The 72,089-nt window shown below is 45.1% G+C and overlaps 2 protein-coding genes and 1 long non-coding RNA gene across 3 annotated transcripts; all 3 read right to left on the bottom strand.

Annotated features, from left to right (window-relative positions):
* Positions 1-10,814: 10,814 nt before the first annotated feature.
* On the bottom strand, positions 10,815-12,330 carry LOC125548734 (3-ketoacyl-CoA synthase 6-like). Its single transcript, XM_048712572.1, has 2 exons — positions 12,319-12,330; positions 10,815-12,146 (listed from the first exon to the last, which is right to left on the bottom strand). The coding sequence occupies exon 2, from the start codon at positions 12,075-12,077 to the stop codon at positions 10,815-10,817; it is 1,263 nt and encodes a 420-aa protein (XP_048568529.1). The 5' UTR covers positions 12,078-12,146; positions 12,319-12,330.
* A 23,233-nt stretch (positions 12,331-35,563) lies between these two features.
* On the bottom strand, positions 35,564-37,432 carry LOC125547704. Its single transcript, XM_048711750.1, has 2 exons — positions 36,962-37,432; positions 35,564-36,190 (listed from the first exon to the last, which is right to left on the bottom strand). Exons 1-2 carry the CDS (start codon positions 37,406-37,408, stop codon positions 35,564-35,566), a joined length of 1,074 nt encoding a protein of 357 aa, XP_048567707.1. The 5' UTR covers positions 37,409-37,432.
* A 3,023-nt stretch (positions 37,433-40,455) lies between these two features.
* On the bottom strand, positions 40,456-42,057 carry LOC125547000. The gene is made up of 2 exons (XR_007300667.1): positions 41,068-42,057; positions 40,456-40,996 (listed from the first exon to the last, which is right to left on the bottom strand). It is a non-coding gene; the product is annotated as an uncharacterized LOC125547000 (long non-coding RNA).
* Positions 42,058-72,089: the final 30,032 nt, after the last annotated feature.

The raw sequence follows: 72,089 nt of genomic DNA, 5'->3' as shown, positions 1-72,089 counted from the left end.
TTGGGTTGCCTCCCAACAAGCGTTATCGTTTAACGCCCCTAGCTAGGCATGACGATTTCAATGATGCTCACATAAAAGATAAGAATTGAAACATAAAGAGAGCATCATGAAGAATATGACTACCACATTTAAGTCTAACCCACTTCCTATGCATAGGGACTTTGTGAGCAAACAACTTATGGGAACAATAATCAACTAGCATAGGAAGGCAAAACAAGCATAACTTACGAATTTTAAGCACATAGAGAGGAAACTTGATATTATTGCAATTCCTACAAGCATAGGTTCCTCCCTCATAATAATTTTCAGTAGCATCATGAATGAATTCAACCATATAACCAGCACCTAAAGCATTCTTTTCATGATCTACAAGCATAGAAAATTTACTACTCTCCACATAAGCAAAATTCTTTTCATTCGGAATAGTGGGAGTATCATAAGAGACTTGAATACTATAAATTGTTTCCACATTAAAAGAGTAATGTTCAGAAAAAGGGTAATCATAATCATGACAAGTTTTATAAATATAATCATCACTACTTTTTATAGCATAAGTTTCATCACAATAATCATCATAAGTAGCAACTTTGTTCTCATCATAAGTAGAAACCTCTTCCAAGATAGTGGAATCACTAAATAAAGTTGACACTCTTCCAAATCCACTTTCATATTCATCACAATAAGATTCAACAACCTCCAAAATAGTGGGATCATTACTTCCTAAACTTGACACTCTTCCAAACCCACTTTCATCAATATAATCATCATAGGTAAGAGGCATGCTATCATCATAACAACTTTGCATATCAAAACTTGGGAGGCTAAAAATATCATATTCATTAAACGTAGCATCCCTAAGCTTGGGACAGACATTAATTGCAGAAAATATATTCTCAAATATGTCATCCTCATCAAACACAGCTTCCCCAAGCTTGGGCCTTTTCATATCATAAGCATAATCACTCTCATCATTAATAGTATGGATAGCACCAATAGTATAGCAATTATCATCATCACAATGAGTAGTAGGAGAAACATCATTTGGGAGGGATAACTTTTTACCTTTGCTACTCCTTCTCTTCCTTTTCTTCTTCACATTATGTGTGGGTTCAACCCTCTTCTTTGAGCTCCTTATTGATGAGATTGGTTGAATAGAAGGCTCCTCCTCGATACCTGATTCATCATAAGAAATAATAGGAGGATAATGGGAAGTCTCTTCCCTTTAATTAGTATTCTCTTCATCTTCTATTTGTTTTCTTTTCTTTAGGTAATTGACAATATAGGGATTTTCAATGCAATTCACCGCACAATACATATAAATTTCCTCTAGATCAAAATCAAAGAGCTTCTCAAGGGAAAATTCTGGAAGATGCTTAGTTAAACATTTCATTTCTTCATAACCCAAAAGCAAACTAAGTTCATTATAATGTGCAAGGGAAATCAAATCATCACAATTTTTGGACACGATTCGATCATGAAATAATTTGCATCGGAGATGTAAATGACCACGTTCATTGCAAAGTTCACAAGTACGGCAAAGGAAATGTAATTTTTTAGCACTCACATTTAACCTTTCTTGCAACAATTTAGTTTCTAAATTCTTATGTCTCTTGCAATATCTATCTCCTCTATTTGGTGTGTTCATGCAAACATGCACTCCACAAAAGTTGGCATGCTTATAAGAGATATTTTTATCAGAACTAGTGCAATCATCATTAGTACTATGGGTATTCAAGGAGTTCATACTAACAACATTGCAATCATTCTCATCATTCAAAGATTTTGTGACAAACATTTTATAGATTTCTTCTTCTAGCACTTGAGCACAATTTTCCTTACCATCATTCTCACGAAAGATATTAAAAAGATGAAGCGTGTGAGACGAACTCAATTCCATTTTTTTGTAGTTTTGTTTTATAGAATAAACTAGTGATAAAACAAGAAACAAAAAGATTCGATTGCAAGATCTAAAGATATACCTTCAAGCACTCACCTCCCTGACAACGGCGCCAGAAAAGAGCTTGATGTCTACTACACAACCTTCTTCTTGTAGACGTTGTTGGGCCTGCAAGTGCACAGGTTTGTAGGACAGTAGCAAATTTCCCTCAAGTGGATGACCTAAGGTTTATCAATCCGTGGGAGGTGTAGGATGAAGATGGTCTCTCTCAAGCAACCCTGCAACCAAATAACAAAGAATCTCTTGTGTCCCCAACACACCCAATACAATGGTAAATTGTATAGGTGCACTAGTTCGGCGAAGAGATGGTGATACAAGTGCAATATGGATAGTAGATAAAGGTACTTGTAATCTGAAATTATAAAAACAGCAAGGTAACTAATAATAAAAGTGAGCGTAAATGGTATTGCAATGGTAGGAAACAAGGCCTAGGGTTCATACTTTCATTAGTGCAAGTTCTCTCAACAATAATAACATAATTGGATCACATAACAATCCCTCAACATGCAACAAAGAGTCACTCCAAAGCCACTAATAGCGGGGAACAAACGAAGAGATTATGGTAGGGTACGAAACCACCTTAAAGTTATCCTTCCTGTTCTTATCTATTCAAGAGTCCGTAGTAAAATAACATGAAGCTGTTCTTTCCATTCAATCTATCATAGAGTTCATATTAGAATAACACCTTAAGACACAAATCAACCAAAACCCTAATGTCACCTAGATACTCCATTGTCACCTCAAGTATCCATGGGCATGATTATACGTTATGCATCACACAATCTCAGATTCATCTATTCAACCAACACAAAGTACTTCAAAGAGTGCCCCAAAGTATCTACCGGAGAGTCTAGACGAAAACGTGTGCCAACCCCTATGCATAGGTTCATGGGTGGAACCCGCAAGTTGATCACCAAAACATACATCAAGTGAATCACGTGAATATCCCATTGTCACCACAGATAAGCACGGCAAGACATACATCAAGTGTTCTCAAATCCTTAAAGACTCAATCCGATAAGATAACTTCAATGGGAAAACTCAACCCATTACAAGAGAGTAGAGGGGGTGAAACATCATAAGATCCAACTATAATAGCAAATCTCGTGATACATCAAGATCGTGCCTAGAGAGAACATGAGAGAGAACACGAGAGAGAGAGATCAAACACATAGCTACTGGTACATACCCTCAGCCCCGAGGGTGAACTACTCCCTCCTCATCATGGAGAGCGCCATGATGATGAAGATGGCCACCGGTGATGGGTTCCCCCTCCGGCAGGGTGCCGGAAAGGGCTCCCGAGAGGTTTTTGGTGGCTACAGAGGCTTGCGGCGGCGGAACTCCCGATCTATCTTCTCCTTCGATGATTTTAGGGTATATGGGAATATATAGGCGAAAGAAGTCGTTCGGGGGAGTATCGGGGGGCCCATGAGACAGGGGCGCGCCCAATAGGGGGGGCGCCCCCCACCCTCTTGGCTTCCCCGAAGCTTCTCTAACATGATGGGGGGCGCCCCCCACCCTCTTGGCTTCCCCGAAGCTTCTCTAACATGAACTCCAAGTCTCCCGGATCATGTTTGTTCCAAAAATCACGCTCCCGAAGGTTTCATCCCGTTTGGACTCCGTTTGATATTCCATTTCTTCGAAACACTGAAATAGGCAAGAAAAGAACGATATGGGTTGGGCCTCCGGTTAATAGGTTAGTCCCAAAAGTAATATAAAAGTGTAAAATAAGGCCCATAATCATCCAAAACAGATAGTGTAATAGCATGAATGCTTCATAAATTATAGATACGTTGGAGACGTATCAAGCTTGTGCTCGATTCCCAGCTCGCCTCAGCATGCCGCACTGTCCCACCATCCTCGTCGCTTCACCATTAACTCCCCCTGACTACTCACCGACGCCGGAGCTCGCTGCAGCGAGCACGGGCACGACATGACCAAGTGGACAGTGCGCCCGTGTCCCTGTGCTCCTCTCGACCCGAGCCCTGTGCTCGTCTCCGTCCTCTCACAGTGGCCGGGTGATCCACGACCTCTTTCCCCCTCTCACTGACGCCCCTCGTCGCCGAGCGCCGCTTGCAGAGTACTCCCGCGAGCCCGAGATCCCCTCCCTTGCCCTGCCTATAAATAGGACCCTCCTGAGATCATTTGTCCTCACCACAGCACTCCACTGGCACCCACACTCCCTCTAGATAGTCCCGGCCAGGCCAGGCGGGCCTCTGGCCGATGTTCTGCTCCGGGGATCACTGCCGACCCCGCTTTGGCGTTCTGCTTCCTCTAGTGACCTCTCCAAGGTGCTCATGGTGCTCCACTCACGCTAGTGCTGTCGGAGCTGCTGGGCTGGCCGTGCCTCGCCGAAATCGCCAATCGACCAGCTCCCTCCGCCGACATCTCTAGAGACGACCACCGGATGCAGTCTGTCCACCTCTTGCTGCGTTTTGGGTACGTACAGACTCACCGTAATCTTGCGCATCCATTCCCCCACCCCAAGGCGGCAGCCGACCTCTCCTCACGAGAGAATTGCCGGCGACTTGTCACCCTCCTCTGTTTCCCTCCCTCTCTCTCTAAACCTGACCGTGAGGGCCCACTGTCAGCCACCCAGCCGCCCCCGAAGCGGTATAAGTGGAGACGCCCCGCGGGTTTATGCCTTCGACGTCACCCCCCTGGTTTTTCTTTTTATTTAGATTTAACTCCTTTTGACCGGCAACTTTGACCAGCTCTAACTCCCAAACCATAAATCCAACTGAGTTGATTCTTTGTGCATTGGGTTTGTATTGAAATATTCTAGCAGCGCACCAAATTTGAGATTTTTCCTTGCTGTCTAGAATTTCTGGCGATTTTTAGAGTGGTTTTTAATATTTTCTTCTACTGTTTTTAATTATTTTTATAAGGAGAAGCTTGCCTAGAGGAGAACCAGGAGAAGTGTGACCTTCCTCTATGCTAAGGCAAGCCACCACAAATATTTGCATGGTGTCATTTCAATAACTATGATTTTCCAACTTGAATATGAATTATTTCATGCATTTAAATCTTTTAAATAACATTGCTTAAGTCAGTTCATTTTTCTTACTTGATATGCTTAGCTTGTTGTAGTACTTGATTGCATGGATTAGTTGGATGCAATAGTGGTACTTTGGTAGCATGACTATGGTTTGAGAAGGATCTAAGTTATTTTAATATGATGCTTTATTATTCAAATACTCACCAACCTATTGTAATAACTAAGAATGATGAAGTTAAAACCTTAAAATGATTAGTAATGCATGCATAGTGATTCTATTGTGTTGATCCGTTCCATTACAGTGATATGTGCTTATGGTTGCATGTCATATTGTTGCATGATCATGGCATACTATGGCTCGAATTCTTTTATTTCAAGTAAAACCTGATTGAGTCATGGTGCCACCAAATCGAGCTTCCCAGTGCAACCACATTTTCCTTTATGGGAAGGCCCTTATTTGGTTAGTTGTCATGCCTCTGTAAGTGCCCGAACGAGGGGAGGTTATGGGCGTGCGGTACCCTGGCCCGGTAAGCAGACATAACCTTGTGTGCCTGTTGTTGTTATGGTACCTTGTCCCCGTTTGGGACCATTGATTGTTTTCCCACGACGGTGGTCGTTGGATGTCATTGGTTGACATCGGGGCCACCTAGGATATAGCCCAGAGGAGAGTTGGTAGGAGTGGCCGAGAGAGTGTCATGGAAATGGGTTGGTTTTGTCGGAATGCCGTTGGTCCACCCGAATGGGAGTGTGAGGCCATCGATTCCGTGGTGTAGGTACAGTGTGCTAATCTCTACAAAGTGTACATTAAGTATATCGACAGTCACGTCCTCGGTTACGGACATAGTTCGTAGTAGGTAAGACCATGGTTCGACATAAATAAGTTAATTTTGCACACTAAAGTTATATGGTTGGCACTAGTTATGTGATGAGATTGTTGAGACTAGGAAGATGGTCGTTTTGCTATTTAACCTTCTAGAAGGACTGCCTTCATCAAATTCAATTCAACTAAGGTGGGAGAGATAGACACCCGCCATCCATCTTATGCAACAAAGTCACATGTCAGTCGATGGAACCGGTCTCATGTACGTGGACATTTAAAGTTGATCCGGGCCAGTTCATCCCACAATACCACTGAATCAAGAAAATACCAAGGAAGGAAGCAATCTGAATATCAACACCCACAAATTCCTTTGTGTGCTACTCATGATGTCATCTATGCAAAGACCTAGCTCATGATGCCACTGTTGGGGAACGTTGCATGGGAAACAAAAAATTCCTACGCTCACCAAGATCAATATAGAAGATGAACATCTACGATAGGAGATATTGCATCTATATACCCTTGTAGATCGCTAAGCGTAAGCATTAAGAAGCACAGTTGACGCAGTCGAACGTCTTTGCGATCCAATCACAATCCATCCCGCGAACTCCCGATCCAAGTGCCGAACGGACGGCACCTCCGCGTTCAACACACGTACAGCTCGATGACGCCTCTTTTTTCTTGATTCGGCAAGAGAGGTAGGAGAAGTATATGGGATCTCAACCAGCATGACGACGTGGTGGAGATGGTGGTGCAGCAATCCGAGCAGGGCTTCGCCAAGCACCTCCGGAAGTACGAACGAGGAAGAACGGAAGAGAGAGGAGGCCGTGGGGCATGGGAATTGTTGTCTCTAGCCCTTGTGCCTCCTCGCCACTATATATAGGGGTGTTGGAGGGGTGGCGGCCAAAGGGGGATGAGTGCCCTCCAAGACAAGTAGAGGGCCCTGCCTTTAGGGTTTTCCTTCCCCGAGGAAGATGGGCCTTAGGGGGTTGGTGCGCCTAGCCCAATAATACTAGGATGCCCCCTACAGCCCATGCACGCCCTAGATACTGGAGGGACCCTTCTGGACTCCTCCGGAACCTTCTAGAACATACCAGAACCTTTCGGAAGCTTCTCGGTACAATACTGGTCAAACCAGAAACTTTTTCGATTGCCAAAATATGACTTCCCAAAAATAAATCTTTACCTCCCGACCATTCCGGAGCTCTTAGTGAAGTCCGGGTTCTCATTCGGGACTCAGAACAACATTTGGTCACCAACGTGAATATCCCAATACTACTCTAGTGTCACCGAACATTAAGTGTGTAGACCCTGCAAGTTCGAGAACTATGCAGACATGACCGAGACAACTGTAAGCTCAACAACCAATAGCGGGACCTGGATGTCCATATTGGTTCCATCATATTATATGAAGATCTTTATCGGAACCTCGATGCCAAGGATTCAGCTAATCTCGTATGCAGTTCCCTTTATCCATCGGTATGTTACTTGCTAGAGATTCGGTCGTCGGTATCTCCATACCTAGTTCAATCTCGTTACCGCCATGTCTCTTTACTCATTCCGTAATACAAGATCATGTGACTAACTCCTTAGTCACATTGCTTGCAAGCTCGTTGTGATGATGTATTACCGAGTGGACCCCGAGATACCTCTCCATCATACAGTGACAAATCCCAGTCTTGATCCATGCCAACTTAGCAGACACCCTCAGAGATACCTGTAGAGCATCTTTATAGTCACCTAGTTATGTTCGACGTTTGATACACACAAGGTACTCCTCCGGTGTCAGTGCGTTGCATGATTTCATGGTCATAGGAACAGATACTTGACATACAGAAAACTTTGATATGATCATTTGCTATGTTTATAGTTTGGGTCTTGTCCATCACATCATTCTCCCAAAGATGTGATCTCGTTATCAAATGACAACTCATGTCTATGAATAGGAAACCATAGCCATCTTTGATCAATGAGCTAGTCCGGTAGAGGCTCACTGGGGACATGTTGTTGTCTATGAATCCACACATGTATTTGATTTTTCGGTCAATACAATTATAGCATGGATAATAAACGATTATCATGAACAAAGAAATATAATAATAACCACTTTACTATTGCCACTAGGGCATATTTCCAATAGTCTGTGCGCACTAATTAGAGAACTAGCTTCTACTTCCTGAATCCTCCATGTTTATGAGCATCTGTCATTCCTTGTAGTTGCTTCATTGCTAGTTAAAGTAGCTTCTGCAACAATATTCGAAAAAGATGCTTCTGCAAGTCGATTATGGGAGTTTTAGTACCTGTAAAACTCTAGGCCACAAATTTGGAAATCGCATGCAAGGAGAACATTTATTTTATTTATTTTGTATAGAATTGAAATCATCTGGTTTGCATTAGCATTTTAAAGAGGCAAAGTTAACATACTGCCTATGTGGGAAAAAGTTTGGTATCTTGGTATTAGCTTTAGATGTGATCACTAATGCTTATTGGTTGTAATTGTGGTTTTAGAAGTACCATGCTAGCAGTCCTCATATATTGGCCAAGTTGCATCTGTGTTGGGTACATCAAGATGAAGATAAAGAGAAAGCATCATGCTGATTAATTGATGTGGAATGGATGTTGACAAGCCTCTTGAAGGACTCTGAAAAGGTTTTCTTTTTATTTGGTTCCTTAGTCATGGTCTCATGAGATACATTTCTTTCGTCAAACTGAAGCACTTCAGGTTAGCTTGTCTTCGCTTTTGGATACTGTAATGCATCTTCTCACCCTTTATGCTCCATGCGTGAGTCGTACATATCCTCATTAGATGTACCACTGCCTAATCATTTAACTCATTAGATGTCGCCTCATGAACTCAAATAATACAACATCTGTATGTTTAACCGATGTGCTACTAATAGATCCTATGTTATACCATACACCCATATTAATGTACATGATGAGTGAGAATGGGAAGAAAACATGGCAACCAAATTGCTGAAGCAAGATAAGTGTACATAGTCCCGCCTAGGTGGCGACACCAGGTGGCACCCCAACCTCTAGTATGTATGTATGTGATGGCCCTGATAATTAACCTAGTTGACTTTAAAAAGTATGTATTTGTTGCCATTGCTCTCTGCAATGTGATGGATGAGAATAAGAGTGGTGGTGGCATGTATGTGTATAAAAAGATTAATTTGTCAATTATTAGTTGTTTAATCATTTAATGGATTGATATGTGTTGTTAATCATTGTTTCTTGGATGCATGTACCAAGATATGGATTGGATGTATACCTATTTACTTGATTTCCTGGAGACTTTTCGCTGACGGCCATCTGCCAGTATAAGATATTTTTAAACCTAACGGGCTATTTTTTTCTGTTAGTGGCTGAGATCTGAGAGGAAACACAGACATGAATAGTTTTCCTGTCGGCCTACCGTCAAGCAATAGTTATTTTCCCTGTCGTTTTAATCACGGCGGCCTTTTCCAATTGGGTAACCGTCGGGAAATATTTTCCTTACGGTATATGGCATTTCCCGTGGGGTTCTAGTCATGGGGAAAAGTCTAGTTTCTGGTAGTGAAACACACACACGCCGCATTAACTTTTTGACTGTGGGATAAAACTTGTTAAAAAATACACGTAATAACCATTGTGCAAATAGCATGATAATATACGCACAACAGAGCTGATAACTCATGTACAAACACAGTCATAATTTTTTAACATGCGGAAAAATAGTTAAAAACATACCCCAACTTCTTTGGAAATAGTATGGTAATATATTTCATAACATGCACACAAACACCACAATAAGTTTTTCACCACGGGACATTTTTTTTAAAACATACCGAGTAACTTATGTGTAAATAGTATGATAACATACACACAGCAGAGCTAATCATTTCTTAGCCGGGCCAAATAACTTTAGATTCAAAAAAGTCATCATAACTTACTAACATAAGATCTAGTTTCGAACATCTCCTCGCGACGGATTTTTTATGTGAACAAGGTTTTTCGATCGGACTGATGGTTTGAACTACAAAATATTTTAATGCTTTAAAATAGAAAGAATGTAGGATGGCATTAATTTTTGGTCCTGTAGTACATGCATGAATGTGCATATGTGAAAAAGGTTGGAGGATATTTTTTTAAGCCCGGTATTTTCTATGTGCAGAGAATGATAACTTATACGTGATAGACATTATAACTAACATAGCTTAGACGTGATAAATTTTTATCAAAAAAAGTTGGTGGAACATGTCAGCATGAGATCTACTATCGAAAGTCTCGTCGCCACGGATCAGTTATATGAAAGTATTTTGTCAATCGGACAGACGGTTTAAGCTATAAAATATTTTAAAGTGTAGAATAGGACTAGCAAAGCCCCGTGCGTCGCAACGGGAGGAAAAAAAATCCTCTCATATCTCTAGCTGGGTCAGTTGGAAAAATGGTGTGTGGCCGGTTCGCAGGTTATGAGATCGAACCCTTCCATCGACAAATTTTTTTTTGCCAGCTCTCAGGACCAGGGCCTCAGTGCGCCGCCAGGTAGGCTTTCTCCGCTCGGCGAAAACAGTTGGCAAATAACGAAATCAAATAGCATACGTGAAATTAATTGAAGCGGGACCAAACGAAGCGGGACAAAACCAAAAATATCACCTCCCTTTAATAGTAACTATAGAAGAATGTAGAATGACAACAGTTTTTCGTCCTCTTTTGCATGCATACTTGTAATTCGGAGGAGTGCCCCTGTGAGTGATTCATTCTAACACATGCATACATATATTTAGAGAGGAGAAGTGATGCGCTCGCATCTATCGCTTAAAAACTTTTATTATATAATAATAAAATAGATATTTAGAGTTTGTACAATCAAATCTTATTCAAATGTATTACTACCAACTTCTTTCCTTTTTTCAAGAAAAATATTAAAACCAACTTCAACAGCAAGACGTGAGCGTCTTCTAGTTTTTACTGTTCTCCCGATGTCACCGATGTCATTTCCTTTATTTAATGGTGCGCCACGAGGACGAACTGTGACCGTCTCTATGGTCAACAGCTTAATGCTTCAGAACGTATGGAATGTCCACCGGATATCTGGTGATGGACGTAGCCCATGGCCCATCGGCGTTGCGTGCGGGGTTGATGCATTCCCATGCTGCGCCGTTGCACTTGAATCCAGATCCGAACCCAATCATCCACACACGGTCGCCCTTGCGCATGCGGCCCTTGGCCTCTATGTAGGCCAGTTCATACCACAGGGAGCTACTCGACGTGTTTCCGAACCGATGCAGCGTCATCCGTGACGCCTCGACCTGCTCGTCGGAAAGCCCAAAGCTTTTCTGCAGCTGATCAATGACCGCACGGCCGCCAGCATGGATGCAGAAGTGCTCAAACGCCGTGCGAAAGTTGGGGATGTATGCCTTTACTCGCCAGCCGACCACCTTCCGTGCAACGAAGGAGAAGGCGAACATAAGCTGCTCCTTAACCGGCAGGACGAGTGGCCCCATTGCCGTGATGTTGGACTTGAGCGCGTCGCCGGCTATGTTCATCAGGTCAATGCTGAGGTTTATCCCCCGGTGGCCTTTTTCATCCTCCTCCTGAAATACGCACCGGTACGCACTATCTTGAGCACCGGTAAGCGTACGTACGACATGCTTAAGGCGGAACCGGGCCTTTTTCGATGATGTTGACAACAGCGCGGCCGCCCCGCCTACGCGGAAGAGGCAGTTGGGCAGGAGCATTGCGCGCTCTGTCCCGAGGTAGTAGTTTGGCGTGATGGTCTCTGTGGAGATGACAAGAGCGTGTGCCCCCTCGGGAGCGACCTGCAAGAGGTTCCTGGCGAGCCCCACGGAGATAAGACCAGCGCTACATCCCATACCGGAGAGGTGCATGCTACGGATATCACTCCGCAACTTGTACTTGTTTATGATCATGTCCACCAAGGACGGCGAGGGACAGAACAAACTGCAGTTGACGATTAGTATGTCGATGGCTTCAGGGGCAACGCCGGTCTTGGCGAGCACATCGTCTATGGCCGAGAAAGTCACGAGCTCGAACTCGGCGCGGGCGGCATCAATGGTGCAATATTTGTGCGTTCCGATGTAGTGGTGTGTCGGAGGCAGACATGTCTCCTCCCCGAGCCCCGAGCGCTCCAGCAACCGCGTCATGAACCTGATGCTACGCTCATTGAGATCCGGCAGTTGCTTGGCGTGCTCAAGGAAGCTGGCGAAGGGGATGCGACAGGTATGCGTCGTACGGAAGCCGGCGTAGTCCTTGAGGTACACGGCGCGCGGGCGCAGCATGAGGTAGACGACGGCCATTGCGGACGGGAGGAAGCAGGCCAGGAAGAGGTGCACGGGCTTGAGTTCGCAGAGTCTGCTGCCCACCTCCTGCGGTTCAAGCCACTCCATCACGTCCAGGCCGGGACGGTAACAATGGAAATGCAATCGTCCACGGCCCGGTGGTACACAGCAATGCGAACCTTGTGTAGGTGCGTGTGGACTACTTTATGCCTCTGTCAATACTAGTGTGAGTGAGTAGTGCGGAACTTTAAAGCCAAACTTCTGGCGCCGTGCGTGCAGCCATATGATCATCAACCTCTCTCGCATTTACTAGACTTAATACTTGGTCCAGTAGGGAGCTGTTTCCAAGCCCCGCGAACAAAATAAAAGCTCTATTCCTCGGTTGATCAATCGTTATAATTTAGTTCCATGACCATGCTGCTCCATCTGTGTTAACTGATTCAACTTAGACTACTCGTAGTGTGAGCATCATAGTATCATCCATGCTAACTACTTCCTCCGTCCGGGTTTGTTAGGCCTCACAACATCACAAGCATGTCCCTTTTTATAAGGCCTACGCTTTGGAAAGGTGCATGCATGCAACCACTTCATTGGTTGCATTGAAAGCCATTGTTGTTGATGCTATGGCCAGGGAATTAATACACTGCATGTTGCTTTTTCATTGGCTGCATGCATGCCAGAGAGTGCATTGGAAGTAAAATGAAAGAATTAATGTAAGCAAATTACTATGTGTCTTGGTAAAAGAAAAGTTGTCTTTAGGCCTAATAAATCCGGACGGAGGGAGTAATGGGCAATTTTGTTCTGGTGGCATAAATTTTGTGAAGGAAAAGAGGATTGATTATCGGGAACTAAACGGGAGCTATTGTTGACGTATAAATGTATTGCCTAGTCTCTTCAATCAGATCGGTTCTTTGGTTGCATTGCTTAGAACATGCACTTCTACATGGTATCGGAGCGAAAAGGTTTTGAATTCAAGATCCGGCTGGCGCAATTAAATTGCAGCACACTTTCGGTCTACGTTTAGGCCTAAGAGAGCCACAAGTGAGGGGAGTGTTGATGCATAAAAGTACTGCATAGTTTCTTCTATCAGATCGGTCTTTTGTTGTATTGGCTGGAGCATGTACTTCTACAACAACTCCAACAATTCCCTTTAAAAACTTTCTGTAAGCTGGTCGTAAATGGATAGTATCATAAGTAAGTAATAATTCATGCATAGAGTATGATACATAGCTACCTCCATAATATATTGTACTTTTGTCAGATCCCCTAAACTTCTTCACCTAAATAATTAACTCCCCTATTTCCTTTTAAACAAAACTACAAATCACAGATGCATATGTCTATATACAATCATAATAATTGAAAGAATGCTAAATCGAACTCACATAGTTGATAATAATTTAAACATAATAAATCAAAGTAGGCTTAATCAAATGGTTCAAACACGAAGATAAAAAATGTGATATATGGTTCATGAAAATAAGGATATGAGCAAGAAAAGGCATAAATATGAAGATCACTAGTAGATCATCATGACCGACATCCATCACCGTTGCTACTCCCAAAACCGTATCCACTGGCTCCTCCATCCAGCTTGGATGCAATATATGTTTGGGATGCCTATGCTCGTACATGTTTTTTGTGTAGCTGAGCTGAGAAGTTACCAAAGTCATATTAGAACTTTGGATCAACAACTGAAAGAATGATATGCACAAAAAATACTCACCAGCATGTCCTCTGTCATTTCACTTGGTTTCGCAATATCCGGAGGAGGAGACGAGTCACGCGAAGGGTTGAAGTCGAATAGGCAATCATGAAACTTTACGATAAAGGAAGCATCAAAATTTAAGGGAAGTAAAACTTTCCTTAAATCAAAGGAAAGTTGGTGTCTAGTTTACAGGATCCCACGTGCACGGGATCTATTCGAGACCCTTTTTTCCCCAAATTTCCACCAAACCGTAGTTAATTTTTGGATACCGGGTCTGAAGAACCGTCCGGGTTCATTAGGCCACCCGACAGCATCGGCAGAACCAAGGCGCAGCTATTAATCGCCAAATTAAGTGCCTTCCTTTCAACTTTGATCCTGAATTAAGAGCCAAAAGCAATCCTACCTAGGGTATGTAATCTATTATAGCCTATAGTAATAGCCTATGGTACTGTTTGATGATAACAAAGGGGTAATTACGGCCGACTTCTATCGATCCAAGTCTCCCAAATAAGACAAGCGGAAGTGATTTTACTCTGCAAAATCATCACACAATTGATGCATAAAGGTACTAGCTTCACCTGGCGGTCGCAATGGCAGGCAAAATGAGCACTTCAACACAGCCCCCAGTTTCTTTCAGTCTTCTCAAGCCAATCGAACTTCACAATTCTTTGCCAGATAAACTGAATTCAGGTATGGAGCTAGGTTCTTACTGCCTGTAGTCACTGCTCCATTTATCCAAATCCTGGACCGTGGATTATCCAACCCCCCAACAATCTTAGTTATTGGTGGGTGATTGGTCGTGGTTCAGTTCGTTAGCAGGTACTATTTGTTTACTGGGGTGGATCAGGAAGCTTTGGGTGCTGAACTGTGCCATCAACATTAATGCTTCGATTTTCCAGTATTATTTTCCATTTCCCAGCTGTATATTCCTGCAGGTCGCTCGGACATTTAACAGAGACGTCACGTCGCTCTCCGGGAAGGTGGCACGGGTGAACCCTTGATGCCGCAGCCTTGCACCGGCGGCTGCCCTGATTGGCGGCTCTGTATACAGCGCCTGCTGGTTACGGTTGCAGGTGCTCCTTTGATGGAGGTCCACTTTGTTGGGTTTTCCCAGGGGAGAACACACACACACAGACACACAAACATAGAAGAATACACACACAAAGACTTGGCACGCATACACCTTGTGCCTTGTCTTATATTTCTTCACCACTAAATGCAATTACAATCATGACTTAAATAGCCAAAGGCACACGGCTAAAACGCAGCCACTAACTCACTAACTCCACGCACACACACACACACGAACTATAAACCCACAACTACCGATTACTACTCAACCGACCAGCTTCACTCGAGTGACAACCAAGCCACAACTGATTGCTCCTGATGCTTCCTCCTCGTCGATTTGTCACGCGACTTGGCTGCAGAGGCGACGCAGAGTAAGTAGCCAGCTGGACTACTGGAATCTGGTTTTGTGCATAGTTCTGATCTTTTGACGAGTTCATTTCAGCAGGAACTCACAACTTTTCTTTGTGCCAAGTTTAATTCAAATGAGTACTCGGCTGTGAATAGAGCGGCTTAGATTGGTTGGAAGGGAAAAGGCAGTCCTCATATGATACGAATTGTCTTTCCTCGTTAGTTGGCACAAATTGACTCAAGCAATACAACTTTATTCAAAAATAAACTATCTTTCATCGCCAGTTTGGGCGTAAATTGCCTGCATGCATGCAAAATTCACCTGCCGTGGTCAGTGGTGACAATTATGTGGCGCTACCAATCGATCGGCGCCATGAAAATCTGGCTGGCTCTATGCATTGGCTGTCATAGTCACAGAAGAGATCGAGCGCAGTCCGGAAGAAACATAGCGTGTGGAACAAGAAGAATAATTGAGCTCTGCCAGCAGGCAGGAGCGCTAAGATTGAACATAATGGCAAATTGCTAGCATGAAAGTGACACATACACGGGGGCGGGGAAAGAAAAAGGGCCTGTGAGAAGCAATTATGCACATATGCACACGCATGTACGGCGATGTGGTTCTTGGAAGAAACAACCCTGTCAGCGACGACACACATATACTACCAATTGACGGTAACCCTTTGCCGGCCGACCTGAATATGATATCCACATACTCACTCGGCGAAACATCACTATTTGAATGGTTGCGGCATCAACCTGCTTCAATTTCATGCGTGTGGCGGTAACACCCACGCATGTGCTTATACCGGGAGGTTTGCGGGCACTACACACATATCTCATTGATTGCCTTCAGTCGCAAGTTTATTTTATCAAATTAAGGAGCTCGCCCTCCTGGTTTCATATTGGATTAAATCAAGCGTTCAGTGATATGTACATGGGCGTCGGGACTGGGCCAACAAAGCAGTCGCGCCATGACCACGCCATCTACAATGCAAGAACATACATCCATCTATATGGAAGCAATACTCTAACCTTATACAGTTTTGGAGATCGGTGGAGCCAGCTAATCTCCAATTCTAGAGTATGTACCAGAATAACTGCATCTGCCAACGGCTTTATCTATGCGGACGGCCCCCGTCAGCATAGGCGGCGATACGCCGACGGCCGGGGAAAGGACGTAGGCGTAGTAAAGCCGTCGGCAAATCTCAGTCTATGCCAACGGGGGCCGTCGGAGTAGACAGGCCGTCGGCATCTCTTCCCCTATGCCGAGATGGGCCGTCGGCCTATAGCAGTCATCGGCATAAGGGTGACAATTAGGTGGCGCTACCAAGCGATCGGCGCCATAAAAATCTGGCCGGCTCTAGGCATTGGCTGTCATGGACAAAAGGCAATTCTTCGGACAAACATCTATTTTCTCATAATTCATAGATGACAAGTACTGTAGGAAGTGTTGTTCCTCTCGATACCATGAGGTGGTCGATGAGCATGGTGAGAAGAAGCAACTAGACATCCCCGTAAAGATTCTTCGGTATCTCCATTTCATAGAAAGACTGCAACGCCTTTTCATCACGGAGGAGTCTGCCAAAATGATGAAGTGGCACGATGAAGAATATCCCGAGGAAGCAGCCGAGGCTGGGAATGTCAGAATTGCGTTAACATGCGATGGGTTCAATCCATATGGCATATCGTCCAATGCATACAGCCGCTGGCCCGTGTTTGTTATTCCGCTCAATCTCCCTCCCGGTGTCCTAATGCAACGCAAGACCATGTTCTTGTCGCTGATCATTCCAGGGCCTGAATACCCGGGAAAGAATTTGGGAGTTTTTATGCAGCCGCTGGTGGATGATTTGCTCCATTCCTGGTACTTCCCGAGGTTGACCTATGATCGACATCTGCAAAAAAATTTCTTGATGAAAGTTTGGTTGATGTATTGCTTGCATGACTTTCCCGGGTATGCCCTATTCTGCGGATGGTGTACAAGTGGGAAGATGCCATGCGCAGTGTGCATGCAGGCTCTACGTTTAATTTGGCTGCAGAAGGGTGGCATGTATGTAGCATTTGACCTGCATTGATAGTTTCTCCCTCCAGACCATCCAGACAGGGAAGACAAGAAGAACTTCATGAAAGGCCGGGCTGTCCATGAAGTAAACGAGATTCCAACGTTTTTATGGGGTAGATGTTCTTGCTTAGCTAAAAGCTGTCAAGCCTAAAGGTGAAGGCAAAGGCAAAGCCAAAGGGAAAAGCGAAGGATAAGGGCAAGGCAAAATGCAAAGGCAAAGGCAAACGCTTTGAGGGATATGGTGATACGCACAACTGGACTCAGATTACCCCGTTCATGAAGCTTCCCTATTTCAAGGACCTCAAACTTCCTTATAACATCGATGTGATGCACACCGAAAAGAATGTCACAGAGTCCCTTTTTGCCACGATCCTCAATATTCCTGATAAGACAAAGGATAATGCTAAAGCTAGAGCCGATCAACAGAAAATTTGTGATAGACCACGTGTAAACATGCGGCCTTCGTCCTTAACCCGCCAAACAAGAAGGAAGTACTTATGTGGCTCAAACACATTGTGAAGTTCAGTAATGGTTATGCATCGAATATAAGTAAGGGAGTCAATCTTTCAACTGGCAAAGTGACCGAGCTCAAGAGCCAAGACTATCATGTATGGATTGAGCGGATATTGCCTGTGATGGTTCGAGGCTATGTCCCCGAGCATGTCTGGCGAGTGCTTGCGGAGCTAAGGTATTTCTTCCGCACGCTATGTGCTAAAGAAGTATGTCGCGACGAGATTGAAAAATTGCATAAGAAGGCAAATGCTGGTTGATATGCAAGCTAGAGAAGATCTTTCCAGCAGGCTTCTTTATTCCGATGATACATCTCAATTTCCACCTCGCGAAGGAGGTATTGTTGGGGGGGCCCTCTGCAGAATCGTTGGCAGTACGGCGCTGAGAGACAGAACTGGCATCTCCGATCCAAATGTGGAAACAAAGCTAAGATTGAAGGTTTCATAGTTGAGGCAGTTATCCTAGAGGAGGTGTCAGACCTCAGGACATCGTACTACCCAGACCACATTCCCATTCTCCATTATAAGGTGTCTCGATATAATATAGAAGAGCCCGAGTATAAACCCAAGCTTGATCTATTTGGTGGGCAATGTGGCATGGCCGGGGGCTCGAAACCTTATAACATGCTAGAACAAAAGTGGGACGACATCATGTTCTATGTCTTGCACAACATCAAGGAAGTTGAGGAAGACTGGATGAGGTAATACCACTTCACAATTCCTTTATGCTATTCTTTATGTTCTCTCGGTCTAACACCGATTTTCTTCTTTTAGTCAATTCGTACAGGAGGAGTGGACGGGAAGGATTCCTCCTGCTAAGGTGGTGGCACTTACTCTTCTCCGAAACGGTGCCCCTGGAAGGAAAAATTTTGTTGCTTGGTTCATGGAGAAAGTAATTTTTCACATTCCCCTAGTTCAACTTCTAGTTCAACATTTATTAGTTAATGGAACTAAAGCACCCATCAACTTCAATTAAACTTGTAGGGCAAATATCCAAACACCTCTATGGATGATGAATTGAGATGGGTGTCCAATGGTTTTAATGCTCGGGACATGAAATGTGAAAAGTATGATGTGAATGGGTATCGCTTCCATATAGAGGAGTGCTACTTCCTGAGCTTGCATTGGTTTTTCCCTTGAAGAGGAAAGGGTGATGCAGCAAAGTAGATATAAGTATTTCCCTCAGTTATAGAACCAAGATATCAATCCAGTAGGCGACACGCACAAATCACCAAGACATGCACAAACAATCAAACAACTTGCACCCAGCGCGATAAAGGGATTGTCAATCCCTTTATGGTTACTTGCAAAAGTGAGATCTGATAGAGATAGATAAAACTAAACAAGAGATAAAGTAAATTTTCGGTATTTTTGGTTTATAGATCGGAAAATAAAAGACTGCAAAATAGTAGATCAGAAGCTAATATGATGGAAAATAGACCCGGGGGCCATAGGTTTTGCTAGTGGCTTCTCTCAAGATAGCAAATAATACGGTGGGTGAACGAATTACTGTCGAGCAATTGATAGAAAAGCGCAAAGCTTTGACGATATCTAAGGCAATGATTATGAAATATAGGCATCACGTCCGTGTCAAGTAGACCGATTCCTGTCTGCATCTACTACTATTACTCCACTCATCGAGCGACACCTGCCTGCATATATAGCATTAAATTCATGAAGAACAGAGTCACACATTAAGTAAGATGACATGATGTAGAGGATTAAACTCAAGCAATATGATGTAAACCCCATCTTTTTAGGCTCGATGGCAACAATACAATATGTGCCTCGCTGACCCTACTTTCGGATTGAACCCAAAGCTAAGCACTTATCCCATTGCAAGAAAAACCAATCTAGTTGGACAAACTAAACCGATAGTTCGAAGAGAATTACAAAGATATCAAATCATGCATATACGAATTCGGAGAAGATTCAAATAATATTCGTAGATAAGCTGATCATAAATCCACAATTCATCGGATCTCGTCAAACACACCGCAGAACAAGATTACATCGGATAAATCTCCAAGAACATCGAGGAGAACATGGTATTGAGAATCAAAGAGAGAGAGAAGAAGCCATCTAGCTACTAGCTATGGAGCTGTAGGTTTGAGGTAAACTACTCACGCTTTTTCGGAAGGGCAATAGAGTTGATGTAGAAGCCCTCCGTGATCGAATCCCCATCCGTTAGGATGCCGGAAAAGGCCCCTAGATGGGATCTCACGGGTACAGTAGGTTTCGAAGTGATTTCGTGGATGCTTCTGGTGGTTTGGGGATATTTGGGAATATATAGGACGAAGAAGTAGGTCGGTGGAGTCACGGGGGGCCCACAAGGAAGGGGCGCGCCCTCCACCCTTGTGGCCGCCTCGTGGCTCTTCCGATTTGATCTCCAAGTCTCCTAGGTGTCTTCTGGCCCAAGAAAAATTATCACGAAGGTTTTATTCCGTTTGGACTCCATTTGGTATTCCTTCTCTATGAAGCATTAAAACAACGAAAAAACTGAAACTGGCACCAGGCTCTAGGTTAATAGGTTAGTCTGAAAAATAATATAAAATAGCATATTAATGCATATTAAACATCGAGAACAAAGAATATAATAGCATGGAACAATGAAAAATTATACATACGTTGGAGACGTATCAAGCGTCCCCAAGCTTAATTCCTGCTCATCCTCGAGTAGGTAAATGATAAAAACAGAATTTTTCATGTGGAATGCTACCTAACGTATTTATCCATGTAATATTTCTTTGTTGTGGCATGAATGTTCAGACCCATAAGATTAAAAAGAAGTTTAATATTGAGATAAAAAACAATAATACTTCAAGCATACTAATAAGGCAATTATGTCTTCTCAAAATAACATGGCCAAAGAAAGTTATCCCTACAAAATCATATAGTCTGGCTATGCTCCATCTTCATCACACGAAATATTCAAATCATGCAGAACCCCGATGACAAGCCAAACAATTGTTTCATACTTTTGGTGTTCTCAAACCTTTTCAACTTTCAAGCAATCCATGAGCGTGAGCCATGGACATAGCACTATAGGTGGAATAGAATATGGTGGTTGTGGAGAAGACAAAAAGAAGGAGATAGTCTCACATCAACTAGGCGTATCAACAGGCTATGGATATGCCCATTAATAGATATCAATGCGAGTGAGTAGGGATTACCACGCAACGGAAGCAGTAGAGCTATAAGTTAATGAAAGTTCAAAAAGGACACTAAGTGGGTGTGCATCCAACTCGCTTGCTCACGAAGACCTAGGTCAATTCGAGGAAGCCCATCATTGGAATATACAAGCCAAGTTCTATAATGAAAAATTCACACTAGTATATGAAAGTGAGAACATAGGACACTCTCTATCATGAAGATCATGGTGCTACTTTGAAGCACAACTGTGGAAAAAGGATAGCAACATTGCCCCTTCTCTCTTTTCTCTCGTTTTTTTTGGGTCTTCACTTTTTTTTGGCCTATTTTTTTCGTCCGGAGTCTCATCTTGACTTGTGGGGGAATCATAATCTCCATCATCCTTTCCTCACATGGGACAATGCTCTGGTAATGAAGATCATCACATTTTTATTTACTTACAACTCAAAAATTACAACTTGATACTTAGAACAAAATATGACTATTTGAATGCCTCCCGCGGTGTACCGGGATGTGCAATGACTCAAAAGTGACATGTTTGAAAGAATTATGAAAGGTTCCTTTGCCACAAATACGATGCCGATCATGCAAACCAATATGACAATGATGAAGCGTGTCATAATAATCAGAACGGGGAAAGTTGCATCGCAGTATATCTCGGAATGGCTATGGAAATGCCATAATAGGTAGGTATGGTGGCTGTTTCGAGGAAGGTATATGGTGGGAGTATGGTACCGGCAAAAGTTGCGCGGTACTAGAGAGGCTAGCAATGGTGGAAGGGTGAGAGTGCGTATAATCCATAGACTCAACATTAGTCATAAATTACTTATTGCAAAAATCTATTAGTTATCAAAAGGAAGTACTACGTGCATGCTCCTAGGGGGATTTATTGGTAGGAAAAGAACATCGCTCGTCCCCGACCGCCACTCATAAGGAAGACAATCAATAAATATACCATGCTCCGACTTCATCACATAATGGTTCACCGTACGTGCATGCTACGGGAATCACAAACTTTAACATAAGTATTTCTACAATACATAATTACTCACTAGCATGACTCTAATATCACAATCTTTATATCTCAATACAATCATTAGGAATCAAACTTCTCATAGTATTCAATGCACTTTATATGAAAGTTTTTATTATGTCCCTCTTGGATGCGTATCATATTAGGACTAATTTTATAACCAAAGCAAATTACCATGCTGTTTCAAAAGAGTCTCAAAATAATATAAGTGCAGCATGAGAGTTCAACAATTTCTATAAAATAAAACCACCGTCATGCTCTAAAAAAGATATAAGTGAAGCACTAGAGCAAAATTGTCTAGCTCAAAAGATATAAGTGAAGCACATAGAGTATTCTAATAAATCACTACTCATGCGTGTACTTCTCAAAAGGTGTGTACAGAAGCAAAGACTCAAATCATACAAGATGCTCCAATCAAAACGCATATCATGTGGTGAATAAAAATATAGCCTCAAGTAAAGTTACCGATAGACGAAGACGAAAGAGGGGATGCCTTCCGGGGCATCCCCAAGCTTAGGCTCTTGGTTGTCCTCGAATATTACCTTGGGGTGCCTTGGGCATCCCCAAGCTTAGGCTCTTGCTACTCCTTATTTCATAGTCCATCAAATCCTTACACAAAACTTGAAAACTTCACAACACAAAACTCAACAGAAAAATCTCATACACTACTGGAATCAGCTACTTTGCCATCTGCCAGCTCTTTGCCGTCTGCTAGCAGACGGCAAAGAAGCTCTTTGCCATTAGCTACCCAAAAGCAGATGGCAAAGAGCTGGCTGATGGCAAAGAAAGTCTTTGCCATCAGCCAGTTCTTTGCCGTCGGCTAGCGGACGGCAAAGATTCTTTGCCGTCGGCTAGCAGACGGCAAAGAGGGAGGGTGCCCCACTGAGGAGCTGCTTAAAAAATACTTAACGCCCCCACCTCTTTGCCGTCTGCTAGCAGACGGGAAAGAGCAAAAAAGCGGACGGCAAGGAGTTAACATATCTAACGGCGCGCCCCACCCCGCCCATCTCTCTCTGTTTCTCTCCCCGCCGCCGCCCAGGCCGCCCCGCCCCCCTCCTCCACCGGCCACCTCACCTCCTCCACCGGCCCAGGTCTGCTCTACCTCCTCTGTTTTTTCCTTTTTTCTGTTTTTTTAGTTTTAGGTTTATGTTTAGTTTAGATTTAGTTTTAGTTTTAGGTTTAGTTTTAGGTTTAGGTTTAGTTTTAGTTTAGTTTTAGGTTTAGATTTAGTCTTTTCCTTTTTTCTATTTTTTAGTTTTAGGTTTATGTTTAGTTTAGATTTAGTTTTAGTTTTAGATTTAGGTTTAGTTTTAGGTTTAGTTTAGTTTTAGGAAAGAAGAAGAAGAAGAAAAAAAACAGGAGAGGAGGAGAAGAAGAAGAGGAAAAAGGAAAGGAAGAAGAAGAGGAGGAGGAGGAGAAGAGAAAAGAAGAAGAGGAAGAAGAAGAAGAAAAAAGAGGAGAGGAGGAGGAGAAGAAGAAGAAGAAGAGGAAAAAGGAAAGGAGGAGGAGGAGGAGGAGGAGGAAGAAGAAGAAGAAGAAGAAGGCACCGACACGGCACCCTGACCCCGACCCGGCACCCCGACCCCGACCCGGCACCCCGACCCCGACCCCAACCCCGACACCCCGACCCCGACCCCGACCCCGACACCGACACGGCACCCCGACACGGCACCCCGACCCGACACCCCGACCCCGAGACCCCGACATCGTCCCCGACACGGCACCCCGACACCGACATGACACCCGACCCCCGACACCTCCCGAAAAGGTGTTCTTTGGCCTTCAGAGGCCGACGGGGTCATATATTTGTGAATTATTAGTTATGTCATATATTTTTCGATTTTGTTATGAAAAACATCATATATAATTGTGTTGATCGGGTAGTTTTAAATGTGCAGTTGTTTCATCGCTGCGAGGTTTGGTGTTCGACGACCTCGCCGTGCGTTTGACGAGCTCTGCCCCTTCGTTCGTGGGTGAGCACAAATGACATGTCCTCCTCCCCCATTAATTATTTTATCTATTCCTATGAAACTTGATAGCTAGCTATATATGTGTCTTGAATCATCAGTATGCGTAACCAATATGTGTCTCCCGTTCGAAAGCGTCATAGTTATAAATATGCATGCATTTGCATACTTATAACCTTGATTCTTTTGAATTGTCCAACGCTATCCATGGACAGCCCGAGTATGTGTAGATTGGGTTCGTTTTCCCATATGCTTTGCTCCGGATCCGACACATAAATTTTGTCAGTGCCTCCCCTGTTGTTCTCCGGGTACACATCCTCTCTATTTATTGAAGAGACGTGTATCAGGAGAACAGCGGGGAGGTGCTGCCGAAATTTTGCGTCGGATCCGGAGCATAGCGTGGGAAAATGAACCCAATCTACACATACATGGGTGGGATTAGGACCTATCATTACCTATTAGAGTGTAGGTTGCATGGACGTAATAAAATTGACAAAGTAGATCAACTGATGAATATATACATGGTGAATTACATATATAATTGTTGTGTGTCCAGTAGCTCTGAAAGTCAAGATGAGTGATCGTGCGTGGATGTATACCGGTCACACTGGTCAGAACAAATGGAGCGCTGAATGGTTCACAAAAACCAAGGGGTTTGTGCAAGCCGCATTTGCAAATGGCCAGAAGAAAACCTGGTGCCCCTGTTTACGGTGCGGCAATTGGGAAAAGAGGACAGAGGCTGAAATGGGCAAACACCTGTAAAAGAGTGGTTTTATGCCCGATTATATGGTGTGGACATTTCATGGTGAGTCTGCCCAACGTGACCGAGCTGAGGTGGATCATCGTCGCACCGACGAGCATGGTACCGGGATGGAAAACATGGTGCAAGACTATGATGATGCTCGGGATTCGGACGAGGAGATGGAGGAATCTGCAAAGGCCTTCAATGAAATGTTGGAGTCTTCAAAACGTCCGCTCCACGAGCACACTGAGCTTTGTCAGTTGGATGCCATCTCACAAGTAATGGCTCTGAAGGCTCAGTTCAACTTGGGCAGAGAATGCTATGACACAATTATGACAGTATTTGGACGCTTTCTACCCAAAGGCCATGTAATGCCTGCAAACCTGTACCAGTAGGACAAAATCCTCCGTGCACTGAAGATGCCCTATGAGAAGATACATGCCTGTGAGAAAGGAAGTGCCTTATTTAGGCCTGACTATGCGGACTTGAACTATTGTCCCATTTGCAAGTCTTCCAGGTATATTGTGATAGACAACGGTATGGGTGAGAAGACACAGACCAAAATCCCCGTTAGTATTCTTCGGTATATGCCAATCGTACCAAGACTTCAACGTCTTTTCATGGTCGAAGAGACGGCCAGACAGATGACATGGCACAAAACAGGCAAAAGAACCGAACTAGATACAGACGGGAATCTGATGATGGTACACACATCGGATGGTGTTGCGTGGAAAAAGTTTGATGAATTACATGCTGACAAAGCGGCAGATCCGAGGCATCGTCGAGTCGGCATCAGCACGGATGGGTTCTGTGTGTTTGGTATGACGGCAGCCCAATACAGTTGTTGGCCCGTATTTGTCTTTCCACTCAATCTCCCCCCGGACAGATTATGCAAATAAAGAACATTTTCCTGACGTTGATAATTCCAGGGCCCAACTATCCGGGGAAAAATATGAATGTGTACATGCAGCCGCTTAAGGACGAATTGCAAGAAGCCTGGGATAATGGGTTCAAGACATACGACGCCTATAGCAAACGGAACTTCATAATGCGTGTCTGGTACATGTACTCGACGCATGACTTGCCGGCATATGCGCTATTCGTTGGCTGGTGTGTGCATGGAAGGTTCCCGTGCCCCACATGCAAGGGAGCTCTTGAGTTTCGTTGGCTTCAGGCCGGTTGCAGGTTTTCTTGCTTCGACATGCATAGACAGTTCCTGTATCCTCGCCATAAGTTCAGGAAAGACAAGAAGAACTTCATCAGAGGTAGAGTTGTCAAAAACTCTGCACCACCTACATTGATAGGCCAACAGACCTTGGATCAGTTAAACGCTCTCGAGCCAGATCCACATCGTCCAGGGTACTTCAAGGGGTATAATACTAAGCACGCGTGGACTCACAAAACATGCTTATGGGATCTGCCTTACTTCAAAGACCTCCTTTGCCCACACAACATCGACGTGATGCACACTGAGAAGAATATCGCCGAGGCACTTTTTGGTACATTGTTCGGCATAGATGGGAAGTCAAGGGATAATACTAAGGCTAGAGTCGATTTGGAGGCACTATGTGATAGGCCGTTACAAAACATGAAAGAACCAAAAGGAAAGCAGAACTGGATAAAGCCAAAGGCATGGTTCAATCTTGGAAGGCCAGCTATGAGGGAAATTATCTTGTGGGTGCAACAGCAGTTGATGTTCCCCGATGAGTATGCAGCGAATCTAAAGAGGGGAGCGAATCTTGATAAATTGAAGATATTTGGTCTCAAGAGTCATGATTGGCACATATGGATTTAGCGAGTAATGCCGGTGATGTTGCGTGGCTTCATCCCTGAGGATGAATGGCTAGTACTGGCAGAACTCGGCTATTTCTTCTGTGTTCTTTGTGCGGAAGAATTATCGCCTGGCGTGCTAGAAGAAATGGAAGAGTTGGCACCGGAGTTGATCTGCAAGTTAGAGAAGATCTTTCCACCGGGCTTCTTTAATCCAATGCAGCATTTGATTTTGCATCTCCCGACCAAGGCAAGATTGGCGGGGCCCGTGCAAAATCGTTGGTGCTACCCAACTGAGAGGATGCAGAAGACGCTTCGAGAAAAATGTAAAAATAAACGTAGAATTGAAGCATCGATGGCTGAGGCATTCATCACAGAGGAGGCGGCAAACTTCGTAACAGCACACTACAAAGCTAAAAATCCTCATTTGCATAATCTGAAGCCTCGGTACAATGCTGACGACCCTAAAAAGGGTGGATCCAACCTCGGCCTATTCAAAGGGAATCTCGCACCAGCTAGTGTTTCACATCCAGTATCTTTGGATAACGAAGAATGGCGGACCATTTCGTTGTATATCTTCAACAACCTGATAGAAGTGCGGCCGTACATCGAGTAAGTTCTCGGTACATTGTTTTGCAACTTCTATTTCCTTTGAACTGCTCTTATTCCTGGATATGTCATACAGTCGATACGTCGCCATATTCTCGTATGGAGCGGAGATCCAAAAGGATTCCGTCGAAGAGTATGAGCTTCTCGCAAAGCAAGGAGGCGGCTATCCCGGTTTCATCTCTTGGTTCAAACAAACAGTAATTTCTATTAGACAATTTCATTTCATTCGCTAATTTGTGCGTAATGCAACAATCCTTTCATATTAAACTTGTAGGCTAATTCAGAGTCTATGGACGCCGAATTGAGACAAGTCGCTAATGGTTTTGACTATAAGGTCCGTTCATTTGACAAGTACAACATCAATGGGTATCGCTTTCGTACCTATGGCAAAGAGCAATCTATGGCCGACCGAAAGTCTACAAATTGTTGTGTATCTGCTATCGGCGAAGGAGGTACCGAGTATTATGGGAGAGTTGAAGCAGTTTATGAACTTCTGTTCTATGGTGAAAACCCACCGAATGTCGTAGTCTTCAAATGTTATTGGTTTCAGCCGAAGGAGACTAGAAGGACTCATGAACATATAGGGCTAGTTGAAATCAACCAAAGCACCCATTTAGATGTTCCTGATGTCTATATTACGGCTCAACAGGCGACCCAAGTATTCTATCTACCGTGGGCCTTCCAAACTAATCCAAATCTGAAAGGTTGGGATGTCGTTTATGAAGTGCCGCCACGTGCTAGACTGTCTCCCCCAAAGGAAGAGGATTATGAACCTCACATTAACCCAGACACATATGAAGGAGAATTCTTCCAAGAGACACGTCTTTCCAAAAAGCGTTTCAAGAACCGCTATACTTCACCCCAAAACATTGAAGTAGACAGCGACAGTGAATCCGACATCACCCCAGAGGAGGAACAAGAAGAGCCGAAACAAGAAGAGGTAACTGCTGCGGATGACCTGTCAATTCTTGACCGATTATGTCAAGGTGGCCTTGCACATGTTGATGCCAATGAACCCTATGAGCCCATCATTGATTATAGTGATGATGATGATTATGCATTTATTGATGATACTGATCGAGATTATTAGTAGTGTCAGGTATTCAATTTTTTTATGTTGTACTTGATGATGATACAATTAAGTGATATACATATTATTATTCATGTCGGTACTTTTTTTATGTTGTACTAATTTCGTTTATTCTTTGTCATGGCAGGTGTTGAAAGATGGTGGGCGCTGGTAGGGAGCGCGCCGAGGCCCCTTCTTCGACGGCGCGTGGTGCGAGGTCTTCCATTCCACACGCACCTCTCCGCCGAGCGTTGCTAGACAGTATGGCGACACCGCCGGGCCCTTCTTTGTTGACCGCGGTGCCTAGCAGGGGACGAGGTAAGAAGAAGAGAGGAGGTGGAGCACGTGGTCGCAGGAGAGGAGGTAGGGTGACTCTTACGGCGCCTTCCTCGCCGCCGCCCCCAGCTGTTTCACCCGAGCACGTGACTGCTAGGGTGGACTCGTCTGAGGAGGAGGCTACACGGACTCCGGTCCATGAGCCTCCAGTCCATGGGTCTTCGGCCCACGAGCCTCGGGTCGACGGGCCTTCGGCCCATGAGAGTTGGGCCCACGAGACCCCGGAGGAGCACACGTCTGGATGGGGTACTTGGTCGGGTCAGCCTGAGGAGCCGAGTGGCCATGCTGATGATGGCGGGGAGCCGCGTGGCCATGCTGATGATGGCGGGGAGCCGACTGATTTTGAGGAGGAGGGGGAGGAGGGGGGCAACGTCTACCAGCGTGGTGCTACACGGCTCCCGTCCGTGCCGGCGACCAACGAGCAGAGGTGGTTGATTTTCCCCAATGGGGAGAGGTAAGTGCATTTAATCTTTTTGTACCTTCTGCATTCACGTTTCTTCAAATAACTAATGCGTTGTCCTTGTCATGCTGCAGGGGTTGGGACCACCATGAAAGTGTCCGCCGGCCCAACTCCGTCCTTGGAGTTCTGATTCGGCAAAACTTTCCGGGGTTTGTCACGTTGCCTGGTGAGGGTCGGCTTCCAGAGGTTGGATTGAGTTGGGAGCACTACTTGGCTGCCCCGGCCCCGCCGGGTGAGATTATCGACGGTGTCTTGTGCAAGACGAGGGCAGATGTGGTGATCAGGAAGTTCTGGGTAATTTCTCCTTTACACAATTAAAAATCTTCAACTAGCTAGTTATTAATTGTACTAATCAATATTGTCTCATTTGATTGCAGACATTCTACAGGTGTGAGGAGGGATACGAGGAGGAGGCGGCAGATGTTATCCACAAGGAGTGCAAGCGCCTACTTCAGAACTTACGGCATGAGGCTCGGGTGCAGGCTGTTCGAGACTACTACGCCGGGCGTGGTATCAAGAAGCCCAAGCAGGAGTGCCGCGATAAGTTCTTAAGTAAGGAGCAGTACATGAAGGTAATTCTTAAGGCCTTGTACTTACTTTCTTCATTTAGTAATTCATAGTCGTAGCGCTGAAGTTTCTATTTGCTAACTTAGGCCCCTCCGAGATGGTGTGTGGATCGGATGGATTGTTGGGAGGTGTTGGTCAATGCGTGGTGCTCAAAAGAATGGCAGGCCACCCACAACGAGGCCAAGGACAAACGTGCCCAAATGGAAGGTGTGCCACACCACCATGGCAGCTCCAACTTATTTCAGTACGGGCGGAACTGGGTATGTGGTTTGCTTCATGATTCATGCAATTCATTCATCATGCTAGCTTTAGCCCTATAATTACTAATTTACTTTGTTTCTCTCTTTCAGGCACGCTACAATAAGGCAGATAAGGTGCCAGAGGTGTACGACCTGTATGCCATGGCCCACACTGGCCCTTACAAGAAAGTCAAGGCATTCTCTACGTCTGACCTCAATGATCCAAAGAACTTCACCAACATCTCCGCCCACGACAAGCTCGTGCAATATAGAGATCAGGGGAAGGCGAGGAAAGGGGAGGACTTTAACCCGAGCCAGGGTCCCATTGATACAGAGTTGCTGATGATATCTGGTGGCGGGAGGTCCTATGGCTCCATAGCCATGGGAGATGGACTTATCCGTTGTCCTAGCACTCTCCCGGAGATCAAGGCGCGCCAGTCGAGCTCCGCTCCTGAGATAAGGCCTCGTGAACGGCCAGTCCAACTCGCCTTCAAGGTTAGTTATACGTACTCAGCTATCTTTCTCCATTACATTGTGTGCGCTTCCATCAATGATTACAAATGGTCATGTGAGTGGTGTTGCAGGCTGCTATACAGAGTGAGAGAGATAGAACGGAGAAACTTCTGGCGGAGGCGGCGGAGAGGCAGCGGGAGTTGGAGGAGAGGACGACAAAGATGTTGGAGGAGGAGAGGGCACGGAATGACATGCAGGCAAGGGCCATGTACGAGCTTCTTGTGGTAAGTTTCTTCTGCAAATTACTTGCTAGTCTTAACATTTGAGTCTCATTACTAACTAGTATGACTCTGTTGTGAAAACCAAATGTGCAGTCTGTGTGCGAGAAGTCCGGTCAGACCGCTCTGCCGATGCCAGTGATTGCTCCTGGGAGCACGGTGAGTTTAATTTGAATGGACATTACTTGCTAGTCTTAACATTTGAGTGTCATAATGCTAACGAGACATTGGAAATGATCCTTGGTCCAGCTTAACTCCAGAAACGCATCGCACGATCCTTCTCCAGCTACCGGCACGAGCCAGCCCGCTCCTACACCTCCCTGATCACGGTAAGTTTGTCTAGACTTAGACTTAGCTTTATTTCCTCCAATATGCTTACCATAATGACCTAGAGTTAACTTCTTTTCCTTCAAAATGACTTAATAAGCTTACTTATGTCAAAAATTGCATAATTAGCTCAGTTAGCTCATAAACGATCCATTTTACCTAAGTTAGCTCTAAAATGACTCATTTTACCTTAGTTAGCTTACAAGTGATCCAATTTATCCAAGTTAGCTCTAAAATGACCCATTTTACGTAGATTAGCTCCTAAATGATCCATTTTACCTATGTTAGCTTTAAAATGACCCATTTCACCTAGGTTAGCTCCTAAATGACCCATTTCACCTAGGTTAGCTCCAAAATGACCCATTTCACCTAAGTTAGCTCAAAAACGATCCATTTCACCTTAGTTAGCTCAAAAACGTGGCATTTCACCTTAGTTAGCTCATAAACGACCCATTTCAACTAAGTTAGCTCCAAAATGATCCATTTCACCTAGGTTAGCTCATAAATGATGCATTTGACCTAGGTTAGCTCATAAACGACCCATTTCACCTAGGTTAGCTCATAGACGACCCATTTCACCTAGGTTAGCTCATAAACGACCCATTTCACCTAGCTTAGCTCATAAACGACCTATTTCACCTAGGTTAGCTCATAAACGACCCATTTCACCTAGGTTAGCTCATAAACGATCCATTTCACCTAACTTAGCTCCAAAATGATGCATTTCACCTAGGTTAGCTCATAAACGACCCATTTCGCCTAGGTTAGCTCATAAACGACCCATTTCACCTAGGTTAGCTCATAAACGACCCATTTCACCTAGGTTAGCTCATAAACGACCTATTTCACCTAGGTTAGCTCATAAACGACCCATTTCACCTAGGTTAGCTCATAAACGACCCATTTCACCTAGGTTAGCTCATAAACGACCCATTTCACCTAGGTTAGCTCATAAACGACCCATTTCACCTAGGTTAGCTCATAAACGACCCATTTCACCTAGGTTAGCTCATAAACGACCCATTTCACCTAGGTTAGCTCATAAACGACCCATTTCACCTAGGTTAGCTCATAAACGACCCATTTCACCTAGGTTAGATCATAAACGACCCATTTCACCTAGGTTAGCTCATAAACGACCCATTTCACCTAGGTTAGCTCATAAACGATCCATTTCACCTAACTTAGCTCATAAACGATCCATTTCGCCTAACTTAGCTCATAAACGATCCATTTCAACTAATTTAGCTCATAAATGATCCAGTTCACCTAAGTTAGCTAATAAATGGCATATACTTCTTCTTCTAGTCTTCTTCTTCTTCTATTCTTTTTCTAACTTTCTTATTTGTCATTTTGCAGGTTTCATTCACTTCACGGAAGCCAGCATCATATGATGGATTGCTTGTTTTTTCCTTTGATGCACTTCTTGTATTCTGCTCGCTTGCTATGATGAAACTAGATTGCTATGATGAAACTTTGCATATTGTAATATGTATGGATTGATGGGACTATGTGCAACCTACTATGTATGTATGGATGGATATATATGTGCTGGATATTTATTATGTTGGATATATATGTGCTGGATATTTATGTGATGGATATATATGTGCTGTGATATATTTGATGTGATAATTGTTGGATATAAGAAAAACAGAATAAAAAAGAGGCAGTACAGGCTCTTTGCCGTCCGCGGCAGACGGCAAAGAACTCTTTGCCGTCGGTGGCAGACGGCAAAGGGGACACGTGGCGGCCACCTGTGCTTCCTCAGAGATGAGCCATTTGGCAAATTTGCCTACCGTGGCGGACGGCAAAGTTAAGCTGATGGCAAAGACTTTTCCTTTGCCGTCCGCCGTGGCTGACGGCAAAACACAGCGGGCGCTGACGCATTGCTGACGTCAATTGGCGGACGGCAAAGAGGCGCTCAAATTTGCCGTCCGCTGGCTGACGGCAAAGGCTGCCGTTAGCCGCCTAACGGACTAACGCTGGCGGGCGTCCAGTATTTTGCCGTCACTCCTCTTTGTCGTCCGCCGCTGTAGGTAAAGCACTCTTTGTTGTCCGCTCTAAAAAGCCGACGGCAAAGGGCCTGTTTGCCGACCCTGTCTTTGCCGTCACTGTTTGCCGTCCGCCACTGACGGCAAAGCTCTTTGCCATCCGCCGTCCCCGGCTTTGCTGTCCACCGTGGCAGATGGCAAAGTAGCTGATTCCTGTAGTGATAAGCTCCATTAGTATAAGAAAATAAATCAGCACTTTTGGTACTATTGTGAACTCATTCGTTATTTATATTGGTTTAATTTGTACTATATTCCAACTTTTCCATGATTCATACCCCTCGATACTACCCATAGATTCATCAGAATAAGCAAACAACACATAGAAAACAGAATATGTCAAAAACAGAACCGTCTGTAGCAATCTGGAAACTTCGAATACTTCTATAACTCCCAAAATTCTGAAAAAATAGGAAAAATGGGCAATTTGTGTACCAATCTTCTGCAAAAAGAATCAGATAAAAAACACGCTTATGTGAATTTTATGAAAATTACTTTCCTGGGCGCCTATGTTTCTGTTTTTCAGCAAAATCAAAACAACTATCACCGTAAGCCGTTCCAAAGGTCTTACTTGACACAAACACTAAATAAAACACTAAATCACATCTAACCATAGGCTAGATGAATTATTAAAAGAATAACATGAGAAAAAAGCAAAGAACAAAAATAAAATTGGGTTGCCTCCCAACAAGCGCTATTATTTAACGCCCTTAGCTAGGCATAAAAACACGAATAGATCTAGGTATTGTCATATTTGGTATGCAATCCATGAGTAGCACTCATGATAGATTCATATGGAAATTTAATTTTCTTTCTAGGGAAGTGTTCCATGCCCTTCGTTAACGGAGATTGAAATCTAATGTTTCCTTCTTTCATATCAGTAATTGCACCAATTGTTCTAAGGAAAGCTCTATCAGGAAAATAGGACATGTAGGATTGCAATCTATATCAAGAACAATGAAATCTACGGGAACATAATTCCTATTTGCAACAATAAGAACATCATTAATACTTCCCATAGGTTTCTTAATAGTGGAATCCACAATATGCAAATTTAAAGAACAATCATCAAATTAATAGAAACCTAACACATCAATTAAAGTTTTTGGAATCGTGGAAACGCTGGCACCCAAATCACACAAAGGATGGCACTCATAATCTTTAGTCTTAATCTTAATAGTAGGTTCCCACTCATCATAAAGTTTTCTAGGTATAGAAACTTCCAATTCAAGTTTTTCTTCAAAAGATTTCATGATAGCATTAGCAATATGTTTAGTAAAAGCTTTGTTTTGATTATAAGCATCAGGAGAATTCAACATGAATTGCAACAAGGAAATACAATCTATTGATGAACAATTATCATAATTAAATTCCTTGAAATCAAAAAGGGTGGGTTCATCGCTACTTAAACTTTTGACCTCTTCAATCCCACTTTTATCAATTTTTGCACCAAGATCTAAAAACTCTGAAAAATTGGGATGCCTTTTAACTAAAGTTGACTCATCTCCAGTCCCATCCTTATCAAGATTTATTTTGGAAAACCAGGATTCAATAGGACTCACATCAATTACTTTAAGATCTTCATCATTATTTTCATGAAAACTAGAAGAACATGTCCCATTAAATTTTCCTTTTGGTGCAACATATAAATAAACACATGAAATTGATGTATGCAAAGGTCAAAATAATAGAAACAAAAAATAGATGTAGGCACTCACATGTCACAAGCACGTACGTCCCTATAAACGCGGACACACATATTATTCTATGATGAGGACTTGCGAGAGACTGAATTGGTGGGTCTTGAGGTTGATTAATTCCCTACCACACGCGTCTGGTTAAAAAGAAAGTGACCAATACAAGCAACCATTCCTACTTATTCAATGGCTAAGCATTCATGGACTGCACTAATAGACATCAAAGCATGATATGTATTTCTTTTATACCTCGACATGCGCCTGCCTGTCCCTTTGTGCTGCGCCGTTGGCTGTTTTGGTGGACACATCAATTTTCTCCCCTTGCAACGCACGGGCATGTGTGCTAGTATAGATATAATAGGTAGATGCACCCTTCGATGATTTACACAACCTGGCCTTGTTTCCTCGGATATTTAGGCTATTCTTCTTCCATTTAATGGTGATCAAGGTCTATATAAATACGGTGCTACCACACTTGGTATGCATTATATCTGACCAGTGGCCAAATTCCTTTATTTGTATGCATAAACATAGACATCTCTATGTAAAACTATTTCCTTTTATTTACTATATGACATATTCATCTGTGATATTATGGTGTTAATTAGTTCACAGCCTACCATACCCCTGATGTTGTTTAATATTGTGTGATTCCTCACAAGTTACAATATTAATAGCTTAAGTAAGTTAGCAACATCATTCCACGGCTTCGCATCCTTCGGATGCATCGACAAAAAAAAAGTTTGCTTCCCTGATGTCATTTGTCTAGGTTAATGACCCTGTGGTAGCAGGCTTTGGCATTTTCGTGGTACATTCCTATGTTTACATGATATTTTTAATATCCAATATAGTTGCATAAAGTAAAAGTTTACCAAGCATTAATAAATATTACAGGGTTGTAGATCACTAGCCTGTGCAGGAGCACAGGTTGATGACTACTTGTTCATAATACAGCTTGTATACATTTATTTTCATATTTTTGTGGTTATTGATGGTTAAGATTTGCTTAATTATTTGAGTCCCGGAATAAAAATGACGTAAATCCTTTTTTCTTGTAGTGTCTACTTCGGAACAGTTGCCGCGACGAGGAAACCATCGCCATCAGGCATCATGACGACGATCCCTTCGTCCCCGCCTCCCACGATTCTGTACGACACATGCACGGGCTTGACGCCCCTGAGAGTCAGCTCCTCCAGTCCGAGCTCGTCCCACACCGTAGCTTCCAGGTTCTGACCGTCGTCACCCTTGTTGAGGTCATCCGCCGTGACTGCCGTCTCGACTGTCGTAGCTCCACGAGCGGAGTTTCGAGGCGCGACGATGAGCGTGAACCGCAAAGGCCTGTCAACCCTGAGCTCATTGCTCGCCCGGTTGATACATGCCGCGGCAAGTGCACGGAGGTCGCCTGTCTCGTAGCCGCCGGGGGTCCTGAAGAGCATGGTCTGGGCATTGGTGCCATCGGCGGCGACAGAGTCGATTGGGAATGACCTGACACGCTTGCTGCAAATCTCCGGCCTCTGGATGTATGCCATGTACTGCATCATGGGCCTTTGGACGATATTGTTCTGCGCCTTCATGTCCCTGTGCTTCCGCGCCCACGTCAGGAGGAACCTTGCCAGCGACAGCGGGTCGGACAGAAGCACCGTGCAGCTCACGCCGATGGCGTATCCTCCGCCCTGAAATTGACTCAGCTGCAGTAAACAATAGGTCAGTCATCAATACAAATACAAATCAACTTTGTTACTCATAAACACATCCACTCGACTGTACTGCTTTTAAAGAATTGCGTTTGACATGCCAGGCTGTTATTAGGTTTGTCTCAATCCGTAGATGCTTGTGTTGTTGATAGGATACATTTCAGTTGGTCCTTGATGTTTCTCAGTCAAATAGATGGCTACATCTGCACTATCCGTGGTATTAAAATTTTGGCTTGCAATTTAAGCGAGAAGAATTGGACACATAAACAAAAATGATTTTTGATTTTCTAGTGGAATGGTGTATATTTATTTGCAGCTGTCTTGTGCAACAGCAAGTTAACAACTTCTTTTCCATATAAGTAGTTCGTAAATATAAGCTATTTTAGTGTGTTTGTTCACTCGATCATTTCAATCCATATATGTAGTCCATAGTCCATATTAAAATTTCCAAAACTTGAGAGGTATGTTAGAACTTAAATTCCAACCGGTAAACTTGCAGGCAACATCGTGGATTGTAGTCCGCAACTTGTTTCTTTGGCTTTAATAAAAACGTATTAATGCCTTCCATAATATTTTGGTACAGGTTCTCAGTAGTCAATGCAATTGTTTAGAAATTCAAATGAGGTTTGCGAATTTACCAAGATCTCTAACAGGGACAAAATCACTGAAATTAAAATGAGATGAGGAAGTTTAGAAAATGATGGAAATTAAAGAGAGAGAAAACAGAAATTCAGATGTAGATGTGTCTAACGCGCGTCCACGTGCCTGCATGAAGAGGAGCGAGCACATATCAGGTGTCTCCGCAGTCACGTTGATCCACGGCGCCAGCGCTGCTTCGTTCCTCCCCTGGTCGGCCAGGAAATCCTCCATGGTCACCTCCACCGTCGCCTGCTGGAACCTCACTCCTGCATCATTAAGTTTTACACCCCAGGACCCGCTGGTGCCGCGCCGGAGCCTGCCTGCTATCTCTGGGAAGAAGCAAAGCACCTCGCCCAGCGACTCCTTCACCCAAATACCTTCCTCCCACGGAGCGTCGTCGGTGCGGTAGTAGAGCACCGCGCGGAGGCGATGCTGCAGCACGGTCTCGGATAGCGGCGGCGTGGCCACGGCGATGAGACGGGTCCTTTCGGGCTCGACGACACGAGTCGGCAAACCCGTCTGTACGGACACGATGTGCATTTGTGGTGCAAGTGCAACCGGCATGGCAGCCATTTTCGGCACTCGGTCGGTTGGGTGCGGTTCGGCTGTGGGGGTTCCTGGGCTCACCAAAGGCTATATGGAGTAGTTCAATGTGTGGAACAGAGGAGGTTATTTATAAGAGCGTCTCCATATCTTCTAGATCCTCCAGTACGTCCCTTGCGATGTCCATGCTCAGTCCGTCCCTTGCGATGTCCATACTCAACATCACTCAATATATATCAAATATGATTTGCTTCTGATAATTGTTAGGTTTGTGAAGGAAAGGAAAACAAAAGGAATAATAGGCTGCAGTAAAATTTTAGTGAAGAACATTTTTCCTTACCTCATGAACATGTTTCTCCTCAGATTTTGATTTTTGATGATTTGGAGTTCATACATGGTTTTTATATGCGATCACTTCATTTCTTCACATACACCTAATGTTGCATGCCCTACAGTCAAATCACTACTTAAGAGGCGGGTGCAGGCATTCATGGACCAGCTCCAACTTGGCCTGCAGGACAGGACCAATATCGTGGCGAGTGTTGATGCGTGTCTTAGGCTTGGACACCATCCACACGCACTGGAACAGTTCGGTTCAGCAGCTGCAAGCACATCCAGCGGGTGCGAGTGCGATGCGTCCTTCATGCTCAGGCGACCATGATGACCAGCATGGTACAACAACAATCCGCTCCTACACACCTTGCCTCTGCCCCCTGCTACAGTTCCATGGTCTGATAATTAATACGTTAATACATCCATCGAGGTAAAACAAATTGGACTATTGGCGTTGCTCTACACACGGAAGCATTCAAGCATGAACTGTTCCACTTTTGCAAAGTTTGGAGATGATCAAGATCTGAATGCACCGAACCATTTAAAGTAAATCAGGTTTCAGTGTTAGCAGGCACTATATGTATGGTCGGAAATATGTCGCGTATGGTGGTCTTCTTGAGATGTATATTTCATCATAAGTTGCTCTGAGTGAAGTAAAATGTGGTATCAAGTAAGAGCTTACTTTTATGCAAGTAAAAGCTGGTCACAACATTCAAATTTGTGATGACGTGCAGCAATATGCAAGAAAGAGAGAATGCACTTGAGTATTAACACTACTGATGCTTTTTCAATCAAACTAATCATTTTTACCTCAATTGTTTCAATTATACCACATTTTACCTCTACATTGCAAATAATGAAGAGTTCAGCATGAGTGGGCATAATAAATAAATCCAAGTGAGGTTCCTTTTCATTCTATGTGTTTTGGGGTAAACACGAGTCCCATCTTAAGATATGCTCTAATAACAAATGCACGAGCTCATATTTTATCCATGTAAAGAAGAAATAACGTAAAGATAAACTATCCGCTACTGGAACAGGGCACTGTGCCGACGGCCCCCGTCGGCCTACTCCGCCCTATGCCAACAGTCGCGACCAGGCCATCGGGCTGGCCAGACCTATGCCGACGGTCACCGTCGACACAGAAGCATCGTCGGCCTAGCTGCACGTATGCCTACAACAGCCGTCGGCATAAATGGGCCATCGGCATAGCCATGGGCCCAGCGATCCCTCTCGCGATGGAATACTAACGTCGTTCAATCTATGCCGACAGCTGAGGCAGGCGACCGTCGGCATAAATTTGCACGCCACATCATCGATCCACGACGCACAGAGCAACATCTATGCCGACGGTCTATTCTGCTAATATTAGCAGAATAACTATTCTGCACACCACTTCCGCACTGCACACTGAACGCAAGTGCACGTTATTCTTTGAACCAAGTGTGCCGCAGTACTCACACGAGTGAACTTCTGGTCGGAAAAAACTGCACGTGTTATTTTTTCGCTACAGATTTCACTCTAATTTTTAAATGTTTATCAGAATGAGGCGTGTAATATACCGTTGAAAAGCTATGGATTCGGCGCAACTTCGACATGTTGAACACTTTTCGAGATTCCACACGGTTTAAGAGCAGTTTTGAAAATGGTGCGACCCATGACGAGTGGCAGCGAGCGTTTTTTCGCGATTTCTTCTAAAACGCTCGTCGGAATGAAGCAAACGATACACCGTTGGATAGATATCGTCGAGGCGCATCTTTTTCATATATAAATATTTCTCTAATTCCTTCCGGTTTAAGAGCAGTTTCAAATTTACTAAATCGCGGAATTCTGTTTTTCAAATTTTTTCGAATTTTCGGTACTGTTTTCGCTCCAGTTTTTTAACCGTTTGTTGAAACGAGGTGTGTAATATATCATTGAAAAGCTATGGACGAGGTGCAACTTTCATATGTTGCAATGTTTTTGAGATTCCTTGGGTTTAAGTTAATTTTAAAAATCATGTGTTGGACGACGAGTGGCAGCTGCTGTTTTTCGTGAAATTTTCACAAACCGCTGCTCGGAATGATTCAAACGATACGCCGTTGGAAAGGTATCGATGAGGCGCAAATTTTTCATGTAGAACACACTCTCTATTTCCTTACGGTTTAAGAGCAGTTTTAAAATTAGCGAAATGCGGACACTCTGTTTTCGCGACACCAAAATCGACGAATGAACTGCATCAGACAGAAAACCGCACTGCTTCGAAAAGAAAAACCGCGCTTCATCAGAGGGGCAAACGAGCTGCATGATTTTTTTTTTGTACTTTTGATAACTTGTTTTTATGAACAAGGCTGGACCGCACAGAACCGCACTGCTTCGGAATGAAAACCGCACTTCATCAGACGGGCAAACGAGCTGCATGATTTGTTTTGTCCTTTTGATAACTTGTTTCTATGAACAAGGCTGGACCGCATAGACGAGGAGCGAACCGCGGGGCAGAGTCTAGTGAACTAAATCTATAAATATGTGAGATGTTTTATTTTCTCTTTTTTTTACCACGTGAACCACATAGGTTTTTATATTGAACCACATTTGGGTATCATTTTTTTTATAAATGCATGCATCAGAACTGCATGATGAGTTTAGCGAACTCCATTATTTTTCTGTTATGTATTTTTAAGTTCTTATAAGCACATCTAGACCGTATGGTCGAATGTAGTGTACTGCATTTTTTTTTCTTTTATGCATGGCGCCTGGGCATGTAGTGAACAACTCGGGGTTTTCATTTTTACCTTTTTCTTAATTGATACACCATAGAGTTTTGCTACTAGAGAACTACATCTGCGTTCATGGGGCTTACATCTTAACACATACATACATATAGCCTTTGTACTGTACGGCAAACCATATAAAAACAAACCGCATTCATGAATAAAACGAACCGCTACACACTGTCAAAATGAACCTCACTAAACTACGACTACACAGTGAACCACCAAGCTTTCTAACATCCAAATCACACAATGAACTGCATTGTTTTTTGCCTGGGATATTTGCAGCCAGGAATCCGGTACTGACCGACCCGTTATTTACCGAACTGCACGTGAACCCGCCGGGATGGGGGATGGACTCGTTGTGGACCTCGCTCCTCACTGAAGGATTCCCTCGCCGAAGGGAATTTGCACTCCGGGCGCAGGTAGTGGAGGCACGAGCTTGACATGGTAGGGAGAGGAGGTCATCCTCGCCTCAGACGAAGCAACAGGAAAAGGCGTGGCGCGACCAGCGCGATGGATTTTTCACAATGAACTGCAAAAGAATATTCAGTGAGCTGAAAAAAATATTGAAAGGAGCTGCAAACAGGGGTAGGCGGATCCAACACTGAACGACCAACGACAGCTGGTGTTTTTGGCTCCCGTAGTCGCTGCAGTCCACAAGGACTAGCACACAGGGAGGAGCTCGTCGAGAGGGCCCCCAATGAGGGAAAAGATTGGAGATGGGGGATCCATGGCGCCCGTGGAAGAACCGTTCGAGCGCGCGGCGCACGCTCGAGGGATCCAAACGCACTGCAAACCGAGCTCAAAAGAACCGCACGCCCCACCGTTCGAGCGCGCGGCGCACTGCTCGTGGAAGAACCACATGCCCCGCCGAACGAACTGCACGCCTGAGGGAGCTATCGGCGTAGGAGGTGGTGTGGTCGGCCGACGAGGCATGGCAGATGCGCCTCTGTGGTCGTGGAGCAGACCAGATCGGGATAGGTGGGGCCAGATCGAGCTGCACGCCGCAACCCCTCGCACTGCACGGTACAGTCGCCCGCACTGCACGCCGTGCTCCTCACACGTCGACATAGCATCACCGGAGAGGTCAGGGTGGCGAGGGAGAGGCGCTCCCTGGGATCATAGGTGAGGTGGAGGTCGCTGCGCGATTCGAGGAACGAGGATGAGGGCAGCCAAGAAGGGGCCGGCCGGATCCCATGGCGAACGCGCTCGGGGAAGAAACTGGCGGCAAAGATGTGGCCAGGACCCCGTCGTTGGGCACGATGTAGGAAGCCTGGGCGACGCGGTGCGACAATAGGCAGCGTGTTGCTCGCTTCTACCGCCGCCTGCGCTCCTTCCTCTCCGAGGCGGGCTCCCGTTCTTGGGAAGTAGATGGAGGAGGGAAGAAGGTGGAGCCAGATCCGGCTATCGAGATCCAAAGGTCTCCGGCGGTGGGGGCGCCGGTGCGGAGTGGGAGCGCCGGTGCGGAGTGGGAGGTGGCCGGGGGTGGGGCGCCGGTGCGGAGTGGGAGGTGGCCGGGATTGGTTGCGCCGCTGCGGGGTGGGAGGTGATTGGGGGTGGGGGCGCCGGTGCGGAGTGGGAGGTGGCCGAGGGTGGTTGCGCTGCCGCGGGGTGGGAGGTGGTTGGGGGTGGGGGCGCCGGTGCGGAGTGGGAGGTGGCCGGGGGTGGTTGCGCCGTCGCGGGGTGGGAGGTGGTCGGGGGTGGGGGCATGGCCGCGGGGTGGGAGGTGGTGGCGTGGCCGCGGGGTGAGAGGTGGTCGCCGGTTTTGGTGTTAACAGAATAGCGTTCGGTGTTAGCAAAATAAGAGTCTTAAGGGTGTTATTAGAATAGCGTTCGGTGTTATCCTTAAGAGTCGTATTCTGCACACCCAACGTCTTATTCTGATAACAGTTTCGGACCGTGCATGACTCCTAAATCGACGTTATTAACTAAAAAACACACACAGACACACACACCACCCCACGCAACCCACCTCCAATCGCAAACCTCTCCCACCTCCTTCCTCCTCCGGTGCACCAACCCTGCACCCACCCGCCCGACGCGGCCTCCTCGCCGGCCACGCGGCGTCCCCATCGGTGCCACCTTCCTCTCCCGGTGCTCTCTTCCTCTACCCGGCCCCGCGGCCTCCTCCCCGGCGCCATCTTGCTCTTCCCGACCCTGCGGCCTCCTCCCTGGCGCCACCTTCTTCTCCCCCGTCCCTGTAGCCTCCTCCCGGGCGCCGCCGCGCACCCAGCCGTGCGTCACCACGGGAGCGGCCCCGCGCCGCCACGCGCGTATCTGCCCTCGCCGCCACCCCGGGTGCTGGCGCAACTCCTCTGCCTACCTTCCCTAGATCAAATCCGCCTCCACGGCGGCCGGATCCGCCGCCCCCACGGCACAGGGGTCAACTTCGACCTTCCCCGTGCTCACCGCGCCCACAGGGTCCCGCGCTACCACCAGCAAACTCGCCGGATCCGGCCTCCCTGACTGCCGTGTAGTACGAAGACGACCGGATCACCCTCCCCGCGATGATAGGCTCTCCTCCAGCGCGCCTACCACGACCACGATGGGGAAAGGCACCCCCCACTGCCTCTCTTCAGCGATGGGGGTCGCCGGCGACTCCCCCTCCCCGTTCCGCCACCTCCCTCTTGACTGTGGCACAGCTGGTGGCGCTGTGCTCCGGCCGGCTCCTCCATCGAGCTTGCAGACGACGGGACGAGGAGATCCGGCGGTCTCCGACTGTGGCCGAGGCCGTGGCCACCACGCGCGTCAACAATAGCGAGATTCCACCCCCTGGATGCACTGCAGTTCAGTTTTGGTGGGCGCCACTCTCCTCTGACGGGCGTGTGTGCAGTGCGGTCCGGCGGCGGGGTAGCCACCACCGGACTCCGGCGGTCCTCTTCCCGTAACGTACAAAAAAACATGCCTAGGTCCAATTTTTTGTTGTTGTTATCCACGGACGGCGAGCAGTGCAGCTTGCTATCGTTGCAGGTGAGTTGGGGCGTCCGTGCAGTGCGCAAGCACTTGAGGACGATTGACACGCACTTCGGCAGGAGGTTCTCCAGTTGGATTGTTGATGCAGTTTTTTGGATTGTTGCTACAGTTTACTTGGTGTGGACAGGAGGTTCTCCAGCTGGCCCATGCAGCGAGCAGTGCAGGTTGCTCTTCGCTGCAGATCGGATTTTCGCTGTTGCTCGCACACATCACCGGTGGTTCACCGGAGCACCCCCTCGCAGCTCTCTCCTTCTCCAACATGCAGTTCACCGGTGACGGCCTTCAGTTTGTTTTGGTTGCTGTCGATGCCATCCCCGCTGCAGTACAGTGTATGTGTGTGTTTTGCGTGGTAGCCGGCTGGGGGCCTATGCTCCTGTACAATGTAAAAATAGCATGAAAATGAAGTGCACTTCTGTTGTATCCAGGTTTCAGTTCCCCCTCAATATACATTGGACATGCAAAAAAACTGTGTCAAGAGGTTCACTTCTGTCGACAGGAGAGGTTCAATTTTATTGTGTGGAGAGGTTCTCTTAACCATACTATGCACTTTTTCTGTTTTTTAGAGGTTCGCTCCACTGTAGTATGCATTTCTTTTTGTTTTAAATAATAACAAAAAGAATCGCGTGCAATCCTCTGTGATGACATTGCAGTGCGCTTTCTCGTCTGATGCAGCACACTAACATTGACAAATATGGTCCACTTAATCCTATGAAACAAGTACGAAAATGACAAAAAAATCATACAGTGCGCTTAGACTTGTGTCTCGGTTCATTTTTCGCTTGATGTGGTTCACTTAGACCCAATGTGGAGTACACTCCACTTCCTCATCTAAGAAAATTTTGGTTCGACAAAAAAGAATGATGCAGTTCCTTTGCCCGTCTGATGTAGTGCGATTTTCGGTACGAAGCAGTGCGTTTTTCTGTCCGATGCAGTTCCCTTCATCGATTTTGGGTCCGTGAAAAACAGAGTGTCCGCATTTCCGTAAAATCAAAACTGCTCTTAAACCGTAAGGAATTAGCGGAAGTGTTCTACATGAAAAAGTTGCGCCTCGTCGATATCTTTCCAGTGACGTATAATTTGAATCATTTCGACCAGCGGTTTGTGAAAATTTCACAAAAAACGGCCGATGCCTCTCGTCGGCAGCCGCACAATTTTCAAAATTAACTAAAAACCGTAAGGAATCTCAAAAACATTTTAACATATGAAAGTTGCGCCTCGTCTGTAGCTTTCCAACAGCCTATCATACGCCTCATTTCGACAAACAGTTAGAAAACCGGAGCGAAAACAGTACCGAAAATTTTAAAAATTTGAAAAACAGAATTCCGCGATTTAGTAAATTTGAAACTCCTCTTAAACCGTAACGAATTACAGAAAGTAATAGATATGAAAAAGATGCGACTCGACGATATCTTTCCAACGGTGTATCATTTGCTTCGTTCCGACGAGCAGTTTAGAAGAAATCATGAAAAAACGCTCGCTGCCACTCGTCATGGGCCGCACCATTTTTAAAACTGCTCTTAAACCGTGTGGAATCTCGAAAAGTGTTCAACATGTCGAAGTTGCGCGTAACCCATAGCTTTTCAACGGTATATTACACGCCTCATTCCGATAAACAGTTAAAAAACTAGAGCGAAAATAGTACCGAAAAAATAACTCGTGCAGTTTTTTCCGACGAGAAGTTCACTCGTATGAGTACTGCATCACACTTGGTTTAAAGAATGACGTGCACTTGCGTTGAGTGTGCAGTGCGAAAGTGTTGTCAGAATAGTTATTCTGCTAACATTAGCAGAATAGACCGGCTGTATATATATATGCCCCTGCCACTACTTATATAAACATACATACATTATTTATCGATTTGGTGAAATTTTTTCCATAGATGATGAATATATATGTAGTTTGTAGAGTACGTTAATAATGTGTCATCATGTTCTTTTGAATACAGGTCCTTATATTTTATTAAAATCAAAAAGATATATGTGCCGACAGAAGTGTTGTGGCGGTTGCAAACGCCCCGCACACATCTCCGGAATGTGACCCCCTCACGTCCGGGGTGTGGCCCTCCTCACGGACGGCGCCGCCGCCGGCACGTGGAGGGGGGACACAACCGCATCGGGTCATACGGAGGGGACGTTGCTCCCAGTTGTTTCTATGGGCTAACCTACCACAACCGGATGGTGTGGTGGCATGTCTGAAGAGGCGGCACGCGTCTCTGGAGTGTTGCCCCCCTCACGTATGGCGCCGTCTCCCGCACCTGGAGGGGGGAAACAGCCGCATCGAGTCTATACGGAGGGGACGTTGCTGCCAATTGTTTCTATGGGCTGAACTACCACAACCGGGTGGTGTGGTGACATGTCTGAAGAGGCGGCATGCGTCTCCGGAATGTGGCCTCCTCACGGACGGCGCAGCCGCCGACACCTGGAAGGGGGAAACGACCGCCTTGGCTCTACGGAGGGGATCTTACTGTGGGTTTGCCCTGGACGTTGCTCCCTAGTGTTCGTATGGGCTAACCTAACACAACCGGGTAGAGAGGTCTACTAGTTAAAGCTCGTCCGTGGGAAGTCAAAGGGCTAGATCTCGTGTTTAAACGCTACAGGGTTAGGCGGGATGGGGGCCCCACTACTAGGGAAAACCTTATACACAGAAACTTACAAGTAGCACGGGCTAAAAAGAAGCGCTACTACAATTTACCAATAGCGTGTGTGAAATAAACGCACTGCAGCTAAGTTTGTAGCAGTAGCGCATCTCGCGAAAAAAGCGTTACTACTACAATTCCCCTACTGTTCTCGACAGGCTAGCAATAGTAGTAGCATGCTTAGGAAAAGCACGCTGCTGCTAAGACTATTGTAGTAGTGTGTTATACGCCGAAAGCGCTACTGCTAAGCAAAGGAAAATAAAATGAAAAACACATAGAAAATTAAATGAAAATGAAAGAAATAGAAAAAGGAAGGAAAAAAAGAAAATGTGAATGAAAATAAATGAAAAAGAAAAATAAAGGAGAAAGGCGTAGCAGCAGCGGGCTTTATGGACACGCGCAATAGCTATCTTAGCAGTAGTGCTTGTTGCCATCCAGCGCTATTGCTAATTTAGCTATAGCTAACTTAGCAGTAGCGCTTTTCCTGGAACGCGCTGCTGCTAGTTTTGACTTACCCATGCACGGTTCTTCTTCCCCACGGTCACTTCCCCCATATCGAAGTCGCGCGTCTGTCCCTGTCCTCGATGCCGCGTCCCTGTCCCTGCCCCGTCCCTGTCCTCGATGCCGCGTGCCCCTCTCCATAACTCCGGCGGCGCTCGACGTGAGCACGCCCTCCCCCTCCTCCTCCCCTACCTCTGCCTAGCTAGCGTTCTTAGGGTTAAATTTAGAATTCATCTAATTAGTTAGGGTTCATCAAATTAGATGCTAATTAGGGCAATAGTTGTTAAATAGAATTAGTTTTAGAGTTCATCAAAGTAGTTAGAGTTAAATTTTAGAGTTCATCAAATTAGTTAGGGTTAAATTTTAGATTTCATCAAATTAGTTAGGGTTCATTAAATTTTAGAGTTCATCAAATTAGTTAGGGTTAGAGTTCATCTAACTAGTTCTTTTTTGTGACCCCCGGATAATTAAACTACAGTAATCCCAAGTGAATGGTGCTATGTCATCATTTTTACTGTTGCTAAATCCCACGTTGTTCCAAACCGTTTCAAAAAAATTTCAATTTCAAATTAAAGTCAAAATTAAAAATTTCTTGAACGGTGGAACTAAAATGTTCGAATAATTCTATAAATTCCCCTAATCATTGTCATGTTGGAACCAACCTCATTTGAATTCCCAAAATGCCCTGAAATTTAATTTGTGGTCCAGCAACAATGAAATTGGCCTTTCCAATTTCTAAAAATGGTTAGGCAACTCCTTTTGAGCCCAAACTTTTTCGTGCCTTCTAAGAATATTGTTTAGTATTTATATGACATGTTTCACTTTTTACCAAAGTTTGTTTGGTGGGTCAACTAAATGCAAAAGAGGAGCTAAAAACTAAAACAGAAAAGCTTAAAAGGAAAACAAGAGAAAAAGGAGAAAAGGCCTCCCCCAGGCCTCACAGCCCACTTGGCCACTAGGCCGGCCCACCTACCCCACCCTCCTCCTCCTTCCTGTTCACGAGAGGTGGTGGCGTGCATCCGACCACCATGGCTGCGGCCGTCGGTGCGTGGCGGCCATCCCGCGGTTCCCCGTCGTGTATAAGGTGGCCCCGACTCCCTCCTCCCTCCCTTGACGAACCCTAGCCGTTTCCCCCACTCGATCGCTCCCCTCTCTCTCCTGAACGCAGCCGCCACCGTGCGTCGCTCGATCCCGCGGCCACCGGCGCCCCCGTGCTCGGGAGACTTGTCTGCGATGTGTGCCGGCCACCGCTTCTTCTTCCTCGATCATTGGTTGAAGCCGGGGCGATCTACAGCGAAGGAATCGAGCCCTTCTTCGTCCTTGACCGTGGCTTCTTCCCGGCGAATTCCGGCGCCGTCGAGCCTTCCCCGAGCCCACTTAGCACCTCTACAGGCTCACGGTGAGCTTCTCCTCCGGTTCCCCCTATTTTTTTCATCGAACCACCGCCGTAGGACGCCGTCACCGTCGTGCCCGATGCCGTCGGAGCTCGTGCTCATCGCGTCATTGTTCGCGCTCCCGTGCGCCCCTGGCCATGTACGGCCACGCCATTGGCCGCCTGCGCATGCCCCCGCTCGCGCCCGTCGCTCCCAGGCCGCGCCCCCATCTGCTCCTGCTGCTGTGCGTTGCTGTTGCTGTGCCTCGCCCGGCTGCGCCGCCGCGCTTCCGGCTAGCCTGCTCCTGCGCTGTCGCTGCTACCTGCTGCTTCCTGCTGCTACTTGCTTCTCTGCTTGCCTTGGCGCTGCTGCTTGCTACTCTTGCTGCTGCCGCGTACCGTTGTCGCCGCCCTGCTGCTGCTTGGTACTACTGCTGCCGCTAGGTGCTGCTGTCTCTAGCTGCTACTGCCGGCGCCGCTGCTAGCTCTGCCTGTTGCCTCTACTGCCGACGCTGCTGCTTACTACTACTCTACGGCGTAGCCGCCGCCGCTGCTCTAGCTGCTCCTCGACGCTAGTTTTGCTGCTCCTAGCTGCTCCTGGACTCTAGTTTTGCGCCCGTCTACAGCTTTGTACTCCCTCTGTAAACTAATATAAGAGTGTTTAGATCACTAGTTTAGTATTCTAAACACTCTTATATTAGTTTACGGAGGGAGTATTATATATTGGCAAGTGTAGACAATTCCTAAGGTAAACAGTGTAAGTTAGTGTAATCATATAAATTGCTAGGTGGCCAAAAAATCACGACAACGAAAGTTGACCGTATGGGCTGTATTAGAATGTTAAATATTAAGCGGACGGAAGCTTGAAGTAAAATGGACTGGTTGAAACTATATGGGCTGATTGAAGCCAGATAGGCTGGTCGAGTCTGTAAACTATAGTAAACAGAAAATGTTTCAAAAAAGAAAAATTCAATCATATAGTCTGGAAGTAAAAAACAAAACATGTTGCAAATACACACATATTATTATTTGGTCCAGCCTAAATTCAAGTAATTACTATGAATCAAAAATTACGTAGTAAATCAAAAATATAATTTAATACGTAGAAGAGAGTTAAAACAGATCAACCCTCTTTAAATTTGAATGTAAGTACAAACGACGAACAGCTATCTGACACATTGTATTCCTTGTAGTGACCATATATTCTCCGTGCTCATCATCCTTTTAATAACAAAATTAATTAGCATCCATGCTTATGGGCAAAGGAAACTAAATAATTGCTTTATAGATCTTCAAAAAAATGTAAAAAGAGCGATTTTTTTTGTCAGGTTCTAAATCTTTGCTTGTTACAGTCCACTGAGCATCTCTTCCTTGGGCTGATAGGGTGAACCTAAGATTTGTGGTCAGTCGCTTCTTCTTTCTCGTGTCTGATCTTTCTTCTATGTGGCACGCTTTCGGCAGGTCCCTCACTTGTGGCGTCTAATGCATAGAGCATCTAAGGCAGTACCACGGTAGTGCGAGACGTCTTTGCTACATTTCTTATAGGTTCGCCTCCTAAACACCGATAATCGAGCACTGAAAACCTACAACTACACACCGCCCCCTCTGATGATCAACTCATAAATCAGAAAGATACATACATATAACAATTACGCATGTCAAAATCCAGAAAAGAATTAGGTCAAGCACAAGTTTTCATCAGTCCTCATCTACTTCTCTCTCGCGAACTTTCCTACAAGTCCCTCACTCGTCGCATGTAGCACGTAAAGCATCTAGAGCTGTACCGCGATAGTGCAAGACGTACTAGGTGCAGTGAGCACTCACCTCACAGATCGATCGCACATCTCCCACTTGTGCCATTTAGCACGTAGAGTATCTAGGGCAGTACCGTAGTAGTGTGAGGCGTGCTCGCTAAGTCACCTCACGGACCAGTACCTTTTCAGCACCGCTCGCAGATTCGCCTACTGAAGACCAGCCTCGCGTGCTTTCCCGCACGTCTCCCACTTGCACCATCTAGGTCATAGAGCACCTAGGGCAGTACCGTGGTAGTGTGAGGCGTGCTCGCTACCGATACAGCGAGCAGTCATCTCAAGGACCAATACATTTTCGGCACTGCTCGCAGATTCGCATCCTGAACACTGGCGAGCGGTGCTGGTGAACTTCGCCCATCGTACACCGAGTTCGGGCTATAAAAATAACCACAGACTCTCTTCTTTTTTCTCCATCCCACAACGTATCTCATTCTTTCTCCCTTATTTTCACCTCTTTTCTTCCTCCGGTGACAAAAGATCGAGAGGAGGCCTCCAATGGAGGATGTGAGCTCAGAGTTGATCCTAGTTCTCATAGTTGGGCTGCTAGCAGCATTGCTCAGCTTCTCTATGCTTCTGTGTGCAATGATCATAGATGATCGCCATGACGCTGCTGCCCGAGCGGTGACTCTCCAAGGCACTGGTGGCGTTGCCATTGGAGGGAAATGTGCTTGGTAGTGCTCTACCTGAACTATGTAGGAGATATCATATTGTTGTCCTTTATTTTTTTAGCCTTTCGCCAGTGGAGGCAGATATGCTTGGTAGTGTTCTACTTGCGCTACCAAGTAGATATCATATTGCTCTCCTTCATTTATTTTTGTTTCTTCTTTGGATGGTCTCATCTTGCCGATTTCATGGTTTTTCTTCTTTGTGCTTGTTGACCTTGTCACATGTTGAATGTATTATGTAATATATAGATCTATTATTGTTTTCCTTGGCGATTATATACTTTTTGGAAAGCATGACCAATAGATAGCACACCAAGGTGAACCAATAATTGTTTAGTAGTCAGTAAATCGTTTGCATATGTGAGCAAATATGTGCTTCAAAGCACAAGAATGACTTTCAGCAATAACATCGAAACTCTTACGCTCAAGTGTCAAATCACCAATGATAAGTGCAGCAACCTCAGAAACAGTAGGACCAGAAAAACGCGTACCATGTGGTCCACCGTCATTACCTAAAAGGCGTATAGATACCCTCGGTGCATCATGACTGCACAGGCTCTTGCGAGCAAGCCTGAATTTATGAACCAAAGGATTATGCATATCGAGCATTCTAACAAGAGATGCAACAACTTCAGGATCTGGGCAAAGAGAACTGCCGTCATCCCTAGCGAACACATTAAGTCTGCTGTCGATCTCGTCACCTGAATCAATCATATATAACTGAGCAAATTTCGGTGAAAAACCATCAGGAGGCACAAGAGGTCCAATACGGTGATATACCACTCCATTCATCTTAAACACGTAGGGAGCACCACCAACATTGATACTATTATCAATATGAGCATCCAATGATGTAAAACAAAACATTGAATTATACTGTCTAATCAACTGCATTAACTTAGTAGAAGTCACGTCTCTGTCAAACCGTATCAATCTATCCAATGGCGACGGCCAAGGACGGAACTTTGGCAAAGAAACCTTGCCACCACGACAACAACCCGTATAAACAGGTCTTCGGATAGTAGACGCCCGGTGATAAGTTGAGCCCTCACGGAACCAATAAAACGCTCCACACCACTGACATATAAGATCCGGACTGCCGTAATACGAACGGCCCCTCTGAACAGCTGCACCAACAACAATAGATTTACTAAACCAATAATTTCACGCTACATACAACTAAAATACAAAAAACAATTACACAGCGCCACACTCTTGAGTAGATGAACCAAATCCTTCGAAATAGGGAGTGCCAACACACGGACTGCACAAAAAAAAAATTCACTGCATGAACAACATTAAAAATAATTAGAATAAAAAAATAAGAAACACAAACCTTTACTCCTCCCAGACCGGTATGATCGGAAAAAAATTAAAAAAAATACAAAGTCAGTGCATAATTTATCTTGTAACATAATCACACGTATGTAACAACCAACCTAAGGGAACGGATCGAAAAGAAGGACCCACACACAGAAGCGGAACAACACGTGGATGCGTAGCCATCGACGTACGACGCAGCCAATCAGAAAAATACGAAGCACCAGACGCAACGGTAGCCTCGTCAACAGTGGGAACAAATCCATCTACAGATACAAAAAATTCAGCACTGGAAACGAAACCATCGACAAATACAAAAATTTACAACAACCAATATGAAAAAAGACACACATGCATACACCATGCACGCAAACACAAACAACATCGAACGTACGTGCATGCGCCATGCACACAGACGCAAAAAACTGCACCGCGCGCACCAGCCGGAACAGTTCGGCCCAGTAACACCGTTCTGCCGGCCCGCAGCCCACTTCCCTCACCCACCCGAAACAACATCACCGTAAGTCCCACCTCGGAAGCGGGAGCACGCGAAGAGCAACTTAAATAGCGGCCTCCACCTCCCATATCGAACTCCTCTATTACTGCCCCACTGCCCCGTTGGAACTGCTGCTGGGCCCGTTCGTCAGCTCGATCAGCCGCCCGAGTCGCCGTTGCGCTTGATTTGGGTACGGTCTGTAAGCTCGAACGGACCCAGCAGTGCTGGTAGGGCATTTTTTTTTCAACTTTCTGCACCACGAGGTGTAAAAAAACACAAACAGTATTTCCCTTTTTTTCTTAACTTCGTACACTACAAGGTGCAACTGACGAAAACGGACACATGCACGGTCACCACATGCACCAGATTCGCACATACACTAAAAAAAACTGCAGGATACCGTGGCTTATAGAAGGGAAGGAGGCAGCAGCAGCAACAACATGAGACCCAGACATCTCCGACCCGCAGAAAGATACATCTGTATATACAAGATGAACCACATTATTAAACAACGGGTAACCAGAGGAAAAAATGGAAATTCATCTGGTCAAAAACACAAACCAAGACCACAATCAACACGGTGCTTGCCCAAACGAATCTCCTCCCTATGAGAAGCAACAGAGGCACGACTACCTGCTTTCAACAACAAAACACAACATTTAGTACACAATATTAAAAAAACCAAACAAACGAAGAAGAAAGGAGACAGACCAGATGGGACATCAACATCCACCGGAACAGAAGACGCCACAGAGCAAGCAGATGAAGAAGGCGTCCCACGCGCCCGACGACCAAGCCGACAAGACGGACGACGATGAGCAAGCGCAAGCCTATCCGGCAAATCAGTAGAAGCACCACGCCGACCAGAACCACCGCGACGAACAACCGTAAGACCACGCGAGCCACGAGGCCGGCCAGGGCGACGAAAACCATCACGACTGGATGAAGGAGCAACCATGGAGCACTAAGAGAGAAATACCACACACAACGGCACAAGAGGAAAGCCAGCATATTTATAGCCCCGAACCATGCGGCACAACTCCAGAAGACACGCGAAACGCACACGCTCTGGAGAGAACGACCAAAGCGGCAGCGACAAGTTGATGGCGAAAACGACAGGTTGAACACCGCGCGAGAAATCCGGGCGGCGGAAGCAAACCGCTTCATACGATCACCGCTGTCCATTCATACAACGAACCCGCTGCATGGCTGCACTCAAATTTCCTGTCGCTTTGCTGCTGGAAGCAAATGCAGTTCTTCTAATCAGTCGCAATCACCGCTGTGCACACTGCATGGCTCCATTCATATTTCTTGTCGCTTTGCTCCTGGAAGCAAGTGCAAATCTTCTAATCAGTCTCAATTGGTCGACGGCTGCATGGTACCGCCCATGCACCTTGTCGTCTTGCGTCTGGATGCAAACGGAACATCCCCGATCAGCTTCAATTGGTCCACTCGCTTCTTGGCCGCTGAGGACACTAATCCCACTGCATGATAGAACTGGTCCACCACGCGTCGACGCGCGATCAGCCTACATGCATGCAAGGTGAGCACGTACGTACAAACCCGTCCACGCTACAACGGTGCAAAGAACGGATGGCAAAATATGATCACGTCGAAACAACGCAAAAAAAAAGAAACAAAGGAAAGCGACTGCACGTACAAACACAGAGGCACAATTAAATTGAAACGACCCATACAAAAAATATAAACACACCACCCTGTCCCACATTGAATGGAAAAACGCTAGATTTACACTAAACTTACCAAGATAAGCCGCAACCTAGTTCAAAAAATTTGAAACGAAAGATTGAAGCCACCACGCGTTCGTACACAGCAAGGTACCAAATTATTAGCACGTGTCACATGCATAGTTCACTAGAAGTCTTTTTCAAACCAAGTGGCTCAAGCTCAAGGCGAAAACCTTGTCTAGAATAGATGCTTGGATATTTCTAGTTAGTTTAATTGCTAGCCAAAGACAAGTGGGTCCCCTAATTAGATTAGATAAATCTTTTTATAGAAATTTAATAAAACTCTGACATGTGGGACCCCACCAATACTGTTCACTTTGACCAGTCAATCTGACCGGGTCAATTCGGTTTAATTAAATATAATAACTCCAGTAATTACTGATTATTATTAAAAATTTGAAAAACCATATAAAATAAACCGTAGCTCGGATGAAAAAGTTTTATACATGAAACTTGCTCAGAACGACGAGACGAATCCGAATATGCGGTCTGTTTGCCCGCCACACATACCTAGCATAGCAAACATGCAACTTTTCTTCTCCAGTTCATCTTTGTGACAGACGTCCGGAACCGGGAAAACTTTCCCGGACATTTCCCCCTTCGCCAGTAACGCCTAGCACTGCGTTAGAACACCTCTAGCCCCACTTATATTCTTGTTGTGCATATGTTTGCGTGTATTTACTGTTTCTTCCCCCTCTTCTCTTCGGTAGACCCCGTGACGGCTGCCGATGCCACTGTGATCGAATACGTCGACGACGACCCTCCTTCTTGTCTGAGCAACCAGGCAAGCCCCCCCTTTGATCATCCCGAATCGCCCATTCTATACTCTCATGCTTGCATTAGATTTTGCTACTGTTATTGTTTGCTCCTATTCTGATGCATAGCCTGCTTTTATACCTGTTATTGTTACCTACCTGCTTATCCTAAACTGCTTAGCATAGGTTGGCTAGTGATCCATCAGTGACCCCCACTTGTCCTTGTTGCCCCTGCTTCATCATCGACGCCTCGATCGACGTGATTGACGACCAGAGCCCGACACCTCACATCACATCACGCCCCTTTAGTTGCTCGACTCTGCAGAGCTACTATCGAGTGCCGAGGGTGATCCCTCATAACGCACTCCTGATGATAATTCTGTAGTGTAGCTATTCGGTCGTGGTCATCGAGGGTGATTTCCTCTTTCACCATTTCCGATACGGCTCTATCGTTCAACACCTCAAGTGTGAACCTCGAGGGTGGTCCCTCTTACGTTCACCTTGATGATTACATTGAGTGGAATCCACCGAGGGTGATTCCTCGGGTTTTCCCCTTGATGTCTGGACACACAGTTACAATGACTTTACTTGAGACCTTGGTGAAAGTCGGGCGGGCCCGGAGAGCACCCGCAAGATAATGACGTGGCACGGCCGGGCATTCTGAGCCCTTGTCGTAAGTCCACGAGACGGGGCGACGATGTCACTTTCGATCGTGAGTCTTTGCTCGTCTCCGCAAGCTAATAATACACTATGGTTTGGGTATTTGTTCTGAGTTGGCCTCTGGCCTTTACGCACTAACCACCACGCGAGAATAGATATGGGCCTCGACGTCGTGGTATCAGCCAAAGCTTTGTCAGACGTCCAGTTCAGCATTGTGGCTGGGCCGGATCGTGCCATCCACTTCATGGGTGGTGCTGGTATCCCCTTGCGCATAACGACCTGGAGTGCAATGGGCGATGGGCCCAGACCCCGGATTTCTTAGGATTAGACCGGCGGGGACCTCTCTGCTGAGCCTAGGTCGGGCTGCGACGTGTTGATCTTCCGAGGGTGGGCATTGACCCCAGAAAGGTGTGTCCGGCCAGAGTGATCGAGCGTGTTGGGTAACGTGGTGCACCCCTGCAGGGAAGTTATATATTCGAATACCGTGTCCACGGTGATGGACGTTTAGACTTATATCCTGATCTTATACAACTACAAATGGATACTTGAGATATGTGGCTCCGCGATTGTTTTCTCGTAGGGAGTCGAGGAAGGATCTCTGGGCATTAATGTTACAACATGCTTGTTAAATTATAAACTGCTATTCTTTACTCTTCGACATGCTGCAAGATGCTCGGAGCTGCGTGAAGATGCTAGTCTTCGATAGGCTAGGCCTTCCCCCTCTATTCTGGCGTTCTGCAGTTCAGTCCACAGATACAACCCTTCCATTTGATACCAATGCATACATAGTACAGATCTGATGCTTGCGAGTACTTTGGATGAGTACTCACGGTTGCTTTGCTACCCCTTTTCCCACTTCTTTCTTCTTTCCGGTTGATGCAACCAGATGGTGGATCCCTGGAGCCAGATGCCACCGCCGATGGATGCTGCTACATGAAGACCGCCGACGACCAGGAGTAGTTAGGAGGTCCCAGGCAGGAGGCCTTGCCTCTTCGATTGTTGTTGCTTTTGTGCTAGCCTTCTTAAGGCATCCTTGTTTAACTTATGTCTGTACTCAGAAATTGTTGCTTCCGCTGACTCTTGTGTATCGAGCTTTTGTATTCGAGCCCTCGAGGCCCCTAGCTTGTAATATAAAGCTTGTATTATTTTAATTTGTGTCTAGAGTTATGTTGTGATATCTTCCCATGAGTCCTTGATCTTGATCATACACATTTGCGTGTATGATTAGTGTACGATTGAATCAAGGGCGTCATATTTTTACTTTTTTTAGTAATTGTTTAATAGAATTAGTAAGAAAATTAATAGAACTAGTTGAACTAGTTTATTTTTAGTAAGAACTAGTTGAATTAATAGAACTAGTTTATTTTTAGTAAGAAAATTAATAGTACTAGTTGAAGTAGTTTATTTTTAGTAAAAACTAGTTTATTTTAATTTATTAAATAATTCTTTCTAGCCTCCACCAAAATTATGGGATATTGGTAGTATCATATGATTCAAGTTTATGCAAAAACCTGGTGTTGTTCTTTGAAAATTTTGAGTGAATCAACCTCATCTTCATTCTGGTCCAGCCTTGTGATTTCTACTACAACCCTATTTAATTTTGCTCCAATGATCTTGTGCTTTCTCCTACTTGTAGACAGCCCTACCAAACCCCTAAGTCCAGGAGCATGCCCCCATTGGCATATTTTTGGTTCATGAAATAATGTCATTTATTTCCTGTCCAGAATTAAAGTTTTGTAAAACTTGCACTAACAAGTTTGTACTTTTCACAAACTAACCTCACCACTCTCTCTTGCATCTGAAGAGACCACCATCTGGAGTTTTTGGCCACTCCAAGACCAGCCTAGGTGCCTGTGGCATTTTGTCAAACACCTGGAGAGCATGACCAGTTTTGACATGAGTTTTGGCATTGCACTGTGAACTTGCACCTCTGATCAAACAAGCATGTCCACTAGACTCCCCGTTACACCTAACCTGGGTCTGTTAATTGCCAGCCTCGACCTCGACCTCTAGCACGCTCTGGCATTACGTCGAGCACCTCCCGTGCACGCCCAGAGCGTGAGCAGAGCGCGCGTATTGCACGAACCGCGCCCGAGCCGACACGCTGGCCCCATGGTTTTGGCTCGCTCTGCAGCACCTCGCCACGCGCTACCCTTCTCACCGCAACGCGCCAAGCAGCCCCCGCCACGCCCGGCAGGCCGAGAGCTAGCCGCCGCCGCCCGACAGCTCCTGCGCTGGTCGGCGCCGCCGAACCTTCCCCCGCTCGCCACCTGGCCCCTGGAGCAGTGCCCACTCGTCCGTTAGTTCCTGCCGTCATCCCCAGCCACGCCACGTTGCCCTGCAAGCTACAGAGAGGCGGTTCGCCGGCATCCTCATCCGCCGCCGCGGAACCGACCTCGACGAGCTATAAAGGGAGGCCCCCGAGCTTCCCCGAGCACGCAGGCAACCTCAGGCCACCCCATTCGAACCGGGGAGGTCTCCTTCCTCGTCTCCGGCAACTGCCGCCGCCGCTACCGCCCCGGTCAATTCGGCACCACCAGGGCCTCCCACTCTCCGTTCTCTTCGCCAGGAACCTCCACATCCTCCCGTGAACACATTCCCCTACTCGATTTTGATCGGAATCCACCGTTGCCCCAAAACCACTCCGCTCCCGAAGCTCTCCGTCCGCCGCGAAGCTCGCCGCCGGCAGCTCCCTCCGTCCCCACCGGCCTGGCAACCACTGGGAGGACCGCACTGGAGTGGCGGATCCATCCCCGCCCTCGGGGCCCCGCGAAGAGCTGCCAGTCGCCGGCGACGATCGCCTGAGCTCCGCCTCCGCTCGGGACAGGGGAAGGAGGGGGAGAAAGACTAGTCAAACCTGACTAGTGGGTCCCTTGGACCCACTGTCAGTGACCCTGCGCCTATCCCCGTGGGTTAAGTGAAGGCGTAATCCGCCCAGTACGTTTTCCCCGCTCCGAAAGCGTATTCCCCTCCGTAACGTTTTCTTTTCAGTTTTATTTTATATAACAAATTTGACCAGAACTTTCACTGGCTATAACTTTTTAAATATAACTCCAAATGAATTAATTCTTTTTCCTACATCTCTCAAATATTGTCTAGTTTATTTTAAGATTTATTTGAAAATTTTCCAAACAACTTTTTGTACAGTTTTTGAAATGTGTGTTAATTCAAATATATTTCAAAATAGGATTTTGGAGAGAGAGAAGAAACTTTCAAAAGTTTTGGAGAGCACCTCACCCCTGCACAACTTAAAGGCAAGCATTCTGAACCCTGGCATAATGTTTTTGGTGTGTTATTTGACACATTTATAACACCACCTTACTTCGAAGGACTTGTTATTTCATGTGACATGATCATTTGCATGGAAGCATATTAGTGATTTCCTTGCTGTTGGAAATGAATATAATTGTGATGGTAATCATCCTCATGTGCCTTGCATGCATGCCGGAAAGGAATCCGGGAAAGCCTCGGCCTTGGGTAGGCGTGAGCTTGTCGCCGGTCCCCGTCGGGGACGGTTATGTCCGGTATGGCATGGTAAGGTATATTGAGTGGTGATTTTGTTGATTGATATATATTTGTTACATGTCATGCAGGGAACTTATAAACCTCCTGAGTCGACCGTAGACCGAGTCTTGTTTCCAGTAACCCCCATACTTGTTATGTACTACCACTCGTCCCTGCCGCAGGTAGGGTATGGTTCAGTAAGTCGTCAACCCCTTTCAAGCACACACCGTACAGAGAGGCCATGGTGGAAGATATCGGTTGTAGCCGGTAGGCATGCCACCTGGTCCGGGGGCATGGGTGTTTCCGGTTGGGACCGAGAGGGGAGGCCACCCCTTAGAGCGCGCGATATAAATTTGATCCCATGCTACGCGAGGTTGTAGCCTCCCCACTTAGAGTTTTGCTTAACAAGTGTCGTGGGTGATCCCAGACACCGATGAGTTAAGCTGGTGTGTGCAAGTTAGGCGTGTTTTCAACTAAAAGACCGTAGACGGAATTAGACCCGATGGACTAAAGGAATCCGTTACTCGTGGGTAAAGAGTACACTCTCTGCAGAGATTAAAACCTATTCGAATAGCCGTGTCCATGGTTAAGGATTACAGTCTGGGATGGGTCAAGTGTTGGTCTTAGTGTCGGTCTTCGGAGAAGAAATTGTTAAACCAAAACTTGGACCGTGACTTGTGACTTGTGAAGATTATGATTATTATCTTGTAATGGACTAACCCGTTGCATTAATTATATTATCGAGTATCCCTGGGACGGTTCTACCTCCTGGATATTCATTGTGATTATTTATCTTGTAAGCCCTTTATGTGGTGTCGCTCAGACGCCCGACTGTGGCATTTCTTTTAAAGCCCTTTATGTGGTGTCGCTCAGACGCCCGACTGTGGCATTTCTTTTAAAGCCCTTTATGTGGTGTCGCACAGACGCCCGACTGTGGCATTTCTTTTAAATCCCTTTATGTGGTGTCGCTCAGACGCCCGACTGTGGCATTTCTTTTAAAGCCCTTTATGTGGTGTCGCTCAGACGCCCGACTGTGGCATTTCTTTTAAAGCCCTTTATGTGGTGTCGCTCAGACGCCCGACTGTGGCATTTTTATTCCCACTCTATTACCGCTTATTCGCGTTGCATGATAATAACCTGCTTGCATGCATAAAAGATATTTTATTTATGACTGACGATGTGATCATAAATTTTTTTTTGCGCATGATTATCAATTATATTATACCTGTGTTCTTAATGTTTGCGAGTACATTCAAAGTACTCACTGGCTTGTCCCTGGCTATTGTCTTGGCCAGATTTCTGCATGGAGAGGAGCGTTGCGGTGACAGCCCCGGAAACTAAGCAACGGTGATAGCAGCCTCGCGAAGATAGGAGTTAACCTGGTCAGCTGTTCCCGTGGGAAATGGAGTCCCATAGACACTGATGTCTCACAAACCGCTTCCGCCATCAACCACTAGAAAACCATTTGATGTACTCATAGGCCACAATGGTCTTGTACTACACGTTTTGTACTTTTGCTTGGAATTTCTGTATCCAGTTTGAGCCTCATCAGCTAACAGTAATCCTGGGGCTGATGAGCACGACGGTCTTTTCTGGAAATTTATGTCCAGAAAACCGGTCGTGACACTTCTTCAAATTAGACGTGGCAGATGCAGAATGAACTCCTAGAACCAGATCGCATGAAAGCAATTCAAGAGGAATTGGCGGGATTCTTTCTTGACCACGTCATCAATAAAGCCGGAGAATACCATGTGGAAGTTGATTTCAATTGCTAGGGGACTGTAATTAAGAAATCTTACATATTGTACATGTATGTAGCCAGTAGCGTTGGATACATGACACGGAAACTTGTTGTTCGACCAATCTCTCGGAGAAGGAGAGGTCGATCGATCATTTCTCTCGGTATGCATGACGAACTTCTGTACTCAATGGTTCCCTTCATTTTCTTACTAGCTAGCGTGTCGAGGGCTATATGTATATATAGTACGTAGGGTCGACCAAGCACGGACATAAGAAGGACACTTCTCTCTATTAATTAGCTAGCTAACACAATATATGAAACACCTAAATTAACCCCCCAAAACCCCCAACCCCCCCTCCTTAAAAAAAACAAAAACCCCAGCCACTGGAATGCTGACGCGTGGATGCCTTTTGGTCCCGGTTGGTGCCACCAACCGGGACCAAAGGCCCCCCTGCCTGGGCTCGGCGCACCGGCCACGTGGAGGACCATCTGTCCCGGTTCGTGTTTGAACCGGGACTAAAGGGGGGAGGTATTAGTAATGACCCATTAGTCCCGGTTCATGAACCGGGACTGAAGGCCCTGACGAACCGGGACAAATGCCCCCTTTTCTACTAGTGACAATCCCCACATCACAAAAAGCCTCACCCCCGCCCGCCACCCCATGCCTCCGGTCCCCATTCACATCAGCAGAAGCTCCTCCGCATCTATGCATGGCACCGCCTATCGCGGCGGTAACCACTTAGCTCGACGCTTGCTGCCGTTGCCAGGCTGCTGGCAAACCCCACAGCATTTATCCACTTCCGCTTGCCGCCGCCTATCGCCATTGACTTTCTCGACGCTGCTCATGGTCGACCTAGCTCTGCTCGGTTGGGGAATCTGCCGTATTGAGGTTTTTTTCTCATGGACGACAAGGTAGCTAATTTAATGAGATATTATCTCTTCTCTCATCCCAGTTCATCTGTCTCCTTTAATCACCTGGTGGAAATCACTATGAATTCATTTTTATTCGAGCTGATTTGAGGGTTTTCTTTCATTCATAGAGTGTAGAGTGCACCGACACATCAGGACCTTGCGACCTCCGCCAGAGATTCCATCTCACCGTACCAGATGACTTAAGCATGTGCGCGGTATGTTCGATCTCACCCTAAATCGGTTGGCATGGCCTACTTTCCTGAAGATATCCTAAATATTGCTACATTTGGATAAAAGGTGCCGAATGCACCATATACGTCAAAGGGTTTTTTCCCCTCTTCTTTCTATATTAGGAAAATTAATGATGTATTTTTCGTTGGATTACTCTCATATTCCCATGACATCATGTTTACCCTATATGTTTAATTATATATTTTTGTCCTTCAATTTCAACTGTTGTATAGTTCTTTCAATTTGGGCCCATATTTGCATGTTACCATATTTTCTTTAACAATCCTACCATTTTCTGCAGTGCATCCCTTGGTATGCAACAAATTATGTAGTGCACAATTTTTCACCTTACATAGATCAAGGTTGCACGGATGTCATACTGCACACAAACCATGGATTTGCAATTGTTTCTACTGTAGGACTTGATGAACGTGGTGACTCATATTTTGGCGCTGGCTTTTGGAAAGAAATTTTTAAGTTTTATGTACTGAAAGCTGGCACTAAAATTAGACTGCACATAAAAGGGTCTGGTAATGAGATATATGCTAAGTTCCCCGACAAAATCATCCATCCTGACTTTGTTCAAAGTAAGTGTTCTTTTTCAACTAACTGCAGGTTAACTTACCCAGCAATGTTAAATGAATTGTGTAGTATTTAAGCAACCAATTGCTATTCCCTTTTCATACTATATTCCTACCTAATAACTTCTAATTACCAATACACTTTTCTATTGCCCTGTTTTAACTAAATATTACATGTACTCTCATTTCTATCAGAAAGCGCCGCTGGCAAGGAGACTCCGGAGGTGGAGAACAGGGCTGCCAACAAGAGGAGGCGGGCGAGCTAGAACCGCAAGCGACTCCAGCAGGCATATAATTCATCAGCACCCTCCCCGATGATATGTTGACAGTCATCATCTCCCTCCTCCCAATCAAATGTGGGGCGCGGACAACCATCCTTTACCAGCAGTGGCGCCTCCTATGGAACTTCACCCCTCTTGACCTCATCGACACCCACGAGCTCTGCCATCGCTATCGCAAAAGCTTGGATGCATTCTCCAAGATCCTCCGCAGTCACCTTGGCCCAAGCAGAGGCCTAAGAATGGGCAAGTTCTGTTCCAACGGCAGGGACAGAGCCAAGCTTGATGACTGGTTCAGATCCCTCGCCCTAATTCACCTCGAGGAACTAAATTTTTATGATGGGCATATGCGCTCACTGCCAATGTTCGCGCTCCGCCCTGCGCCCATGCTGCGCGTTGCCAAGTTCAGGAACTGCCATCCCCCCCTTAATCATGCGCCCGCTCTTATTCTACCATGATTGAAGTACCTCGAGCTTGTCACCTTCGTCTCAAACGCTGGCTTGGAGCGCCTGCTGAGTTGTTGTACTGAACTCGAGTACCTTCGTCTTCAGGCGATCAATGGTTTCAGTACATCACCTCCATGACTCTATGGACTATTTATGTGTGTTGCTGGTTCGGCAGGAAGACATCGCAAGATGTGTACCATAGTATGGTCATTGAGGACGCACCTGCACATGAGAGATTATTTGTACTTGATCAAGTAGGTCCAACAAGAATCAATATCATTTCCGCGCCGAAATTGACAGTGTTGGGCTACTCGTCTGACAAATACACCGAACTTGTTATTGCATCCACACCCGTTCAGGTAGAACACCCACCTTCTACCTCTCATTCTACAAATTAACATTATTTCTAATTTTGAAGATGTTTGTTTGTCTGTCATTCCGAAAATGATTCTGACAAGCCTGACCGCGAAACCGCGCACAGTGAAGGTCTTGGCACTAGAATCTATCGGCCCCAACCTGGAGCAAGTTGTATCTATATATATTGAGGTGATGTTCCTTTCCTGTTAAATGTTCAATTTGTGACACCTTTTTCCAAGTTTACAGTGACATAGTACTGCGATTTCTAAAGGATTCTTTTGGAGGATTTCAGTACATACATGTCTCCTTTTCCAAGTTTACAATGAGAATGCTTGATCCATATGGTTATAATCCATATGCATTTCTCCTTTCGATTCATCTGTACTAGTTTTCCTAGGGAACTTTTCATCCACTCCAACATCTTGTGAACATCGAAGATGACACGTTAATGCCCATGTTAATCATGTCAAATCGAAGATGGCACGTTAGTGCATTTTACAAATCCTGCAAACCAAATAGGCCTGTAGTAGTGTTCAAAACTGCATCTAGGCACTAACACGTTTTCTTCTTTTGCAGATAAGATTAGGCCTAGTGGTGGATAATGTGATACAATATAACAATCACGTAGAATACCTAGATCTGCATCTCTTAGAAATTACTTTGAACTCCTACCGAGGGACCTTACCGGAGATTATATTCGCAAGGTTCTTTGTTGTCAGAGAAAGGGTGCTTAAGGTAATGAGGTTTGCCCTACATTTATTTCGGAAAAATGAATGGTTTGTTGATCAGCGGCGGTGCGTGCAGCAGAATGGAATAGGCTCCAAAAATGTTGTATTTCATTTTGGAACTTCAGATGATTGAGTAATCGGAACTCATCGTGTCACCCCCATACATGACTTCTCAATGGCTGACCCCTTAGCAAAAGTTGTGAGGTTTTGAAACCATACTTAGAAGTGGTAATATTAGTTTGAACCTCTTTGGTATCCATGTTCAGCAGATCAACGCGAGCGTTTGTAGCTGATGAGCTGAATTTCATTTCTAATATCAGTTTGAACCCTGTACTCTTTGAATTTGAGCCATATAACTCTGAAATTTGAACATTGTAATATTTCGAGCCTTTCTGGTATAGTCGTTGAAATAGCATTGTATGGGACTCGTATATTGGTAGCACTATTTTGACCTTAATATACAATGGTCTTAGATTTGATTTTATTAACCATTCTCGAATCTGTTTACCTTGTCGATCTCACAGCACACGATCTGTATAGCTAACTCGACTGCGATCTTGAACATTATTGCACACAGTTGGTTTTTCCATCGTGTGCCCTGTAGAGCGCAGAATTAATTATCGCACTCGAGTGTCCATCATCACCCTTCTGTGTAACTTTGACCTCATCACCCACGGGTAAGCTTACGACCGAAGTCATTCCACACACTTTGTTTTTACAAAGCTTTTTTCCAATAAACGCCCACGATTTGTACCTCTTCTAGCTGACGCGTGGCAAAACAAGACGGGCGGGAAGCTTGAGCGGTAGCGCGGAAACAGGCTCACCAATGATACATTTGGTGCCTCTTCGAGCCCATGCATGGTCAAACTGCGGTACGGTGTTGTCAAGCGTGCACTGGAATCCTCACTGCGGTGCGGTATTGTCAAGCGTGCCCTGGAATCCTCCGCTATGAACGCCGTGACAAGACGGGACGATTACAGACCGGCTGGCCCCCATTTGTTACAGCGGCTATTTAACCCTTGTGTCTCTTCAACCTTTCGATCGCACCCCACCATTGTTAGAAGCACACCCACCACGACAAATTCTTAGATAGTATCCTGCGCAGCTCCAATGGCGCTCCGAGCGGCTGCCGACGGTGAGCAGCAGTTCACCATGCATGCCATGGTGGACACCACTAAAGGTTCCCGGAACCCTCAGTGGTGTACACCAACAACCCGGTCTGGGTGGAGCACCCCATCCACATCATGGAGTTGTTGCTTGCCGACGAGAAGTACAAGGTGGTCGGTTTCGACCTCGAGTACACCCGTGCTCGTGTCGGGTCAAGTCCCAAGGTCGAAGTTTCCCAGATGTGCGTGCGCCACCACGTCCTCGTCTACCACTACTTCCTGGCCAGAAGGCCTTGGGAGCATTCCGCCAGGTTTTTCAACAGCCCCCACTACATGTTCGCTACGGTTGACATCACCAACGATGTCAAGGTGCTCAAGAATTTGAGCATGGCCTGCAAGAAGCTTGTCGACATCCAGGGCCTATACAAGATCTAGGGCAGCAAGGAGCATGAGAAGGACTCACTGGTTCACCTCGCCAAGGCCACCATCGACCCCTACTACAGAGACATGAAGGATTCCTGCAACAACAACAAGCGTGCCTAGCACTCGGCCTGGATGGAGAAACTCGACAACGCTCACGTCGTGTACGTGGCCAAGGACGCGTACACGTGCTACGACATGTATAGGCGGATCATTTTCATGAGGAAGTTCCTCCTACCCCAAAACGGCCAGGGATCTAGACGGAAGCAGAGCAACGGCAAGCGTCGTCGCAACAAGAAGTAGATGATTAGATCCTGATTTTTTCTAGTTTAGTATGCATGTAATTGCTTATTTTGGTGTGTGAAAGTATTATCTGTGTATTCACTAGTGTAATTGTATGCTTAATTTGGTTATGCAATGCTGTATTTTTAAGTATATATGTTGATGGTCTGTAGACAGAGCAAATCACATCGCACACGGACTAAACAAGGGAACCCGTCGGTGATGATTTCATCAATCACTGACAATTGTATACCAGCAATCATTTGCTCACAACAAACACGGCTTGTTAACAGGAATCGTCTGTGTCGTTATCGTTCTTCCCACACATTTCTGATTATAGACCTGTTAGCCGCGTATCACACACATCTTCTTCTATTGAACCGTTTCTGTTCTCTTGTCTCAACACAAACAGTTCATCTAAGTGAACCGCACACACCTTGATCTGTCTGACTGTTTCTTTTGTATTGCCTAATCACAAACAGTTCATCTGAGTGAACCGTATGTTGTGTATCACAAACGCCTTCATCTGGCTGCCCATTTCTTTTGTTCCGCCTCATCGCAAATAGTTAATTGGACTGAACCGTATGCCCTGCATTGCACACACAACTAAAATCTGAACCCTGTTTGATGCATCTGTCATCGCAAATGTTTTGCACATTTTGGATGATTTTTTACACCACAACTTGTGATTATTGCATCGCACACAGTTTCTTGGGTCTCTAATCGTAGTGTCGCGTTAGCAGCTTTCTGCAGTAGTGTCACAAGAAGATGGATAAAATTAGCTCTGTATAACAGGTTGATGCATGAAACAGATGATAGGAGGACGGAATATGCATGATACAGACGATAGTATACAGTACTTTGATGTAAGGCCAGAGCAGGATAGGAGGATGGAAGATATACAAAAAAACAACATTCATATTCACATGTACGATAGGAGGACGAAATATGTATGAAAAACTGTAAGCAGAAGGCATTTCAACAAAACTAGAAGAAATGAAAGTTAGGCACCATATGAGCATGCAACCAATGTGAATCTATCAGGTAAAAAGTGTCTTGTCGAAAGTGCCATTTCAAGAAATTAGAAGCAGTACAAGCTAGAAGGCAATGCAATATGCAACCTACATCACACTCCCAAGTTAAGTGTGTCTTATGGGTAAGTGATTGTGGCAGGTATAAGTTGTAAACTACGCAGATGCAATTCAACAAAATCAGAAGCAATACAAACTAGACACCATACGGAACACGCAACAACATATAACAGTTCCAACTTAGAGCAAGCACCTGTGGTGGTGGAGTAGGGGAGATGTGCTCATCATCTACACAGCTACGTTGACTGTCCAACCTTGTGTTGTCTTGAGAATCTTGTTTGGAGGATGGTAGAGTAGAATCTATAGAGACCTCTGTTTGAGTTGCTCCGAAGGACCACCATCACCCACTGCCATACTAACTTCCTTCATGTGTATAGACTTGGCATTGTGAAGTCAAACCAAAAGAAAAAGGAAATAAAATTCGCTCTTCAGAAATCATTCATGCATGATACTGATGAACACTACTCGGATGAAAGGCAAACACATGATACGAGGATGGAATATGTACAAAAAATAGGATGACCATATTCACACCTATGATGTGATAACTAAGCAGAAGGCATTTCAACAATTAGAAGCATTGCAAGCTAGACACCATATGAAAGATGCAACCCATAACACTCTGCCAAGTTCAAGTTGTCTCGCGTTTCAACAAATTAGAAGCATTATCTGCTAGAAATCATATGCAAGACGCAACCAATATCATAGTGGCGATTTAAAGGTGCCTTATCATGAGTGACTGATGCGGGATATGCAAGAACAGTAGTCTGATGTAAGAACATGGTGTGATCAGATATAGTATGTTCTAAAAACAGGAACACGTGTCATATTCACAGGCATTATGTGTAAAGTAAGCAGATGCAATTAAACAAACTTAGAAGCAATACAAGCTAGACATCATACACAACATGCAACCACATATAATAGTGCCAAGTTACAGCAAACACCTGTGATGGTGGAGTAGGGGAGATGTGCTCATCATCTACACAGCTACGTTGACTGTCTAGCCTTGCGTTGTCTTGTGAATCTTGTTGGAAGGATGGCAGAGTAAAATCTGTAGAGACCCTCCTTTTAGTTTCTCAGAAGAAACACCATCATCGAATGCCTTACCACTTTCTTTCCGCTTTATATATTTTGCATTGTGATGTCAAACCGACAGGAAAAAGGAATAAAGTTCGCTCATCCGAACTCATTCATGCATGATACTGATGAAAACTACTCTGATGAAAGGCAAAGACATGATACAAGGATGGAATATGTAAGAAAAATAGGACGGCGTGACATATTCACACCTATGATGTGAGAACTAAGCAGAATGCATTTCAACAAATTAGAAGCATTGCAAGCTAGACACCATATGAAAGATGAAACCAATATCCCACTGCCAAGTTCAAACTGTTTGGCATTTCAACAAATTAGAAGCAGTACATGCTATAAATCATATGCAAGACGTAACCAATATCACAGTGGCAACTTGAAGGTGCCTTATAAGAAGTGACTGATGTGGGATATGCAAGAACAGTAGTCTGATATAAGAACATGGCGTGATCAGATATAGTATGTTCAAGAAACAGGAACATGTGTCATATTCATAGGCATTATGTGTAAAGTAAGCAGATGCAATTCAACAAAGTTACAAGCAATACAAGCTAGACATCATACGCAACATGCAACCACATATAATAGTGCCAAGTTAGAGCAAACACCTGTGATGGTGGAGTAGGGGAGATGTGCTCATCATCTACACAACTACGTTGAATGTATAGCCTTGCGTTGTCTTGCGAATCTTGTGTGGAGGATGGCAGAGTAGAATCTGTAGAGACCCTCCGTTTCAGTTGCTCGGAAGGACTACAATCATCCAATGCCTTACCAATTTCCTTCGGCTTTATTGATTTTGCATTGTGAGGTCAAACCGACAGGAAAAAGGAATAAAATTCGCTCATTAGAACTCATTCATGCATGATACTGACGAACACTACTCTGATGAAATGCGAAGTCATGATAAGAGGATGGAATATGTATGAAAAACTGGACAACTTGACATATTCACACCTATGATGTGGTAACTAAGTAGAAGGCACATCAACAAATTAGAAGCACTGCAAGCTAGACACCATATGGAAGGTGCAATCAATATCACTCTACCAAGTTAAAAATGTCTCGTCATAGGTGGCGTTCATCAAACTAGAATTACTGCATGCTAGAAATCATATTCAAGATGCAAACCAATATCACACTGCCAACTTAAAGGTGTCCCATCATAAGTGACTGATGCAGGATACACAAGAAGAGTAGTTTCATGTAAGAACATGGTGTGATAGACAGATATAGTATGTACCAAAAACAGTAAGGCGTGTCATATTCACATGTATCATGTGTAAGCTAAGCAAATACAATTTACACTAAGTAGAAGTCATACAAGCTAGACACCATATGCAACATGCAACCAGATATCACACTGGTGAGTTAAAGCAAGCACCGTGTATGGTGGAGTAGGGTAGCGGGGACTTGGAACTTGTAACGCACTAGCAGTACGAGGAGAATTCGTACAGATGCTCCATTTACTTTGCTACAGAGGACCACCATCATCGCCTTTCTTACTCTTTTCCTTCCTATTTTTTTGTTTTGCCTTGTCAAGTAAAATCCACAAGAAAAAGGAATAAAATTTGCTCTTTAGAACTCCTTGATGCAAGATACCAACGAACAATACTTTGATGTAAAGCTGCCACATGATAGGAGGATGGAATATGTATGAATAATAGGACGACATGAGATATTATCATGTATGACGTCTAAAGTGTAAACTAAGCACAAGGTTTTTGAACTAGTCAGAAGCAATGCAAGCTAGAAACCATATGAAAGATGAAACCAATATCACTCTGCCAAATTAAAAGGGTGGCCTCATAAATGTATTTGACAAAATTAGAAGCAATACATGGGAACAGGCTAGAAATCATATGCAATATGGAACGAATAAAGGTATGTCATCGTAAGTGATTGATGCAGGATACAGAAGAGAGGTAGTTTCATGTAAGAACATGGTTAACATATAGATGCATTATGTACCAAAAATAGGAAGACATGTCATATTCATAGGTATAATGTGTAAACTAAGCAGATGCAATTCACCCTAATTAGAAGCACTACAAGCGAGACATCGTATGCAACATGCACCCACATATCACACTGCGAAGTTAGAGCAAGCACCTGCGATGTTGGTGTAGGGTAAATGCGCTCTTCAACTACAGAGCTACGTTCAATATCTTCATTTAGGCTTGCTGTTTCTTGAGAATCATGTGGGGAGGATGAAACTACACTCTTTATAAGAGTAGCGCGTCTTATACTAACCCACGGGCGTGACTGTCTCATCATACGTGATAGATGCAGGATACACAAGAATAGTAGTTTGATGTAAGAACATGGTGTGATAGGCAGATGCAGGATGTACCAAAAATAGGAAGGCGTGTCATATTCACATGTCTAATGTGTAAGCTAAGGAGATGCAATCTAACAAATTAGGGGCAATACAAGCTAGGCACCATATGGAACATGCAACCACATCATGGAGCTGGGGAGTAGGGGAGATGAGTTTTCGAACATGCACTGAAGTAGGAGTAGCAGGAGAATCTGCAGAGGTCATCTGTTTCGGTTTCTCTAGAGGACCACCATCATTCCGTGCCTTCGTCCTTTTAGATTTTGCCTTGTCAAGTAAAGACACAAGAAAAAGGAATGAAATTCACACTTCCAAATTCGTTAATGCATGATACTCACGAACACAATTTTTACGTAAGGCAACCATGTTGTAGGAGGATGGAATATGTACGAAAAAGGCTAAGCAGAAGGCATTTCAACAAATTAGAAGCAATGCAATCTAGACACCATATGAAATTCCAACCAAAATCACTCTACCAAGTTAGATGTGTCTCATTATAAGTGGCACTTCAACAAATTAGAGGCAATACATGTTTGAAATGATATGCAAGATGCCACCAATATTACACTGTCAATTTGAAGGTGTCTCCTCGGAAGTGATTGATGACGGATACACAAGAAAAGTAGTATGATGTAAGAACATGGTTAATAGAAAGATGTGGTATGTACAAAAAACAGAAAGGCATGTCATATTCACAGGTATAATGTGTTAACTAAGCAGATGCAATTTACCCTAACTAGAAGCATTACAAGGTAGACACCATATGCAACATGCAACCGCATATCACATTGCCAAGTAAGAGCAAGCACCTTCGATGGTGGTGTAGGGGAACTGCGGTCATCAACTAGAGAGCTACGCTGACTATTTTCATTTAGCCTTGTTGTTTCTTGAGAATCATGTGGGGAGGATGGCCCTGCACTCTTTAAACGAGTAGCACATCTCATAGTAACCCGCTAGGGTGACTGTCTCATCATAAGTGATTGATGAGGGATACAAAAGAGCATTAGTTTGATGTACGGACGTGGTTAATAGACATATGTAGTATGTATCAAAAACAGGAAGGCATGTCATTATCAAAGGCATAATGTGTAAAGTAAGCAGATGCAATTTAACCAAATTGGAAGCAATACAAGCTAGACACCATATGCAACATGCAACTACATTTGACAGCGCAGTTAAAGCAAGCACCTGGGATGGTTGTGTGTGGCAATTGAGATCATCAACTGCAGAGCTACGTTTACTGTCTCCATCTCCTGAGACTACACCCTTTAGAGCGCTGAAACGCTTAGTGCTTATCTTTGAATTACACTAGAGCGACTTATGTATTTTATTTTGTGTACTTTTCAACACTGCATGAGAGTCTGAAATACCGATGCATAAAAAAACAACAGTGTGAGTATGGGCGAAGTGTGTGCACAAGTAGTATAGTGTAAAACTAGCAGATAGCAAGTCGGTGAGAAATAAATGACCGGAGACATATGATAACTCTACAACATGCATGGCACACAAAATTACTAGATTCTAGGATTTTGAAATATGAGCACAGGGATGGCTGGGAAATGCAGATACTCCTCCAGCA

Source organism: Triticum urartu, chromosome 1 (genome assembly GCF_003073215.2).
Source record: "Triticum urartu cultivar G1812 chromosome 1, Tu2.1, whole genome shotgun sequence".
Lineage (NCBI taxonomy): Eukaryota > Viridiplantae > Streptophyta > Magnoliopsida > Poales > Poaceae > Triticum > Triticum urartu.
The sequence above is the reverse complement of the archived record's forward strand: the minus strand, read 5'-3'. Positions and strand labels throughout refer to the sequence as shown.

Coding starts and splice junctions, on each gene's coding strand:
- LOC125548734 (XM_048712572.1), bottom strand. CDS start 12,077: ATGGCCGTCGTCTACCTCATGCTGCGCCCGCGCGCCGTGTACCTCAAG.
- LOC125547704 (XM_048711750.1), bottom strand. CDS start 37,408: ATGGCTGCCATGCCGGTTGCACTTGCACCACAAATGCACATCGTGTCC. Junction 36,191..36,961: donor GCTCGCTCCTCTTCATGCAG/GCACGTGGACGC, acceptor TGTTTACTGCAG/CTGAGTCAATTTCAGGGCGG.